This window comes from Bufo gargarizans, chromosome 7 (assembly GCF_014858855.1).
Source record: "Bufo gargarizans isolate SCDJY-AF-19 chromosome 7, ASM1485885v1, whole genome shotgun sequence".
NCBI classification, from domain to species: domain Eukaryota; kingdom Metazoa; phylum Chordata; class Amphibia; order Anura; family Bufonidae; genus Bufo; species Bufo gargarizans.
The window spans coordinates 168,709,773-168,770,720 of NC_058086.1; the positions used below are offsets into that span (position 1 = coordinate 168,709,773).

At 46.3% G+C, this 60,948-nt stretch overlaps 1 protein-coding gene across 3 annotated transcripts; it reads left to right on the forward strand.

Annotated features, from left to right (window-relative positions):
- The first annotated feature begins 27,497 nt into the window (after window positions 1-27,497).
- LOC122943658 (SLIT-ROBO Rho GTPase-activating protein 3-like) lies at window positions 27,498-55,092 on the forward strand. 3 transcript variants are annotated; one of them, XM_044301565.1, is made up of 17 exons: window positions 27,498-27,622; window positions 29,192-29,254; window positions 29,338-29,523; window positions 32,478-32,606; window positions 36,659-36,880; window positions 36,979-37,080; window positions 40,150-40,347; window positions 41,861-41,945; window positions 42,056-42,083; window positions 43,210-43,312; window positions 46,345-46,405; window positions 46,555-46,632; window positions 48,422-48,556; window positions 49,200-49,305; window positions 50,672-50,899; window positions 50,983-51,062; window positions 51,410-51,550. In XM_044301565.1, exons 2-17 carry the CDS (start codon window positions 29,213-29,215, stop codon window positions 51,412-51,414), a joined length of 1,788 nt encoding a protein of 595 aa, XP_044157500.1. In that variant the 5' UTR covers window positions 27,498-27,622; window positions 29,192-29,212; the 3' UTR covers window positions 51,415-51,550. The 3 variants fall into 3 exon arrangements, with proteins under 3 accessions (XP_044157500.1, XP_044157503.1, XP_044157501.1); XM_044301568.1 differs by lacking the exons at window positions 46,555-46,632; window positions 48,422-48,556; window positions 49,200-49,305; ... (1 more) ...; window positions 50,983-51,062; window positions 51,410-51,550 and having other exon boundaries at window positions 41,861-41,949; window positions 46,345-46,407; XM_044301566.1 differs by lacking the exons at window positions 27,498-27,622; window positions 29,192-29,254; window positions 29,338-29,523; ... (5 more) ...; window positions 42,056-42,083; window positions 43,210-43,312 and adding exons at window positions 51,747-51,896; window positions 51,973-52,300; window positions 53,036-55,092 and having other exon boundaries at window positions 46,176-46,405; window positions 51,408-51,588.
- Window positions 55,093-60,948: the final 5,856 nt, after the last annotated feature.

Consider the following 60,948-nt stretch of genomic DNA (forward strand, 5'->3'; position numbering starts at 1 on the left):
ATGAGAGATCCTGCTGTGTTTATCTCCCAGTGGATACAATAGTAACAAACCCTCAGCTGTGAGAAGTATTCGTTTTCAGACCCAGATACATCTTGAAATTATTAAGACTTGAAACACAAGGTTTGTTACACATCATAGATGATGGGTGATATGAAAACCAGAACTGAATCTCTGAGTAAATGATTTTAGGGCCAGATAAGCCTTTTGGGGCCACGTCAGACCAGTGCGGTAAATATAGTGAAATTCCATTAATCCAAGACCCTGTGATCCAGAAAGCCCGGCATGCAGGTGCACTAGCAGGAATATTACCTGACCCCAGTAGTTGATGGTTTCTGATAATTTGACACCCTGTATGAAGATTTATATAAATACATACAGTAACATTGTATCCCTGAATACGATGGAGTTGCGTGCACTGGGTCACATGACCATCCCAACCATATAATTTAGCAGAAATTTTGTTTTGTTGTTTCCTGTAGAAAAATATAATTACATCTCCAAAATTTGGAGGTAGCAGCAACGTACACGCCCAAACCCACGAGTCCATAGCACTGACCATCCTGAACTCCATGGTTCGTGAATAGAATAGAATGCCAGGACTTAAGTGAAGACTGACAGACAGAGCAGTAGAATAGAGAGCTCCGTTTCTACTCTCCTGACAACCCCGTGGTGGCTCTGAGTGGTTGTCAGCCAGCATTTGTTGCTGAGGTTGATGTTCGGAGCCGGTTCCTGTCGCGCACACTGTCAGGATGCATTTGGGCTCGTGTAGGATCAGTTTGTTCCTGTGATATCAGCAATGAGCCGCCGAAGACAAAAATCAGCAACCGGAGTCCAAGGTAATGTTATATATATAAACTCGATCTCGCTGCTGATGATATCAGGGATGTGACGGATGAGCAGAGCTGAGATGTCGTTTAACCCTCGACATCCCAGTGCCACTACAAACTCAGCTGTACTATATCTTACCAATACAGCTTTGTTCCAGATGACAATCTCCGCATTTCTACACTGGAGAAACTTATAAACTTAGCTCTGCTATATTTCACCAACCCATCTCTGCTGCATCTGACAAAACAGCAGATTAGTATTCCTTGTGACGGTCAGGTCCCTGTTGCTTCAACTGCAGCATCTGGTGAACTCAGCTCTGCTATACTTGACGAATCTGTACTTTAGCTGACAAACACAGTCCTGCTACAACGGACAAACCCATCTCTTACATCCAACCAACTCTTCATTGTTACATCAGCTGAACCAAGTTTTATTGCTCCTAATAAACTTAGCTCTGCTGCATCTTACAAACCCAATTTCGTGACATCTGGCTGAGTGATTTCTGCCCCACGCGACAATCTCAGATCAGAACTGACACTGCAGTATATCTGACATCATCAGCATTGCTCCATCTGACAAACTCAGCCCTGCTCCACCAGTACCAACTGCCTGGATAAAGGACCTCTGCCTCCCGTCTCTGTCTCGTCTCTGCTTCCCTCCCACCGCAGTCTCCTCTTTGGCTGCACTGAACGCCATGACCAGCTGAGGATCCTGTTTCCCAATTCTCCAGGCGTCTGACTCCTCTACGTATGTAATAAGGAGCAGCATGGCAGCCGGCCGGGCCTGTTAAGGCTACTTTCACACGTTTTTGCGTTTTTGTTTTCCGTCCTAGGGGCTCAATATCGGAAAAAAACGGATCAGCTTTATCCAAATGCATTCTGAATGGAGAGCGATCCGTTCAGGATGCATCAGTTCAGTCCCTCTTACGTTTTTTGGACGGAGAAAATACCGCAGCATGCTGCAGTTTAATCTCCGGCCAAAATATCGATCACTTGCTGGAATGCCAGATTCGACATTAATTTACATTGAAGTGTATTAGTGCCAGATCCGGCATTAAGTGTTCCGGCAAAACGGATCCGGCTTTCCCGTCTGCACATGCGCAGACCTTTAAAAATGCAAAAAAAAATTAATACCGGATCTGTTTTTCTGGTATTTCAATGCATTTGTCAGACGCATTTGGGTCCGTCTGACAAATGCCATCAGTTTGCGTCTGGATTGACGGATCCGGCAGGCAGTTCTGGCGACAGAACTTCCTGCCGGAATCCCCTGCTGCAAGTGTGAAAGTACCCTTACCCCTAAAGTGGACATATATCTGACTGCCTCTAAGGGGGCAGAGTAGCCTACATGATCCAGTTTGCCTTCTCTGAGCTGTTGTTTCATTTTGTCATGGCTGTAGTGACAACTGTAGTAACTGGGTGACAACCAACATGGCCGCCATTGCCAGGTGTTCAAATCATGGCAGGGATTCGTGTGAGCCAGAGAACCCTCTCACTATAAACCACTATGGGTATAATAGGTAAATCCTACATATGGCCGCACACGGCTTGGTCAGTGATCGGTTGGGGGGTCAAGGTTTTGCTGCAGGTCTCGGTGCAGTTAGTACATATAGATTCTATCTGGGTGGTGGGATGCAGTGGGTCCTGCGGCTGATGTATCTGGGTGGTGGGATGCTGCGGGTCCTGCGGCTGATGTATCTGGGTGGTGGGATGCAGTGGGTCCTGCGACTGATGTATCTGGGTGGTGGGATGCTGCGGGTCCTGCAGCTGATGTATCTGGGTGGTGGGATGCTGCGGGTCCTGCGGCTGATGTATCTGGGTGGTGGGATGCTGCGGGTCCTGCGGCTGATGTATCTGGGTGGTGGGATGCTGCGGGTCCTGCGGCTGATGTATCTGGGTGGTGGGATGCTGCGGGTCCTGCGGCTGATGTATCTGTCACAGTCCCTCCTGTGAGAGAGGTGAGAAGATCGGATAGACTTGCTGCACGTGAGGCTATCTGACAGGTCCCTCTGTTCTCCTCTATGTTGTGGTTTGGCAGGATCTCGCCTCTCCTCAGGTGCCGCTCGTTATCAGTGATGAGGCTCTATTTATGTCCGCCTCACACTGCTGACATGCGGTTGATAGTTTCTGCTTGGAGTTGCTGGTGCTGGTTTGTCTTGGATCTCCTGCTTCTCCGGCCACGGAATAAAACAACGGTCGTGTGCATGAGGCCTTACTAGGAGGTCACCATCCCTCTTCCTTAGCTTTTGAGGCCTAGATTGTTGTGTATTTGGTGTTTTCCCTTCCCCTTAACCTGTGACATTATCAACCGCCCAAACCGTTATCATTTGTTTTATCAGTGCAGCTATGGATACTGTTTCTGCGCTGGTCGATCTTATGCAGGTGGCTGACCTCCGCACGGCCGTTGCACAGTTTCAGAGACCACAGGCGGTGGGTTCCGGCAGCGGGAACAAGGCCTGGCCTGAACCGAAGGTTGCTCTCCCGGATAGGTCTTCCGGGGGAAGTAACAACTGTGTTAGGTTTAGGGAATCGTGCAAATTATATTTCAGCCTGCGTCCTGGCTCTTCTGGGGACAAGAGTCAGAGAGTGGGGATTATTATTTTGTTGCTGAAAGGTGACGCTCAGTCTTGGGCTTTCTCTTTGCCGACTGGTTCACAATCCCTCCGGTCGGAAGATAAATTTTTCCGAGCTCTGGGACTTATCTATGATGACCCAGATTGGGTTCCCCTGTCCGAATCTAAGTTGCGTTGCTTTCGGCAGGGAGAGCGTTCAGCTGAGTCCTATTGCTCTGAATTTAGGAGGTTGCAACTGATACAGAGTGGAAAGACCCAGCTCTCCGTAGTCAGTTTAGTCAAGGACTGTCTGAGAACCTGAAGGACGCCTTGGCATTTCACGCAAGTCCAGAGTCATTGGAGGCGGCCATGTCTCTGGCAGTGCGTATTGATAGACGCCTGAGGGAGAGATCTAAAGTTCCTCTCGTTCGGGACGTATTATCATACAGGGAAGCGGTCTCTTCTGACACTATGGGTAAAGAGACACTAGAGCTCGTGTCTGGTGATGAGCCAATGCAATTGGGTCAGGTCACACCTGAACCAGGTGATAAAAACTTTAGGGTTAAGAAAAGACTGCTTTTTTTGTGGTAAAGGAGGACATTTTGTTAACGGATGTTCTTATGTTAAACATCAAGGTGAAAAGGGGAAAAAAAAGTCCTAATGTGTCTAGTCATCTTCTCACTCTTAGTGTGGGTGGGGAATCTGAGAATGTACTTTTGTCATTTAACGGTAGTACCCGATTTCTCCTGCTTGCCAAGGTGGCGCTAGATTCCAAAACTGTGGAAATGGAAGTATTTATTAACGGTGGGGCAGGGGCTAACTTAGCTGATGGCCAGTTTGTCCGTATGCATGGATTGACAACAAGCACATTAGACAAAAATATTTGTGTTTGCGATTGATTCCGCCCCTCTCTCTCAAAAGTATCTGTCTCAAATGGTGCAGGACATTCGCCTAAAGGTGGGAGATTCTCATATTGAATCCATTTCCTGTTTTGTGCTGGAGGGTTTGCCTGCTCCTCTGGTGTTAGGATTACCATGGTTAACCAAACATAACCCTACCATCGATTGGCAAGAGAGGCAGATTCTCGATTGGAGTGATTTCTGCCTTGACAACTGTCTCAGCATGTCGCTTTATGGTGTCACTACTAAAATGTTACCTTCTTTCCTTTTCTGATTTTTCTGATGTTTTCTCTAAGGGTGGAGACCAGGAGTTGCCTCCTCATCGGGAGTATGATTGCCCCGTCAACCTTATTCCCGGAGCTAGATTGCCAAAGTCTCGGTTGTATAATGTTTCTGAACCCGAAAGAGTAGCCATGCGAGAGTAGATCACCGACAGTTTGGCTAAAGGTCATATTAGACCATCCAAATCACCAATGGCGGTGGGGTTCTTCTTTGTTAAAAAAAAAAAAAAAAGGATGGAACTCTTAGGCCATGTTTGGACTTCTGTGAGCTTAATCGCATCACTATCCGTGATCCCCTTCCTTTGATCCTAGCTTTATTTAATCAGATTGTCGGCGCCAAGGTGTCAAGGAAGGGGGACGAATGGAAAACGGCCTTTAATACTTGAGGGTCATTTTGAGAATCTGGTCATGCCTTTTGGTTTGTCCAATGCTCCTGCGGTTTTTCAACATTTCATCAATGACATCTTTCATCATCTGGTGGGCAGGTTTGTGGTGGTTTATCTGGATGATATTTTAATTTATTCCCCTGATATGGAGACGCATGAGGATCATGTGAGACAGGTCTTACCGATCCTAAGAGAGAATAAATTGGATGCCAAAATGGAGAAGTGTGTATTTGCGGTCCCTGAAGTGCAATTCCTGGGGTACCTACTCTGACCTTCGGGTTTTCATATGGATCCAGAAAAAGTCTGTGCTGTGTTAGACTGGGATCGACCCGAAGATCTGAATGCACTCATGCGATTTTTGGGGTTCACCAACTACTACCGTAAATTTATCTTGAATTACTCGACTGTTAAACCATTAACTGATATGACTAAGAAAGGCGCGGATTTCTCAGTCTGGTCTGATGAGGCATTACATGCTTTTTCAGCTATAAAGGAATGTTTTGCTTCTGCTCCTATTCTGGTGCAACCTGATGTGTCGCAACCATTCATTGTGGAAGTTGACGCATCCGAGGTGGGGGTTGGAGCAGTCTTGTCGCAGGGTTGTTCTTCTAGCAAATGGTGCCCTTGTGCTTTTTTTTTCAAAAAAACTCTTGGGCCGAAAAAAATTTGGAGGATCCTGCTCCGATATTGGCTGAAGGGGTGGTTGTTTCCGCCCTTTATCCTGAACTTGAGGCAGAGGTGTTGGAGGCCCAGGGAGAGGCACCCGATTCCTGTCCTCCAGGGAAGTTGTTTGTCCCTTCGGAACTACGACACAAGGTGTTTAAGGAACATCACAATACTGTTCTTACGGGACACCCTGGGAGCAGATCCACTGTGGATCTCATTTCTTGAAGATTCTGGTGGCCAGGGTTGCGTATATGTGTTGAGGGCTATGTGGCAGCGTGTAAGACTTGTGCGCGTGCTAAGGTGCCTCATACTCGGCCTTCAGGATCTCTATTTCCGTTGTCTATCCCTTCCCGACCCTGGACTTATTTGTCCACGGACTTTATCACAGATTTGCTGAATTCCTCAGGTAAAACTGTGATTCTGGTGGTTGTTGACCGCTTCAGCAAGATGGCGCACTTTATAGCATTATCAGGTCTACCTAATGCTAAAACTCTGGCACAAGTGTTTGTCTTGACTTATTTGAGATGTTTTGTCTCAGAGAAGAAGGAGGAGCGGTCTTCAGCTTTGTCGTTGGCTGAGTTTGCCATAAATAACTGTAGGCAGGAGTCCACTGATAAGTCACAGTTTTTTCGTGCATATGGGTTTCATCCACAGTTTGGCACATTTTCTGGTACTGAGACGTCTGGTATACCTGAAGAGGAACAATTCTCCTCTTCGTTGTCATCTATTTGGTCTAAGATTCAAACAATTTAAATAAAATGGCCAAAAAGTATGGCTGACAAGACACGTGTGAGTGGTTCAGACGTGAGAGTGGGTTATTCTGTGTGGCTGTCCACAAGAAACATTAAGTTGAAGGTACCTTCTTGGAAGTTGGGGCCAAGGTTTATTGGGCCATACAAGATCTCTGCCATTATTAATCCGGTTGCTTTTCGTCTTGAGCTTCCGCAGGCTTTGAAGATTCATAATGTGTTTCACAAGTCAATGCTGAAGAGATATGTCGAACCTGCTGAGCCGTCCTCCCTGCCACCACCTCCTGTCATGGTGGATGGTAATCTTGAGTTTCAGATCGCCAGGATAGTGAACTCACGTATTCTTCGTGAATCTCTTCAGTACCTCGTGCACTGGAAGGGTTACGGTCCATAGGAAAGAATGTGGGTTCCTGCGACCAACGTGAATGCCAGTCGCCTTGTGAGGGCCTTTGACAGGGCGCATCCTGATAAGGTCGGTCCGGGGTGTCCGGAGGCCACCCGTAGAAGGAGGAAGGGGGGGAACTGTGATGGTCACTCCTGTGACAGAGGTGAGATGATCGGATAGACTTGCTGCACGTGAGGCTATCTGACAGGTCTCTCTGGTTTCCTCTATGTATGTTGTGGTTTGGCAGGATGTCACCTCTCCTCAGGTGCCGCTCGTTATCAGTGATGAGGCTCTATTTATGTCCGCCTCACACTGCTGACATATGGTTGATAGTTTCTGCTTGGAGTTGCTGGTGCTGGTTTGTCTTAGATCTCCTGCTTCTCCATACATTGCTAGGCTAAGTACTTGTTGCCTTCGCTGTTCCTTATTATCTGGTGTGTGTTGTTTCTGGGCCTCAGGGAGACGCAGGTTCCATCATTCTGGAAGGAACCAGCTGTTTCGTCTCCTGCTACCTATCCTCGGGCTCGTCAGTTTTACCAGGGCTTTAGGTATCCAGTGTATGAGTATTTCCACCATCAGGATCTGCTCATACTGGCAAGAGTTAGGGAAAGGCCTAAGGATTACTAGGAGGTCACCATCCCACTTCCTTAGCTTTTGAGGCCTAGATTGTTGTCTATTCGTTGTGGTGTGTATTTGGTGTTTTCCCTTACTCTTAACCTGTGACAGTATCTGGGTGGCGGGATGCTGCGGGTCCTGCGGCTGATGTATCTGGGCGGTGGGATGCTGCGGGTCCTGCGGCTGTTGTATTTGGGTGGTGGGATGCTGCGGGTCCTGCGGCCGTTGTATTTGGGTGGTGGGATGCTGCGGGTCCTGCGGCTGATGTATTTGAGTGGTGGGATGCTGCAGGTCCTGCGGCTGATGTATTTGGGTGGTGGGATGCTGCGGGTCCTGCGGCTGATGTATTTGGGTGGTGGGATGCTGCGGGTCCTGCGGCTGATGTATTTTGGTGGTGTGATGCTGCGGGTCCTGCGGCCGTTGTATTTGGGTGGTGGGATGTTGCGGATCCTGCGGCTGATGTATCTGGGTGGTGGGATGCTGCGGGTCCTGCGGCTGATGTATCTGGGTGGTGGGATGCTGCGGGTCCTGCGGCTGATGTATCTGGGTGGTGGGATGCTGCGGGTCCTGCGGCTGATGTATTTGGGTGGTGGGATGCTGCGGCCGATATCTGGACAGGCCTGGCTTGGATATGCAGCTCTTTCCCCCCGTCACCCTGGTAACTCTGGGAATGGCTCCAGCCGGATCACAAATTACTGCAGAACAATATCTGACTCTGCCTGGAAGATTCTGCATCTTGGCCGGAGCCGGTGACGAGTCATGTGTCCTGAGGTTCGGAGGGGGCAGCGCAAGGAGGGGAGCGGACGATTGTGCAGCCTGAAAATAGGCCGAGAAGGTGTCTGTCTATAAACAGAGAGGAAGAAAATGTCAGGGCCTGTGCTGAGCGAGACTGCAAATACTACCCATAAAATACTGCTAGAGCATGACTACACCATATAGTACTAACTGTATAGAGCCATACAGTACTTCTATAATAATGCCATACAATATGATACCACTGTACAGCACCAAACAACATTACCATATAGTCTCCATATAATACTACCATACTGTGCCTACATGTTATTCCCCTATGTAATAGTGCTATACAATATATAATACCAGGGTACTGTACCAAATAACATTGCCATATAGTCTACATATTCTACTGCCATACAGTACTAACATAATATGACCATACTGTGAACATATTATAGTCCTATACAGTATGTATATAATACCATTGCAGTGTACCAAATCACATTGCCACATGGTCATCTTATAATACTACCATACAGTGCCTACCTATTACTATACAGTGAGCACATAATAGTACAGTTTAGTACATGTATAATATTACTGCACAGTGCTGAATTACATTGCTATGTAGTCTCCATATAATATGCCATATAGTGTCTCTATAATATTACCATAGTGTGAACACAATATACTGCTATACAATGTAATCACGCAGTGCCTACATAATATTGCCATACAGTCAACATACAACTTTGAGTGTGTAAATACTGTTGTGCCGTATAGTCCATATAATTCTGCCATATAGTGTGTAATTGGTACCATTGTCAGAATTATTGTCATATGGTCTCCACATAATAATGCCCCACAGTGCTGACATAATAGCCATATAGAGTGAACACATAACACTAACATACTGTATATACGTCCAGCACAATATTATATTAATACTGCACGATAACTGCCAGTATAACAGTGCCATGTCCAAATAATACCGCTATATAGTGTGTAACAAATACCACTGCCACGAGTGATGAGGATTTGGTGATGAAGTTGTCAGTAATAGGGACCGTCAATAGTTTACGGAACGGCGCGGTAACTGGTTCTCACCTGAAGGTGTCGCTGTTGCAGCCACTGGACACTATCCCCCTGGTGTGAACAGTAACCTCTACTGGTGAGAGAGAGTATTACACAAATATAACTGTGCGGGGCAAGTGGTTGGAGGATATTCTGAGACTATCTTGATTTTCCAGTATGTGGTAACGGACAGCGGGATTATTGTAAAGTGCCCCCCCTCCCCCGCCTACACTTAGTGGGGTCAATTAGACTGGAACGCTTTGACCATGTAGTGCTCCGATCACTCGATAGTCCAAGCTCAGCAAAGCGGCCATTACCTGGAGCGTTCTGCTGGGTCAGTAAATCCTGCCGATCGATCCCTCCCGCTGGGGGGGGGCTATTGATTCCTGTTACCGCTAAATGGTTAATGGAGCGCAGGGTTATTTACGGAGGAGGATTTGTCGCTTTGTATCGGCTTTCACGTGGAATATTCTGTGCTCTTATGTTTCACCGGGAAAGGACAAGGAATGTTCCGGTGACTCCGCACCCAGGCGGTCGGGGATCCAATTTCCTCTTTTCTAAAGACTGGAAGATAATGCAGTGGAACATGAGGAAGATCAGCGCGGGGCGTCATATCACGGAGCACGCAGCGCTTCACTGTTTAACCCCTTAAACAGCACCGGTGAACAGGATCGACCCTATCAAACCAGACATATGGCTTGGTAGGGTTGAGCCTGCTGATTATGACACCTGCCTGGTGAAAATCGGTTGCGCCATTCCAAAATGAGGGCTTCATTGCAGTGAGGTGCATAGGTGCACTTAGGTGCAAGGCCCCGCCCCTCGGTGCACTGAATCCCACATTTGCATAGAGAATAAAAGTCTTATTTTTTGGGAACACCGCACCCGATTTTCCACCCTACTAGACAGCGGGGCACATTCATCAAGTTCGCCTGTTTTTAGTCTTTCAATTGGGGCTCACACACACAAACTTATTTTTTGTCCGCGTCCGTTCATATGCGGAACCATTTTAATTCAATGGGAACACAAAAAACGTAAATGACTCCATGTCCGTATGTCCGCATGGCCGTTCTGCAAAAAAATAGAACATGTCACATTATCGTCCGCATTACGGACAAGGATAGGACTGTTCTATTAGGGTCCGGCCATTCCGTTACACAAAATGCGGCATGAACACAGCCGGTATCCATGTTTTGGGGATCCGCAATTTACGGACCGCAAAACACAGACGGTCGTGTGCATGAGCCCTTAGCCAGGTGCATTTCCTTCCTTTGCCGAATATTTGTCAAGCACTTCATAGACTCTGCGTTAGGCGTTAGTCTGACCTCTAGTGGTTCTTTATAAGTATGACAGGTTCATATTCACTAGGACTGGTCTAATTAGTATCCGCGTGGAAATGTGGCGCAAGTGAGCGGACATTAGGCGCACGTCTCCGTGTTTTTGAGCCAAAATGTGTCGCAACACACCACTCACAACAGAGGCGGAAAAGTACGCCAGTCTTGGAGAGGAGTAGAAATTACTGTTTTTATGACTAAATCGGTCGGAAAATAGGCGCAAACATTAGAAAACGTCTGAATTATGCCTCGTTCACACGTCAGTGTTCAGTCAGTGATTTCCATCAGTGATTGTGAGACAAAACCAGGATCTGATTCTCCACAGACACGAACGTGCGGTCTGCAATGCACGGGCACCGTCCGTGGGGCAGGCGCATGGGGATCGCAGACCCATTCACTTGAATGGGTCCACGATCCTTCCGTTTCACAAAAAGATAGAACTTGCTCTATCTTTTTGCGGTGAAGAAACACGGAACCCTAGAAAGCACTTCGTAGTGCTTCCGTAATGTTCCGTTCCGTTCTTCCGTTCTGCATCTCTGGATTTGCGGACCCATTGAAATGAATGGGTCCGCATCCGTGATGCCAAATGGTGCCCGTGTATTGCGGATCCACATATACGGTCCGCAATACGGCAAGGGGCAGCACGCATTCGTGTGAATGAGCCCATAAGGTATTAGGGAAAGATCTGCACCTGTTCTTTGTTTAGAGCCTCCTCTGGTTTTGGCTTAAAAATCACTGATGGAAATCACTGACCAAACACTGACGTGTGAATGAGGCATAAGGGCTTGTTTACACGACTGTATGTATTTTGCGGTCCGCAAAAAATACAGATGACGTCCGTGTGCATTCCATATTTTGCGGAACGGAACAGCTGGCCCCTAATAGAACAGTCCTATCCTTGTCCGTAATGCCAACAATAATAGGACATGTTCTATTTTTTTGCAGAACGGAAATACGGACATACGGAAACGTAATACACACGGCGTACTTTCCGTTTGTTTTTTTTTTTGCGGACCTATTGAAATAAATGGTTCCGTATATGGTCTTCAAAAAAAACGGTGCGGACACGGAAAGTAAATAAGTTCGTGTGCATGAGCCCTAAGGTCTCTTGCACACAAACATTTTTTCTTCCCGTTTACGTTCCCTTTTTTGCGTTCCGTATACGGACCGTATGTGGAACCATTCATTTCAATGGATCCGCAAAAAAAAAACGGAAGGTACTCAGTATGCCTTTCGTTTCCATATTTCCGTTGTTCTGTTCAAAGATGTCTTATTATTGTCCGCATAAGGGCTCGTTCACACGACTGTGTGAAGCCCGTGCCTGTGCTGTGGACCGCAAATTGCGGTCCGCAATGCACGGGCACCGACTGTGGGGCAGCCGCATGGGGATCGTGGACCCGTTCACTTGAATGGGTCCGCGATCCCTCCGTTCCGCAAAAAGATAGAACATGCTCTATCTTTTTGCGGAACAGAGGCACGGAACGGAACCCCAGAAAGCACTCCGTAGTGCTTCTGTAGTGTTCCGTTCCGTGCTTCTGCTCCGCATCTCCGGATTTGCAGATCCATTGACGTGAATAGGTCCGCATCTGTGATGCAGAATAGCCACGGAACGGAGCCCGTGTATTGCGGATTCGCAAATGCGGTCCACAATATGGCAACAGGCAGCCCTAACGGACAAGGATAGTACTGTTCTATCAGGGGCCAGCTGTTCCGTTCCGCAAAAATGTAATGCACATGAACGTCATCCGTATTTTTTGCGGATCAGTTTTTACTGATCTGCAAAATACTAATTTACTAAAATACTGAAAAAGCCATAGGGTCGTGTGCAAGAGGCCTGAAGGCTGAATTTACACGTCCGTGGAACGTCGTCCGTGAGATGCTGGACTGGCATCCTGCTGAGCGCAGGAACGCACGGCGTCGTTGGTTACTATGACGCTGTGCGCTTTGTGCCACCGCCGCTGTACATCAATACACTCGGAATCATATTAACCAATGACGCCATCAGGAAGATGCCAGTCTGGTATCTCACGGACTGTGTTCCACGGACGTGCAAGTTCAGCGTAAGGGCTCATGCACACGACCGTTGTTGTTTTGCGGTCCGTTTTTCACAGATCCTTTGTTCCGTATCTGAGGTTTTTTTTCTCTGATTTATGTCCTCTTCCGTTCCATTATTGCACAAAACATATCCGTATGGTTTCCGTATTTGATCCGTTTTTTGCAGATCGTATACAGAAAGAGTAACTTATTAATCACCAAACACATGAGCAATATGGGCTGGGCGTAGCATTTCTACAGTATGGATCCGCAAAATACGGATGAAGTACGGATGACATACGGATGTGTTCCGTGTGCGTTCTGTATTTTTTGCGGACCCATTGACTTGAATGGGGCCTCAGACCTTGATTTGCGGACAATAATAGGACATGCACTACTTTTTTGCGGAACGGCCATGTGGACAAACGGAAACGGAATGCACATGGAGTAACTTCTGTATTTTTTTACAGCCCCATTGAAGTGAATGTTCCGCATATGGTCCGCAAAAAAAACTGAACGGAAGTGGAAAGAAAATACGTTTGTGTGAATTTGCCCTAAGTCTAAAAATCAAATAGGTGAACGAGGCACAAAAACCTCCAAAACGGGCGCAATTTCAATAGTGAATGAGACAAAAAAAAAAAAAGACCTTCTAAAACATCATTTTAGAGCCTAAAAACAGGTGCAGACACTATAGTCAATGTGCCTCAGTATGTCTGGTTTAGGCCTCAGGCACACTGTGCCGTTTTTCGCGGGCTGCAAACCGCGGGTCCGCAAAAAATGAAAGCCGCACATGTTGCCTTTAGCAATTTGCGGAACGGAACGGGCGCCGGCAATATAAATGCCTATTCGTGTCCGCAAAGCGCGGACAAGAATAGGACATGTTATATTTTTTTTGCAGGGCTGCGGAACGGAGCCACGGATGCGGACAGCACACGGAGTGCTGTCCGCATCTTTTGCGTCCCCATTGAAGTGAATGGGTCCGCATCCAAGCCGCCAAAACGGCGGCTCGGATGCGGACCCAAACAACGGCCGTGTGCATGAGGCCTTAGGCTCCATTCACACGTCCATGGTGTGTTCCGTACCCGCAAATTGCGGATCCGCAACACACCCGGCCGGCACCCCCTATAGAAATGCTATGTTCTATCTTTTGCGGAGCTGCAGACCGGAAGATCGGGGCCGCGCTCCGCAAATGCGGATGCGGACAGCACACTGTGTGCTGTCCGCATCCATTCCGTCCCCATAGAGAATGAATGGGTCCGCACCCGTTCTGCAAAATTGCGTAACGGATGCGGACCCATTTGCGGACGTGTGAATGGAGCCTTAATAGGGTTGATCCTGCAGACAGGGGCCAAGCCATTACTGGCGATGAGATTTACCTTTTTCCTCCCCATCTTCCAAGAGCCATAACTTTTTTAATGTTTTATTCTTGCCAGTGCTTACGGGATCTTTCACACGAGCGGATGCCGTGCGGGTAAACTGCTGCGTGAAATAGAGCCAAGCCGCGTTCCGGACGGCAGAGACACGGAGCAGTAACACGATTGATGACGCTCTTTGCCTCTCTGTGACCTTTTTACTACAAAGTGGTGACAACTTTATCTCATTGTGATTTTGTAGTAAAAAGGTCACAGAGAGGGACGGAGCGTCATCAATCATGTTACTGCTCCGTGTCTCCGCTCTCCGGAACGGCGCTTGGCTCTGTTTTACGCAGCAGATTACCCGCACGGCATCCGCTCGTGTGAAAGATCCCTAAGATTTTTTTGCAGGATGAATTTAATGGTCCAATTATGTATTGAAAAGTTTTTTTTTTTGTTTTTTTTTGGGGGGGTATGAAAAATGTCATGTGGATTTTGAGGTACACCTGACTTTTTAACCTCTTATTATGTTTTTTAGGGAGGCTAGAAGATTTTTTTTTTTTTTTTTACAGTGCAATAAATAATGTGATATTATATCATTTGTGTTTTTTTAATATATATTTTTTTCTAATTTAAAGTTTGTTTTTTTTACTTGTTTGTATAACACACTGCACCTCTTCAGTTTTGCAGTGTATTGTGCCTGTGGGAGCACTGGTGGCAGTAATTGGGCCCTGGCTGCCATGAGGTCTGCTCGGCACCCTGTGACTGCATAGCGGGGGGCCTAACAGGTGATAAAGGGAGTGCCCTCTGTTTAGATGCCGCGGTTGCTATTGACCGTCACATCTAAGGAGGTTAAGCAGCTGTTGCAGGTGGATGTCAGCAGTAGATAACACCGCTCCTGAGCCCGCTCCATACAATCCCGGCGCTCCACAGTGTGTGAAGCAGCTTGAGGGGAACGCCCCAAATATATCTGTAGAACAGCCGCATAGCTGGTTTTTATGATATGTTGCATTTTATTGTTACATACTTTCCTTTGTCGCATCGTCAGTGGTTTAATTTGCAACCTGCTGCTAGAAAAGCTTCTTCCCCATGACAACCCTTTTTTTTGCTTTTGTGCTTTGGGAGCTCAGAGTTGTTACAGGGGCCCCGGGGGACCCCTGAATCCAGGCCTTCTAATACAAAAATATTGTTGGATTGGTTGTTCTGAGGCCTAGTGCACGAATGTAATGAAAGGAGGCAGCCTGCGGTGTGTGCGGCAGGATGTGGCCTGTAGGATTTATACTCTAGTCACATTCAGAGCTGCATTCTCTTAGTTCTGTTTCCTGCACTGTGGGATCTCAGATCATAGTTACACAGTGAGACAGGTTTGTGTGGATAAACTGTCATCTGGGCAATCTGCAGAATTTCGAAAGCAGCTCTGGAGGTGATTGGAGTCTATGATCAGTACACGATTAGTAAGGGGAAATTACTCAGCATTTTATATGGACTTGCACGGTGGGGTTCTGACAGTGAAGTCGCCCGCATCGGTCGTGACCCTTGACTCCGTGGGTTTAGAAGTGATAAAGGTCTTGCAGCTTTCCATTTTGAAGATCTCTGCTTGCTGTGAGCAAATGAGTGCATTTTTCTTTACACCCAATGGCTGAAAACCTGTACAGGCTGAAGACTTCTCACAGCAGAGGGTTTGTTACAATTGTATTTATTCTAGATAATGCTCTGTGAGCTGAATGCTGCACAAACCTCTCCTGTCCTGATAGTTTGTATAATGTATCAGAGCAGGTAATATGTAGAAGTCTGGAGTCTATGCTTTTTTCCGTATAGGGAATTGTGTAGGCTGGATACATTGTAACGAACCTTCAGTTAGGAGATTAAATTCATTAGAAAGAAATATCATTTTTTGCACCTGTGGTCGCCGCCACGTCTGCCTGACCCTTGTCCCGGCCCAGGGACCGGTAGGGGGTGGTTGCTCCCAGTGGGGCTCTTCTCATCAGAGCTTCTAATTCCTGTGTGTGGTTATGATGACAGCAAGCAGTGATCTCACCGGCGCCTCCTCTGTGATGATAACCTCCTCTGCCTCCCCCTAACATCCATTTTTGCTCTGCCGCCGCTTCTCCTTCCCAGCGCTCCCCACAGAGCTGCTAATTACAGATTACAAAATTGCTTGGAACTAAAATAAGAGATGGAAACAAAGGCTTTAAAGGCGCAGGCACAGAGCGGCGGGGTGTCGGGCACAGAGCGGCGGGGTGTCGGGCACAGAGCGGCGGGGTGTCGGGCACAGAGCGGCGGGGTGTCGGGCACAGAGCGGCGGGGTGTCGGGCACAGAGCGTGGGAGGTCAGGCATAGAGAAAGGGTTGTCAGGCCCTGAGTGCGGGGTGTCAGGCCCTGAGTGCGGGGTGTCAGGCCCTGAGTGCGGGGTGTCAGGCCCTGAGTGCGGGGTGTCAGGCCCTGAGCGTGGGAGGTCAGGCACAGAGAAAGGGTTGTCAGGCACTGAGCGCGGGGTGTCAGGCACAGAGAGGCGGGTGTCAGGGACCGAGTATGGGGTGTCAGGCACTGAGCGCAGGGTGTCAGGCACAGACAAAGGGGTGTCAGGCACTGAGCGTGCGATGTCAGGCACAGAGAGCAGGTTGTCAGGCACTGAGCGCAGGGTGTTAGACACAGAGAGCGAGGTGTCAGGTTTTTCTGTTGGGACACAAAGCCAAGGGAATCCCCGGTGGATAAGTCTGCAACACAGAGCGGCGCCGTACACACCACGCAGCGCGGCTTTTATCGTGTCCTCCTGATGCTCCCGTCTCTAAAGGCCGAGTCGCATGTGTGCGGAGAAAATGGCAATTATATAGGAACCTGGAACTGCTGCAGCACCACACAAGTTAACCCCTTAGGTGCGCTTTAAAAGATCCACATTATGGTCATGTTGAGGGTTGTAGTGTTGTCTGTATAGAATTGTATTACATGTTTAGTCTTCGGGTCATGTTGGGGGTTATAGTGTTCTATATTTGGAATATAATAGAATTGTATAATGGTCATATTCAGTGGTCGGCTCATGTTGGGGGTTGTAGTGTTCTATGTATTGTGGGGACTCGCTCTGGTAGATAGGATTAGCGGACGCAGTATAGAAGCAACAACAAGTTCTTTGGATCAAACAGTTCAGTGTTTTATTCACACTTTAGGCAAGTGACAAAACAAGCAGCCATATTCAAACAAAAAGTCACCTTGCGGTGTTGGTGGTAATTCACACCATGCGGCAATTCTGTCTCAGAGTCCTTGCTGATAGCTGCACCGACCTGTTTTTACGCCAAACAGGTAGCAAACCTTCATCCAGACACAAGGCTCCCAGATCCCAACACAGAGACCTGGCTTCTGAGCCCAGCTGCCTATTTAAGGACAGCCAGGTGCTGCCAAAACCTGGTTCGGTATTTGACCTCACCTGTCTGTAAATCAGCCCAGCAGCACATGCTGGGAGGAAAATACCTGTTTTCTCAGACCAAGCCTCTCACTGCGTCACATAACACCCCCTTTGTTTAACCCTGAGGGGGGTGAACACACCCCAGATAGTGTTTTCCTGTAACCGGTCTGCCTTGTGTTCCACCGAAAACGTAAAGTTTTGTATTGAGAGAAACCATCGGGTGACCCGGGCATTCCTCTCCTTGGCCTGGCTCATCCACTTGAGAGGGGAGCGGTCGGTCACCAGGCGGAACTTTCTCCCCAATAATAATAGCGGAGAGACTCGAGTGCCCACTTAATGGCCAGGCACTCAGTCTCTCCACTATACTGTACCTGGTCTCGGCTGAGGAAGACAATGGGATGCTCCTCCCCGTTGACTTCCTGAGACAGTACATCACCGAGGCCTACTTCGGAGACATCCGTCTGTACCACAAACTCCCTCTTGAAGTCGGGCGTCACCAAAACCAGGAACCCGCATGGGGCCGACTTCAAAGTGGAGAAAGCCTCTTCCGCCCGATCATCCCAGCGAACCATCACTGACTTGTGTCTCTTCAAGAGCCCTGTCAATGGCGCGGCTAGAGTAGCAAAGTGGGGGACAAACCTCATGTAATAGCCCACCATTCCCAGGAATTACTTTACTTGCCTCGTGGTGACAGGTCGGGGCCAATTCCGTATCGCCTCTATTTTGTTCACTTGGGGTTTGATGACTCCGCGCCCAATGACATAACCCCAGGTACTTGGTCTCCTCTAACCCTATCGCACATTTTTTGGGGTTAGCGGTTAGTCCCGCCTTCTGAAGGGAGTCCACTACGGCCTGCACTTTGGGTAGGTGACTTTCCCAGTCGGTACTGTGGATAACGATATCGTCCAGGTAAGCCGAGGCGTACAGACGATGTGGACGCAGCACAATGTCCATTAGTCGCTGAAAAGTGGTGGGGGCGCCATGCAGACCAAAGGGTAAGTCCTTATACTGGTACAGCCCCTCAGGCGTGATGAAGGCAGTTTTCTCTTTGGCTGCCAGTTCCTGCCAGTACCCTTTCCTGAGGTCCAAAACAGAAAAATACCGGGCTTGTCCTAACCTCTCGATGAGCTCATCCACCCGGGGCATGGGATACGCATGGAATTTGGAAACCTCGTTAAGTTTTCGAAAGTCGTTACAAAACCGCAACATCCTGTCCGGCTTGGGTATAAATACTATAGGACTGGCTCACTTACTTTTTGACTCCGATATAGCTTGTCACCGAGCCTTTAATCGGACTTTTGCCTGAGGCTCAGTGACAATGTCATGCTGGATTATGGAAGTGCGTCCAGAGCGTGTTTAGAGGAGAGGCTGTCAGCAATTTTTACTGTGGCAGCCCCTTCTCTTGCATCAGACAGAGGGGCCGGAATCTCTTCCGGACAGGTTTCCCTATCTTTCCACGGTTTGAGTAAATTCACATGGTAAACCTGCTCCGGCTTTCGCCTCCCCGGCTGGTGTACCTTGTAATTTACATCTCAAATTTTTTCAAGTACCTCGTAGGGCCCCTGCCACCCAGCCAAGAACTTACTGTCCATGGTCGGCAACAGAACCAAAACCCGATCACCTGGGTAAAAGATCCAGACCAGAGCCTGCCGATTATAGACCCGACTCTGGGCTCGCTGAGCGGCCTCCATATGCTCCCTAACAAGAGGCAACACTGTCTCTATCCGATCTTGCATCTGGGTGACGTACTCAATGACACTTTTATGCGGAGTGGGTTGTTGTTCCCACGCCTCTTTGGCCACGTCCAAGAGACCGCGAGGGTGTCTGCCATATAGAAGTTCGAAGGGCGAGAACCCAGTAGAGGCCTGGGGCACCTCTCGTACTGCGAACATGATAGGGCAGAAGGAGGTCCCAGTCCTTCCCATCTTTAGACACTACCTTTTTTCAACATATTTTTTAATATTTGGTTAAACTGTTCTACCAGACCGTCCGTTTGCGGATGGTAAACGGACGTCCGTAGTTCTTTTATGTGCAGCAACTTACAGAGTTCCCTCATCACCTTGGACATAAAAGGAATCCCTTGGTCGGTCAGAACCTCTTTAGGTAGTCCTACTCGGGAAAACATCTCCATTAACTCCTTAGCTATGAGTTTGGCCGAGGTATGTCGCAGTGGCACTGCCTCCAGGTACCGAGTGGCGGACCTCTGGCGGACTTCGGTACTGGGCCTATGAGGTAGACATATATCGGTCTATTCGATAATCGGGAGAGGTACTAGTGGACTACGGAAATGTGGCTGGGGGATAGTTGCCTGGCAGGTCGGGCAAGACTTACAAAACTCTTCCACCTCTCTGAATATGCTGGGCCAGTAAAACCGCTGTTGAATACGATCCTGAGTTTTCTGCAGCCCCAGGTGACCTCCGAGAACATGTTGGTGGGCTAGATCTAACGCAAGCTTGCGATAAGCCTTGGGGACCCCCAACTGTTCAATAGGCTCACCCCGTAGTTGGTTTACCCAATACAACATATCCTGATGAACCACAAAACGGGGAAACACTGACTCTGCCCCAGGTAGTTGTGGTTCACCATCTACTATTGACACATTTTCCCGGGTGCGGGATAGGGTTGGGTCCTGACGTTGGGCGGTACCAAAATGATCTCCTGAGACATTGAGGTTTGCCAATTCAGGACCCGGCGGCAAGTCCTCCATGTCTCGCACCATCACACTTAGTGGGTTGTCTCCCCCTCTTCCATCGAAGTGGCGGTCACCCCTACCACTGGCCCTTCGGTCTCAGGTTCCCAGGGTTCTGGTCTCCCCCCGAGACGGGCCACTCTGCTAGAGTTACTCGTCTCATGGGTATCAGTCACTCTCATAGCAGGCCACAGTGCCGGGAAGCCCGGGAAGTCTCTCCCTATTATGAGTTCATAATGTAAATTAGTGGCTACGGCCACCTCATAGGTCCACCTGCTGGCCACCGTGGACAGAGACACCAGGGCGGTGGGATAGTCCTTTAAGTCTCCATGGATGCACACGACCCTGACTTTTCGGCCAGTATACTCGGCGGGCTGCACAAGGGAAGCTTTTACCAGGGACACCAGACTCCCTGAGTCCAGCAGAGCTACCGCCAGAGTGTCTCCCACTTCCACCTGGCACAGGTGGCTGTTGTCTATAGTCTCGGTGGTACCTGTTGCACACAGCTTCCTGGCATACAAGGAGTGGCGGTAGCCATAGTTAGTATTCATGGGTTCGCCTCGATGGGGACACTCAGCCCTTATGTGGCCAGGCTCCTGACACCGCCAGCAGACTATCGGAGCTAGGTCTGTAGGGGGTATATCCCAGGCGGGTTTTGCTGGCACCAGTCGCCGGGTGTGGGGTGGAGATTTCCAGGGTTTGACGGCCCCCCTCCCAAATAAACCCCCCTGTAGAGTCCTGGTAGCCTCATAGCGCTCCACGAGGTCGACCATCTCAAGGGCATTACCAGGGGACACCTGGCCGATCCAGTGCTGGAGAGGGCATGGCAAAGCCCTCCAGAATACATCAGCCGACAGACGGTCCAGCATAGCAGTGGAACTCAGCAAGTCAGGCTGCAGCCATTTTTGCAACCGGTGTAACAGATCATAATACTGAGGTCTCGCGGGTTCAGACGGGTTAAACTCCCACTGATGCACCCGCTGGGCCCGGACTAACACATTCACCCCCAGTCTTGCCAGAATCTCGCCCTTTACTGTCGTGTAATCGGCCGCTTGATCATCTGGTAAGTCGAAAAACGCCTGCTGGGGTCCGGATCCCAGGAACGGAGCGACGACCTCAGCCCACTGATCTCGGTCTAGTCTATCCCTCACGGCCACCGTCTCGAACACTGCCAGATAGGTCCTGATATCATCCGAGGGGGTCATCTTAGGGATCGCCGCATAGACCGCTTTTCGGGCATCGTGGACGCTCTGGGATGCTCCTGTTGCTTGTAAAGCCATCACATGTAACAGCAGCTGCTTATTAGCCTCCCGCTGTTGCAGGGTAGCCTCCACGAGGGCTTTCACAATCGCTTCCATTTTGTCGAGAGACACGGGTTGTAATCTCGCTGGTTTGATGTAAGACATACAACCGTGTCCGGAAAAACAAAAATATTTCGGCCTTCACGCCAGCCTCCCTGCACCCACCCGCATCCTCCACCAATTGTGGGGACTCATTCTGGTAGATAGGATTAGCGGACGCAGAATAGAGGCAACAACAAGTTCTTTGGATCAAACAGTTCAGTGTTCTTTTCACACTTTAGGCAAGTGACACAACAAGCAGCCATATTCAAACAAAAAGTCACCTTGCGGTGTTGGTGGTAATTCACACCATGCGGCAATTCTGTCTCAAAGAGTCCTTGCTGATAGCAGCACCAACCTGTTTTTACACCAAACAGGTAGCAAACCTTCATCAAGACTCCCAGATCCCAACACAGAGACCTGGCTTCTAAGCCCAGCTGCCTATTTAAGGACAGCCAGGTGCTACCAAAACCCAGACCAGCATGCAAAATCCGGTCCGGTATTTGACCTCACCTGGCTGTAAATCAGCCCAGCAGCACATTCTGGGAGGAAAATACCTGTTTTCCCAGACGAAAACTCTCACTGTGTCACAGTATATAGTATGCAAGGGAAGAGAAAGATCTCACTAGCGCAGGGATCAGCAACCTTCAGCACATCGTTTTTCCATGGAGCATTGTCCCCATACAGGACCGGTCCCTTCAAGGAGAGCCAGCACCCTACCTAAGATATATTATGGTTATATTCATTGGTAGGGTCATGTTGGGGGCTGTAGTGTTCTATGTATAGGGTATAATAGAGTTGTATTATTATGGTCATGTTTAGCGATAGGGTCATTTTGGGGGTAGTAGTGTTCTATCGCTGAACATAACCATAATACAACTCTATTATACCCTATACATTGAACACTACAACCCCCAACATGACCCTACCACTGAACACTACCATAACACTTTTATTATACTCTATACATAGGGTCATTTTGGGGGTTGTAGTGTTCTATGTATAGGGTATAATAGAGTTGTATTATGGTCATGTTCATTGGTCTGTTGATGTTGGGGGTTGTAGTCTTCTATCTATAGTGTATTTTTTACTAGTGATTGGGAATCAGAAGGCGCATCGACCCTCTTATCCGGAGCAGACTCTCCACAAGAACAGGTTGATGTCGCAGCTTGGAGAACGCAGTGCGGAAATCTTCGGGAGGTTATTGGGGGGTCATTAGCTCCAGCTATGAGGACATAGTATGGACTAGGTGGGGTCGGCCCTGAGGAAATTCTAGGGCAGCTGTCCAGGTTCCTGACAAGAACCCAAGGCCAGAACCAGATGTTTAGCGCAGCCGTTCCTAAAGATGAACACGATGACTGTAACTATGGCCGATACGTAGATGATTCCGGAGATCACCGTTAACTCGTCACCGTACGTATACAGGATAGACTGAGCTGAGGGAGGAGAATTAAAGGACTCCAAAGTTCATATAGGCTCATGACGCTGATATATATATACAGACGTGGACAAAATTGTTGGTACCCTTTGGTCAATGAAAGAAAAAGTCACAATGGTCACAGAAATAACTTTAATCTGACAAAAGTAATAATAAATTAAAATTCTATAAATGTTAACCAATGAAAGTCAGACATTGTTTTTCAACCATGCTTCAACAGAATTATGTAAAAAAATAAACTCATGAAACAGGCATGGACAAAAATGATGGTACCCCTAGAAAACACAGAACATAATGTGACCAAAGGGACATGTTAATTCAAGGTGTGTCCACTAATTAGCATCACAGGTGTCTACAACCTTGTAATCAGCCATTGGGCCTATATATATGGCTCCAGGTAATCACTGTGTTGTTTGGTGATATGGTGTGTACCACACTCGACATGGACCAGAGGAAGCAAAGGAAAGAGCTGTCTCAAGAGATCAGAAAGAAAATTATAGACAAGCATGTTAAAGGTAAAGGCTATAAGACCATCTCCAAGCAACTAGATGTTCCTGTGAGTACAGTTGCACATATTATTCATAAGTTTAAGATCCATGGGACTGTAGCCAACCTCCCTGGACGTGGCCGCAGGAGGAAAATTGATGACAAATCTAAGAGACGGATAATCCGAATGGTAACAAAAGAGCCTAGAAAGACTTCTAAAGAGATTCAAGGTGAACTTCATGCTCAAGGAACATCAGTGTCAGATCGCACCATCCGTCGTTGTTTGAGCCAAAGTGGACTACATGGGAGACGACCAAGGAGGACACCATTGTTGAAAACGAATCATAAAAAAGCAAGACTGGAATATGCCAAACTACATGTTGACAAGCCACAAAGCTTCTGGGAGAATGTCCTGTGGACAGATGAGACAAAAATCGAAGTTTTTGCCAAGGCACATCAGCTGTATGTTCACAGACGAAAAAATGAAGCATATCAAGAAAAGAACACTGTCCCTACTGTGAAACATGGAGGAGGCTCTGTTATGTTCTGGGGCTGCTTTGCTGCGTCTGGCACAGGGTGTCTTGAATCTGTGCAGGGTACAATGAAATCTCAAGACTATCAAGGAATTCTAGAGAGAAATGTACTAGCCAGTGTCAGAAAGCTTGGTCTCAGTCGCAGGTCATGGGTCTTGCAACAGGACAATGACCCAAAACACACCGCTAAAAACACCCAAGAATGGCTAAGAGGAAAAAATTGGACTATTCTAAAGTGGCCTTCTATGAGCCCTGACCTCAATCCTATTGAGCATCTTTGGAAGGAGCTGAAACATGCAGTCTGGAAAAGGCACCCTTCAAACCGGACACAACTGGAGCAGTTTGCTCATGAGGAGTGGGCCAAAATACCTGCTGAGAGGTGCAGATGTCTCATTGACAGTTACAGGAAGCGTTTGATTGCAGTGATTGCCTCAAAAGGTTGCGCAACAAAATATTAAGTTAGGGGTACCATCATTTTTGTCCATGCCTGTTTCATGAGTTTATTTTTTTACATAATTCTGTTGAAGCATGGTTGAAAAACAATGTCTGACTTTCATTGGTTAACATTTATAGAATTTTAATTTATTATTACTTTTGTCAGATTAAAGTTATTTCTGTGACCATTGTGACTTTTTCTTTCATTGACCAAAGGGTACCAACAATTTTGTCCACGTCTGTATATGGAAGGTTTAGGGACTGAAGATATGCAATGTTTTCATTGTGGGGAAGATATTTTCCAGTGCGCAGCACACTTCCTGTCCGCTCCAAGACCTCTCTACATGGCTGATCTTGTGGCACTATAAGTCCCAGTATGGCACCTTTCCAATACAGCTTGGCAGTAGTCGTGTTGTATATGGAAACAGTCAGCAGTCTGGGCTCCCATGTGACGGCGCCTTTTCCCTCCTTCCTCTGTGTTCACCTTTATAATTGTCCTGGAAGAACACGGGATGACACTGACGGTCATTGTTCTGCAGGACACGTGAAGCCTCCCGAGCACTGCAATTACTTGACCTCTTTCTCGAGGCGTCCTCTCCTGCCAGCCAGGAGATTAATGACCTGCCCTGAGGCTAGCGCGTTTCACCGTCCCCTCTCCATGTCTCCTTCTCTGCAGAGATCCGCAGCCAGCTGGTGGAACAGTTTAAGTGCCTGGAGCAACAGTCCGAGTCCCGCTTGGCCCTTCTCCAGGACCTGCAAGAGTTTTTCCGCAGGAAAGCAGAGATAGAACTGGAATATTCCCGCAGCTTGGAGAAACTGGCCGAGAGGTTCTCCTCCAAGGTCCGCAGCGCCCGGGAGCAGCATCACTTCAAGTAAGCAAGGGGAAACGAGGGGTTAATTGTGCAGCACGTGGTACAAGTCGCAACGTATAATCACACAAGGTTGTGTAGATTGCAGGTCATTTCCAAAAGAACGCGCCCTTTATTTGCAGCCAGCATCCGTTTGGTGTATGGGCCGGGTGCACACATCAGACGGATCCATAGGCACCTGACGCAGTGTCCTTTGGGCCTCCATCGGGAATAGCAAAGAGATAGAACAGAGACGTCAGGGTCAGGGTGCGACTGCTACCTCTGCACCTGCTCAAGTGTGGGGGGCAGGGAGCTGATGGGGCTCACAGGGGACGAGGGGTTAATGAAGGATGGTCCCTTATTAATTTTGGTATAGGGCCCTCCAGCCTATAAAGGGCATCTGTCAGCAGTTTTGCACCTATGACACCGGCTGACTTGTTTCATGTGCCCATGGCAGCTGAAGGCATCCGAGTCGGTCCCATGTTCCTATGTGCCCGCATTGCTGAGGAAAATGATGTTTTAATATATGCAAATGAGCCTCTAGGAGCAACGGGGGCGTTACCATTACACCTAGAGGCTCTGCTCTCTCTGCAACTGCCGCGCCCTCTGCACTTTGAAAGGATCAGGTGTGATGACGTTTTCACTGCTGGTCCTGTCAATCAAAGTGCAGAGGGGGCGGAAGTTGCAGAGAGGGCATAGCCTGTAGGTGTAATGGTAACGCCCCCGTTGCTCCTAGAAGCTCATTTGCATATATTAAAGCATAATTTTTCCCAGCAATGCGGGCACATAGGAACACGGGACCAACACAGATGCCTTCAGCTTCCAAGCGCACATGGAACAGGTCAGCCGGTGTCATCTGCTGATAGATGCCCTTTCAGGTGGCTTAAAGGGGTTCTCTTGGTGGGGGCCCGACTCCCAGCTGTACAAAGCGTACAGTGGCTGTGCTTGGTATTGCAGTTCAGCCCCATTCACTTCAATGGGACTGAGTTGCGCCTAGGCCATGTGACCGATGAACGTGATGTCACATGACCTAAGTGTTCGCAGCGCGCCGCAGCCTCTTTGTACAGCTGATCGGCCCCCGCCAATCTCATATTAATGGCCTCCCCTGAGGATAGATCATCAATATGTAAATCCCACAAAACCCCTTTAAAGCACAAGACGATGTTTCGAGTTCTCTTTAACATGCTGAGGCTTGTAGTCCTCCCCCGGTTTTGGCACCGATGTGACGTCAAGCTTTCTATTTTCCTTCTGCCATCCATTAATTTCTGAAATCTGTTTCTATTGATTTTCTGTCTGAATGAGAATTAGCGCAATGGAAGACTAAAGACAGCTGTAAATTCCGGCTCCTGTACTGCGGCACCTTATTTCTGCGCAGGCGGAGGCTCGCGCAGTGCACCAGTTATATTCAGCAGTATCCATTGCGCTGGACTGGTTCTATTTGCTGTAGTCCATAGGAGTTGTTCCTAGAGTCCAGCAAGGCAGATCTGATACATTTGCAGCGATACGAGCAGTAACAATGTATCAGCTTTCCCAGACACAACTCAGAAATGGCTGAATGCAAACCTCACCATTGTGGTCACCCAGCTTTCCTGGAGGGGATATGGGAGAATGGATGATTGCGTAACTTGGCAATCTATGGGAGCGTGTGGCCACCCATGTAATAACGGCCATGTTGGATGTTGGCGGTCACATGACTTTCCCAGAAACAGATATAACTAAAGCTGGCCATACACATGAGATGCTCATAGGGGTGTCTTGCAGTGGTTTTCTCCTCTCATCTTTCAGGACACATGCACACTCAGCCAAGCATGCATGTGTATAAGTAGGCGTGGGTCAGATGCTGTAGGCTGAGTGTTCGGCTGACAGCTATCTAATGTATATGAGCTTAAAGGGGTATTCCAGCATGAAAAACTGGTGGCAGTGGTTTAAAAACAATAAAGAACCCATATTCACCCTGATGCTGCCTGGGTCCCCGCTGCTCTGCACCGCCTGCTCCCATCTCAACCCGCAGGAAAATAAGAATTAGGCCTCATGCACACCACCGTTGTTTTGGTCCGCATCCGAGCCGCCGTTTTTGCGGCTCGAATGTGGACCCATTCACTTCAATGGGGCCACAAAAGATGCGGACAGCACTCCCTGTGTTGTCCGCATCCGTTGCTCCGTTCCGTAGCCCTGCAAAAAAAAATATAACATGTCCTATTCTTGTCCGTTTTGCGGACAAGAATAGGCATTTCTACAATGGGCCACCCGTTCCGTTCCGCAAATTGCGGAAGGCACACAGGTGGCTTCCGTTTTTTTGCAGATCCGCGGTTTGCAGACCGCAAAAAACAGAACGGTCGGGTGCATGAGGCCTAAGGGCGACTCGGGAATTTCTCCAATTTGAAGACATGCTTGTGATTTTCAGGAAGGACCAGCATCTCCTCTCCCCTGTGAACTGCTGGTACCTGGTTCTGTCCCAGACCCGGCGGGAGAGTAAAGACCACGCCACGCTGAACGACATCTTCCTGAATAATGTCATTGTCAGGCTGCAGCACATCAGCGAGGACGTCATTAGACTCTTCAAGAAGGTGAGGATGAGTGGGACGAGGCGCTGCAATGTCCTCAGGAATGTCTGCCAGCTGCCGGGCCCTCTCCATGGTGGGGGGCGTCCCGGCACACAGGGATCCGCATTGTGACCGTCTCGGGCTGACGTCCGCTCTGTGTTCTGTTCCCCAGTTTTATGCAAATCGTAGTTTAATGGAAATTCTGCAACTTTCGAACTGACTTTTTGTGTTAGAATTCCTCAATATTTGCAAGATTTCTGCTTGCTGTCAGTGAATTGGAAAATACTTTCCATTCAGAGGCTGAAAACCTCTACAGACCTATTATATCTCGCAGCTGATGGTTTGTTACAACTGTATCCAGTCTAGACAATTCTGTATAGTTAAAGGCGTTATCCAAACTATAAAACATGCCACCCAATGCCCGGCCCCTCATATAGATTATACTTACCCCGCTCCTCGGCACCCATGTTTTATAGTTTGGATAACCCCTGTAAAGGGGTAGCCTCACCTCACCGCATATTGCTAGGATATGCAACCAACGTCGGATAGATTCAGGTCCCACCTTTGGGACCCATACATATTTCTATGGGTGTTCCAAAAATAGCCGAGCGGCAGTTCCATAGAGGTGAAGAGAGCGCTATCTCTCCGTTCATTTCTACAAGGCTCGCGCCGCTATTTTCAGAACTCCTATAGAAGTGAATGGAGAGCAGGCTGCGCATGCGCTATTGACTCTCGTTCACTTTGGAGGCCCCGTTCTAGAGATGGGTGCGGGTCCCAGAGGTGGGGATATCCCAGCAATATGCCACCGATGGCTGAGGTGAGACAACCCCTGTAAACACATCAGCAGCACAAACCTCTCTCCTGTCCTGATGGTTCGTTACAATGTATCAGTGCAGGAGGTTGTTCTAATTCCCGGACAGCAGACAGATCTTGGCTTGCAGCTACCGCACTGACCCTATGACGGCGCTCCCTGCCCTGTGCTCTGCTGGTTATTGGGTTTCTTTCAGACGAGGGTGTCCAGTCCGTGCGGGAGCTGCATTTCCACTTATGGACGTAGCGGACTTGCAGCATCACAATGATTTATATTGATGTGAATTCCTTCCTGACCGCGAGTCTGCTGAACTGCAGTGGTGGCGTTAGGTGACTATAGTTCCGTAGACTCGCGGTCGGTATCGTAAATCATTGTGATGCTGCGAGTCCACTACAGACCAGCAGCGTCTATAACCGGAAATACCGCTCCTGCATGGGCCGTGTTTCCGGACTGAACACCCTCGTCTGACTAGCCTTAAAGGGCCACTTCACATCTATCCCTTATGGACGTGTAGGTACAGTAGGTGCTGACACAAGTGGATGCTGATCCGTCAGTCATCAGTGTCCCTATGATAAAGCTATACCGAGCTCCAGCACAGGAAGTGTTGTCATGGGGGCAGAGGAGTAAAGGGATGCACAGGGGGGCAGAGGAGTAAAGGGATGCACAGGGGGGCAGAGGAGTAAGGGGATGCACATGGGGGCAGAGGAGTAAGGGGCTGCACTGGGTCCGGTGTCTGCCATAACTGAAGCTTTCTGTACATTCAGAAGACTATTCTCTTGCAGAGTAAGGACATTGGTCTTCAGATGCACGAGGAGCTGGCCAAGGTGACCAACGAGCTGTACACGGTGAGCGCCCCGAGGAGCCGTCGCGCGTTCACGCCTTCCATGTCTGTTCTGTCAGTAACCGTGTGGCGCCTCTTGTCATGCAGGTGATGAAGACGTATCACATGTACCACGCGGAGAGCATCAACGCCGAGAGCAAGCTGAAGGACGCCGAGAAGCAGGAGGAGAAGCAGTTCAGCAAATCTGCAGAGCTCGGGCCCAACGCCCTGCGCCACGAGGACAGACAGCAGAGGCGCAGCTCGGCCAAAAAGATCGAAAAGATGAAGGAGAAGGTGGGAGGGATGATGTATAGGGCACGAGAGGGTTAACAGGCCCACTGCGCGACGTCTGGTGTCACAGATTTTATATATATATATATATATATATAGTTATTACGGTCATGTCTTAAAGGGATAGTGACTGCCATGGAGCTATTGATGAGGTTCTCGACATACTGTACCTTTAAGTGGCTCATCCAGTTTTTCTAGAAATGCAGCATATTCATTGAATAATCAGATCTTCCCACTTTCAGCTTTTCAGATCTCTGCTTGCTGTCAGTAAATAGACACACCCTTTTGTTTGTGATACGGCAGCACATTATAAGGGCGGGTTGTCTAGATTGGAGACAATAGTCACAAAACTTCAGCGGTGAGATGTACTGGGTCTCTGGATTTAAACAAGCTGCTTTAATCCACTGACAGCAAGCAGAGATCTTGAGAATGATGAGAACAAGAAACACAGACTGTTAGGCCTAGTTCACACGAACGTATGGCTTTTATAATTTTTTGCAGTCCGTTTTTTAACGGATCCGTTGTTCCGTTGTGTTTCCGTTTCTGTTCCGTTTTTCCGTTCCGTTTTTCCGTATGCCATATACAGTATACAGTAATTACATAGAAAAAATTGGGCTGGGCATAACATTTTCAATAGATGGTTCAGCAAAAACGGAACAGATACGGAAGACATACGGATGCATTTCCGTATGTGTTCCGTTTTTTTTGCGGACCCATTGACTTTAAGGGTCCATTCAATTTGCGGACCGCACATCACAGACACTATAATAGAAAATGCCTTTTCTGGTCCGCAATTGCGGACAAGAATAGGACATGTTCTATTTTTTTCAGGAACGAAATTGCGGATCCTGAAAAAACGGATGCGGATCCCAAAAAAACGGATGTGGATCCAGGAAATGTGGATTTGCATCTGTTCCAGCCCCATTGAAAGTGAATGGGTCTGCAAATTGCGGAACGAATGCGGACCCAAATTATGGACGTGTGAAGGGACCCTAAGAAAGCTGAAGAATTTTTCATTATACGGTTATTGAAGTTGATTTACATCATTACAGGACTGCCAGGAAGACCTAGCAGAGGGACAGGGTGGGATCCGGTTAGTCGCTTGTTTTCCAGTTAGAATTGGTTCCCTTTGCTCAGTCTTTAGGATTCGTAAGGTTTTGGACCGGGTGTCGGAGTATCGGACTGTTTGGATTATTGGACTTCGGCGATTTCCTGGATTATCTCACACTGTCCTATACTTATCAATAATAATTATTATTTTTATATTTTTTCTTATTTTAAATTTTTTTGCCATTTCTCTTCACTTTCAATTACAGTGGAGGAAATAATTATTTGACCCCTCACTGATTTTGTAAGTTTGTCCAATGACAAAGAAATGAAAAGTCTCAGAACAGTATCATTTCAATGGTAGGTTTATTGTAACAGTGGCAGATAGCACATCAAAAGGAAAATCGAAAAAATAACTTTAAATAAAAGATAGCAACTGATTTGCATTTCATTGAGTGAAATAAGTATTTGAACCCTCTAACAAAAAAAGACTTAATACTTGGTGGAAAAACCCTTGTTTGCAAGCACAGAGGTCAAACGTTTCTTGTAATTGATGACCAAGTTTGCGCACATTTTAGGAGGAATGTTGGTCCACTCCTCTTTGCAGATCATCTCTAAATCCCTAAGGTTTCGAGGCTGTCTCTGTGCAACTCTGAGCTTGAGCTCCCTCCATAGGTTTTCGATTGGATTAAGGTCCGGAGACTGACTAGGCCACTCCATGACCTTAATGTGCTTCTTCTTGAGCCACTCCTTTGTTGCCTTTGCTGTATGTTTTGGGTCATTGTCGTGCTGGAACACCCATCCACGACCCATTTTCAGTTTCCTGGCAGAGGGAAGGAGGTTGTCGCTCAGGATTTCACGATACATGGCTCCGTCCATTTTCCCGTTTATGCGAATAAGTTGTCCTGTGCCCTTAGCAGAAAAACACCCCCAAAGCAAAATGTTTCCACCCCCATGCTTGACGGTGGGGACGGTGTTTTGGGGGTCATAGGCAGCATTTTTCTTCCTCCAAACACAGCGAGTTGAGTTAATGCCAAAGAGCTCTATTTTGGTCTCATCAGACCACAGCACCTTCTCCCAGTCACTCTCTGAATCATTCAGGTGTTCATTGGCAAACTTCAGACGGGCCTGCACATGTGCCTTCCTGAGCAGGGGGACCTTGCGAGCCCTGCAGGATTTTAATCCATTGCGGTGTAATGTGTTTCCAATGGTTTTCTTGGTGACTGTGGTCCCTGCTAATTTGAGGTCATTAACTAACTCCTCCCGTGTAGTTCTAGGATGCTTTTTCACCTTTCTCAGAACCATTGACACCCCACGAGGTGAGATCTTGCGTGGAGCCCCAGAGCGAGGTCGATTGATGGTCATTTTGTGCTCCTTCCATTTTCGAACAATCGCACCAACAGTTGTCACCTTCTCTCCCAGCTTCTTGCTAATGGTTTTGTAGCCCATTCCAGCCTTGTGCAGGTCTACAATTTTGTCTCTGACATCCTTGGACAGCTCTTTGGTCTTTCCCATGTTGGAGAGTTTGGAGTCTGCTTGATTGATTGATTCTGTGGACAGGTGTCTTTTATACAGGTGACTAGTTAAGACAGGTGTCCTTAATGAGGGTGACTAATTGAGTAGAAGTGTCTAACCACTCTGTGGGAGCCAGAACTCTTAATGGTTGGTAGGGGTTCAAATACTTATTTCACTCAATGAAATGCAAATCAGTTGCTATCTTTTATTTAAAGTTATTTTTTCGATTTTCCTTTTGATGTGCTATCTGCCACTGTTACAATAAACCTACCATTGAAATGATACTGTTCTGAGACTTTTCATTTCTTTGTCATTGGACAAACTTACAAAATCAGTGAGGGGTCAAATAATTATTTCCTCCACTGTATTTGATGGGTTTTTTCCCCTGATTTTAGAGACAAGCGAAATACTCGGAGAACAAGCTGAAATGCACCAAGGCCAGAAACGAATATCTGCTGAACCTGGCGGCCACCAATGGGTGTATCAGCAAGTACTACATCCACGACGTGTCCGACCTCATCGACGTGAGTGCCCCTTGGTGCGCAGAGACCCCTGCCGCATATCACTGCCCCGGATATGGCATTCATACAGGGCATCTAAAAGTAGGATCATTACACCAGCCATAATGCCTGGTAGGGTTGACCCTGCGGACTAAAAACGTACATTTCTTCCCCAATCTGTTACTGTGTTTCGGAGAAATAAGTGTTTTTAAAAAATATGCAAATTAGGGTTGAAATGCACCAAGAGCAAACCCTATCCACACGAGTGCACTTTGGCTCCTCCGCTCTGCTTCACTGGACACTTCCCCCTCCAGCTGGACCTGTCAATCAAGTGAAGGGTCCAAGGAGGCATAGCGGAATAGCTGAGGTGCACTGAGTGCCTACGGCCCGCCCACAGTGCACTTAATCTCTAATTTCCATATTATTTCCACTTTTCTCTCCTAAATACAGTGGCGTATAGGGGAAATAAAGGGTCAGCCCTACTAGGTATAAGGGCTGGTTTAATAGGGTTGGTCCTGCTGACATATGACAAGGGAATTCGCTCTTTTATGTAAATAACAATGTGTAATGAAAAGTCTTTTAGAAAACACGCGTCTTAGTAAATTTGGCGCATTTCAGACTGTCCTAATGTCAGTGGGGTGAAATATCAATGGCTGGGCAGCAGTTTTCTAGCATATAAAAGGTCACAGATTTTGCAGGGCAGCGTTTTATGCAGAAGTCTAAAACTTTTCTTGTTTTTACGCCTCTCTTGCTAGTCTTTTGATGTGGGAGGGGCTTAGTGGGAGGGGGCGTGTCTGCTTTTTTCCATTTTTGCTGTGCACAGCGTAAAAAAGGGATTTGCAACTTTTTCATACATTTATTTTTTCCAGAAGCCAAAAAACTGTAGATAAATGCCCCCTGTGTGTTTCAGACCATTCAGAGGCTGACACCTAATCTCACAGCTGAAGGTTTGTTACAATTGTATCCAGTTTAGAGCTCAGGAGCCTGGACTCCAGATTCACTTTGTAGCAAACTGTCGACCACAGAGGATTGTCAGACTGGATAATTCCCATTCACTGACAAGAAGCAGAGCTTCTGAAAATGATGAAGAATTGAAGTACACAGAAAGCTGTTGTAGGATTTTTGTATCCTGCAATCAGGAGATTTTTCTGATCTTTTCATCCAGTTTTCAGCGCTTCCTTCCCAGGGGCAGCAGATGGCTTTATCTCCTCACTATCAGCTGCCTGATGATGAAGGTCGGCCTCCTCTTCTCTAATTACCTCCTCTATGTGACGAGGGGGCTGCTGTCAGCGCAGGCAAGACCCAGGTGTTCAGCTACCTCCCCTGAGACATGCTTAGGTTATATTTATGTACATACCACAGGCTGTCAGTCCTGACTGCTTGATTTATATTCATTTCAGGAGGGTTACACAGATGTGAACTTGCCTTTGTCCTGTTTTATATGGTATCACTAAAAAAGGCGTTTCTGTTGTACCAGTGATATTTAAAGGACAAGTCCAATCACAGTATATATTAACATCAACTTTTACATTACATGATAAAGACATTTTAACAAATAGGTAACTGATCTTTATATTCTAAATATCACTTTCATTATTTCACAGGGCAGATTATGTATTTCTGCCTCCTATGCCTTCTTGTGAATATAACTACTATAATACTGCTCCTATGTACAAGAATATAACTACTATAATACTGCTCCTATGTACAAGAATATAACTACTATAATACTGCTCCTATGTACAAGAATATAACTACTATAATACTGCTCCTATGTACAAGAATATAACTACTATAATACTGCCCCTATGTACAAGACTATAACTACTATAATATTACTCCTATGTACAAGAATATAACTACTATAATACTGCCTCCTATGTACAGGAATATAACTACTATAATACTGCCTTCTATGTACAAGAATATAACTACTATAATACTGCTCCTATGTACAAGAATATAACTACTATAATACTGCTCCTATGTACAAGAATATAACTACTATAATACTGCCTCCTATTTACAAGAATATAACTACTATAATACTGCCTTCTATGTACAAGAATATAACTACTATAATACTGCCACCTATGTACAAGAATATAACTACTAGAATACTGCTCCTATGTACAAGAATATAACTACTATAATACTGCTCCTATGTACAAGAATATAACTACTATAATACTGCTCCTATGTACAAGAATATAACTACTATAATACTGCTCCTATGTACAAGAATATAACTACTATAATACTGCTCCTATGTACAAGAATATAACTACTATAATACTGCCTCCTATTTACAAGAATATAACTACTATAATACTGCCTTCTATGTACAAGAATATAACTACTATAATACTGCCACCTATGTACAAGAATATAACTACTAGAATACTGCTCCTATGTACAAGAATATAACTACTATAATACTGCTCCTATGTACAAGAATATAACTACTATAATACTGCTCCTATGTACAAGAATATAACTACTATAATACTGCCTCCTATGTACAAGAATATAACTACTATAATACTGCTCCTATGTACAAGAATATAACTACTATAATACTGCCACCTATGTACAAGAATATAACTACTATAATACTGCCTCCTATGTACAAGAATATAACTACTATAATACTGCCTCCTATGTACAAGAATATAACTACTATAATACTGCTCCTATGTACAAGCATATAACTACTATAATACTGCCTCCTATGTACAAGAATATAACTACTATAATACTGCCTCCTATTTACAAGAATATAACTACTATAATACTGCCACCTATGTACAAGCATATAACTACTATAATACTGCCTCCTATGTACAAGAATATAACTACTATAATACTGCCTCCTATGTACAAGAATATAACTACTATAATACTGCCTTCTATGTACAAGAATATAACTACTATAATACTGCTCCTATGTACAAGAATATAACTACTATAATTCTGCCTTTTATGTACAAGAATATAACTAGTATAATACTGCTCCTATGTACAAGAATATAACTACTATAATACTGCCTCCTATGTACAAGAATATAACTACTATAATACTGCCACCTATGTACAAGAATATAACTACTATAATACTGCCACCTATGTACAAGAATATAACTACTATAATACTGCTCCTATGTACAAGAATATAACTACTATAATACTGCTCCTATGTACAAGAATATAACTACTATAATACTGCTCCTATGTACAGGAATATAACTACTATAATACTGCTCCTATGTACAAGGATATAACTACTATAATACTGCTCCTATGTACAGGAATATAACTACTATAATACTGCTCCTATGTACAGGAATATAACTACTATAATACTGCCTCCTATGTACAAGAATATAACTACTATAATACTGCTCCTATGTACAAGAATATAACTACTATAATACTGCCTCCTGTGTACAAGAATATAACTACTATAATACTTCCTCCTATGTACAAGAATATAACTACTATAATACTGCTCCTATGTACAAGAATATAACTACTATAATACTGCTCCTATGTACAAGAATATAACTACTATAATACTGCTCCTATGTACAAGAATATAACTACTATAATACTGCTCCTATGTACAAGAATATAACTACTATAATACTGCCCCTATGTACAAGAATATAACTACTATAATACTGCTCCTATGTACAAGAATATAACTACTATAATACTGCTCCTATGTACAAGAATATAACTACTATAATACTGCTCCTATGTACAAGAATATAACTACTATAATACTGCCTCCTGTCAACAAAAATAGCTAATGACATGTGGGGTGGGATCATTTTAATAATTATGTAATTTTATGGTATGGTATATTGTAGAATATTGTGAATTTGGGTGTGAATCACTTTTCTTTACTGTATTTGTTATGGGACGGTATAAATACTTCACTGTATTCTCTCTTACCAGTTGGCGGTATTTACAGCGCAGCTTGTATCCCAGGCTTCGGTCCTTATAATTACATACTGTATGTCGCTGGACATTCGTATATACATCAGTGTCTATCTTTTCTCTCCCTTGCCCAGTGCTGTGACCTGGGCTTTCATGCCAGTCTTGCCCGCACTTTCCGCACTTACCTCTCCGCTGAGTATAACCTGGAGACGTCTCGCCATGAAGGTCTGGATATCATTGAGAACGCGGTGGATAATCTGGACGCTCGCAGCGACAAGCATAAGGTCATGGATTTGTGCAATCAGGTTTTTTGTCCTCCTCTCAAATTTGACTTCCAGCCTCATATGGATGATGAGGTAGGTTGTTCTGCTGCTTTGGCTTAATCTGCAAGATTATGACGACCCCAGCAGAGGGCTCCGTAACTGGTGAAATAATTGATGATACCGCCATACAGGTGTGCCAGGTGAGCGCTCAGCAGCCGGTACAGATGGAGCTCCTGGTGCGTTACCATCAGCTGCAGTCCCGTCTGATGACACTGAAGATCGAGAACGAGGAGGTAACGTCATCACGTCATATTGTATCAATTCTATAATGTATGGCGCCACAGGACATCCACGTATGTGCGGATTAATCAGGTCCCTCTTGTCCTAAAAACTGCAGCCGTCACAAAATGGGCTTGGTCTGGGGTGCATTAGTTTTGAGTATTTTTATTATTATTTTTTGTTACTTTTGTAACAAGTGTTTTCCGATGTTTTTAAAGTCCTATTGAGAAATCCATAAAAAAAAAAACACACCCAGAGCACGCTGCTTTTAGAAAAAAAGCCACAAACAATACAACAATGTCCGTAACCTGTCTGATATTCCACTATAGGCGTAAATAAAACATCTTGCTGCAGCATTAAAAAAAAAACGGCAGGAAAAACATAATGCTAAAAATGGGGCAATTTGGTGCATCAAGGGTTTGTAAAAAAAAATCGGATATTCTTGACAAAGGGGTGGGGCTTATCCGAGAGGGGTGAAATTTTGGTGGAAAAGGGCGTGGCCTAAATTGCGGAACAATTGTGACTTACCCTGCTTTCACACCTGAGCGTTTCTCAAACGCGCGTTTTACGTGCGTTTTTGTCGCGCGTTTTTATGCGCGTTTTTTGTAATAGTAAACGTGCGTTTGACGCGCGTTTGTGTCATTGACTGCAGTCTCCTATGGCCACAAACGCGCGTCAAAACGCCCCAAAGAAGCTCAAGTACTTGATTATGCGTCGGGCGTTTTACAGCGCAATCGTACGCGCTGTAAAACGCCCAGGTGAGAACCATTCCCATAGGGAAGCATTGGTTTTCATGTGTTGAGCGTTTTACAGCGCGTTTGAACGCGCTGTAAAACGCTCAGGTGTGAACTTAGGGTTAAAGTTCCGTCTGCGAGTAAGGGCTCATGCACACGACCGTATGAAATTTGCAGGCCGCAAAACATGGATCTGCAAAATAAATACGGATGACATCCGTATTGCATCTGTTTATTTTATTTTTTCTGCAGATCCATTGTAACAATGCGTATCCTTATCTATAAAATGGACAAGAATAGGACGTGTTCTATCTTTATTGCGGAATGGCCATGCGGACATACGGAAACGGAATGCACATTTCCGTTTTTTGTGAATCCATTCAAGTGAATGGTTACGCATACAGGCCACAAAAAAAACAAAAAAAAAACGGAAAGGACATGGAAAGAAAAACGTTTGTGTGCATGAGCCCTAAGCCAAACCGTAGTTGTTATAGAGTCAGAGAAAAGGGTCCGTCCCGGCAGCCGGAGCGCCTGTGATAGAGCCGCTGCAGGTCTACACCGCCGGGCTGAGCTTACGCCATCTACAGGTTCGGTAAATCTGGGCCTCCGTATGGAAAGTCATCTTCATTCCTATCAGAATGTTACTGTAAACAAAATGCCCTGAACTTCAGGCGTCTTTCATTGCGTTTTTAGGGCAATTTCATAGAGGTTTTTTTTTTCCTTTGAAAATCGCCCGCAGTTTTTCTTGCAGTTTTTTGGGGACAAAGTCAGAAGTGGATTCAAAATGAATGGGAAATAGAAATGAAGGACTGACACTTCCCCTTCCTGCTGGATCCACGTCTGGCTTCACTGAATGTGTCCCCAGCCTAAGGAGTCACACGTAAGGGTTTTTTTCTAGGCATTTTTCCGTTTTTTTGTGTGTTTTTTTTGGCAGACCTATTTTAGTCAAAGACACTGGCTCCGTGGAAGTCTATGGGAAATATTAAACGCAGGACAAACAGATTTTGGAGTGGTATTTTTCACCGTTGAGTTGTTTGTTTTTGGAAATCGCAGCGTGCTCTAGTTGTGGTGTTTCTGGTGTTTTTATCTGATAGATATTTGTAGCGGTCAGAAAATGCAGATGCCGATGTACGGCCTTTTTTTGCACCTCTTTATTTTCCCATGCCGCTGTACAGAGGTAGCGACAGTGCAGGGGGCACATACTTTCCTTAGGCTCTGGGTAAAAATGCCTCTACAACAGGCATCTCAAACTGCGGCCCTCCAGCTGTTGTAAAACTACAACTCCCACAATGCCCTGCTGTAGGCTGATACCTGTAGGCTGTCCGTGCATGCTGGGAGTTGTAGTTTTGCAACAGCTGGAGGGCCGCAGTTTGAGATGCCTGCTCTACAACATTAAGCAATTCAGGCACTTTTTGCGTAGTGTTTTTGAGCCCGATATAAGCTTACTGCACAGTACTGGGCCCGGCAGCCCCTTGGTTTTTAGTAGACGGCGGTAGGTTGAGCCCCCGTAGAGCTCGCCCTTCTCCGTCCGGCCGCCCGTTGTTCTCACACTGTAGGAGAACCTCCCTCCTTCCCCAGTTTCCCTGTTAATAGAGTTGGCAGATGAGGTGATTAAACGCTGTTGTGCCCCCGGGCATCCACTATCAATCCCATTCTCCGCTCTGTCACAATTGCACGTTTGTTCTGCATATGAAATTGCAGTAAGTCCTTGACTCGTCCTCGTCTGTCAGGCCCATAATTATTCTGTTCAGCCGCGTCTTGGGTGAAAGCTGGGTGACAACAAGTATGGCTTCATCTAGGGAGTGGCACCAAGCTTTCCCATATATTCTAGTCCTGGACTAGGAAAGATGAGTGACAACCGGTATGGCCACCACTGCAACTTCAGCAGGGATTGTCAGATTAGTTCCTAAACCCCACAGTTGGGGCTCATGCACATGGACGTAATTTCTGTCCGTATCTGATCAGATATGGAGCCATACACCTCCCTGCTGTCGGCATCAGTAAGTCCAGCAAAAAACAAAAGAACATGTCCTATTCTTGTTCTTTTGGCTGGCCGAAAATAATAGCGGCAGACTCTCATCCGGTCTCCAGGTTTTATGGAACTGCGAATTACGGACTGCACAGAATGGATACAATCATGTGCAGGAGCCTTTATACTGAGATACATCCACTGCTTCAGGACTACTATAGAACTAGGAGATGCAGCCAACCAGTGATGTCTAATGGCCGCTAATATCCATCATCTAAATTATTCATGCTATAGTATTGCCTTTTTATAGTGGTACATTAGGTAGAGCATCCGCCGTACGTGACCTTATCTGATCCCACCAATGTTAATCTGCCGAGCAGGTGAGGAAGACCCTGGACGCCACCATGCAGACCTTACAGGACATGCTGACAGTGGAGGACTTTGACGTATCCGATGCCTTCCAGCATAGCCGCTCCACCGAGTCCATCAAATCCGTCGCCTCCGAGACTTATATGAGTAAACTGAACATCTCCAAGAGAAGAGCCAACCAGCAGGAGACCGAGAGCTTCTACTTCTCAGTAAGAGACCCTCGTATCACCAGGATCTGAGCTGATTGAGGTCATCTGCACCCAGTGCCATAGCCTGGCACCATGTAACAAGACAATTATGTAGAAAAGGCAGTGAGGAGGTAGACGGAATTCAATTTATCCAAGCCTAATGCTGAGCGAACTCCTAGTTACACTGCCCAGATCCTGCGCCTGCACAATGTCATTTATCTCAGCGATAATATCCAGCAGTATAATAGAGGCGTATAATGCAATATATTCCCAAATGTCAGCCACCCAGGATATTCCAATTTAGAAACTAAAATCCACCAGGAAAGATGACATGAAATTTAAAGAGCAGTTCTATGCACAATATTAGGGTCTCTGCCAGGGGCGTAGCTAAAGGCTCATAGGCCCTGGTGCAAGAGTTTAGCTTGGGCTCCCAATCCCTCATTGCTTTGTGGCCAGGGGCAGGGAAGCACATTGCCTTCCTGCTGCCTGGGGCAAAAATTTAAACTGCACCCCCCACCATGCCAAATTCTTGACCTAACACCTTCCCTCCAGACAGAGGTGTAACTTGACCAGTGTGCACCTTCTATAAAACAGGTGGTACATGTGGTACAAGGGTCTTTGGGGCCCCTCAGGCTCCTGGGCCCGGTAGCGACTGCTACCTCTGCACCCCCTATAGCTACGCCTCTGGTCTCTGCTATAATACTGCCTCCTATGTACAAGAATATAACTACTATAATACCGCTCCTATGTACAAGAATATAACTAGTATAATACTGCTCCTATGTACAAGAATATAACTACTATAATACTGCTCCTATGTACAAGAATATACCTACTATAATACTGCCTCCTATGTACAAGAATATAACTCCTATAATACTGCCGCCTATGTACAAGAATATAACTACTATAATACTGCTCCTATGTACAAGAATATAACTACTATAATACTGCTCCTATGTACAAGAATATAACTACTATAATACTGCTCCTATGTACAAGAATATAACTACTATAATACTGCTCCTATGTACAAGGATATAACTACTATAATACTGCTCCTATGTACAAGAATATAACTACTATAATACTGCTCCTATGTACAAGAATATAATTACTATAATACTGCTCCTATGTACAAGAATATAACTACTATAATACTGCTCCTATGTACTAGAATATAACTACTATAATACTGCTCCTATGTACAAGAATATAATTACTATAATACTGCTCCTATGTACAAGAATATAACTACTATAATACTGCTCCTATGTACAAGGATATAACTACTATAATACTGCTCCTATGTACAAGAATATAACTACTATAATACTGCCCCTATGTACAAGAATATAACTACTATAATACTGCTCCTATGTACAAGGATATAACTACTATAATACTGCTCCTATGTACAAGAATATAACTACTATTATACTGCCTCCTATGTACAAGAATATAACTACTATAATACTGCCTCCTATCTACAAGAATAAAACTACTATATCATTTGTTCTCTTCCATCTTCTAGAAATTTAAGGAGTTTTTGAATGGAAGCAATCTGATCACCAAGCTGCAGGCTAAGCACGATCTCCTGAAACAAGCCCTGGGAGAAGGTAGGTGAGGCTGGGGTCGGTACCTGCGCTCTGTGGTCTCTTACACATATATGACCGTCCTGTATGACTTCTGTTCAGCACATGAATAATATGTTTCTCTCTGTTTTCAGGAGAGAGAGCAAACTATGGAACCACAAGGTGAGCGCTTCATGTATTTCCGAACCTCCAGGGACCCCATACGTCAGTGGGGCCACCTTCCAGCCACAACACTGAACTTTATTATATTATAATTTTATTTCGGATACTTTATTTCTTTTCTAATGAAAGGCAATGAAATTATTATTAATGCTGTATTTAGGATCGGCAGTGCAGTAGGGATCAGTCATGCCCAGGTCTCCTGTGAAATACATTGCAGTGGTTTTACCCCTGGACATGTTTTAGTCTCCCCTTCATTTTGGGGAAATCCCTGCCTACTATTTTCTTGTCTCCTGTCTCATTTTGTTTTAGCCCTTTCTTCAATGTTGCTATAGCCTCACCTTTTATTTTGTTGTAGCCTCCTCTTCCATTATGTTGTAGCCTCCTCTTCCATTATGTTGTAGCCTCCTCTTCCATTATGTTGTAGCCTCCTCTTCCATTATGTTGTAGCTTCCTCTTCCATTATGTTGTAGCCTCCTCTTCCATTATGTTGTAGCCTCCTCTTCCATTATGTTGTAGCCTTGCCTTTCATTTTGTTGTAGCCTCGCCTTCCATTATGTTGTAGCCTCGCCTTCCATTATTTTGTAGCCTTGCCTTCCATTTTGTTGTAGCCTCGCCTTCCATTTTGTTGTAGCCTCCTCTTCCATTATGTTGTAGCCTCCTCTTCCATTATGTTGTAGCCTCCTCTTCCATTATGTTGTAGCCTTGCCTTTCATTTTGTTGTAGCCTCGCCTTCCATTATGTTGTAGCCTCGCCTTCCATTATTTTGTAGCCTTGCCTTCCATTTTGTTGTAGCCTCGCCTTCCATTTTGTTGTAGCCTCGCCTTCCATTATGTTGTAGCCTCGCCTTCCATTATGTTGTAGCCTCGCCTTCCATTATGTTGTAGCCTCGCTTTCCATTATGTTGTAGCCTCGCCTTCCATTATGTTGTAGCCTCGCCTTCCATTATGTTGTAGCCTCGCCTTCCATTATGTTGTAGCCTCGCCTTCCATTATGTTGTAGCCTCGCCTTCCATTATGTTGTAGCCTCGCCTTCCATTATGTTGTAGCCTCGCCTTCCATTATGTTGTAGCCATGCCTTGTACAGAATTTACCACAGTTATATTGATAAATTATTCCATTTCCCTCAGGCCCCCGACTCTCCCCCCCAAACCTCAGAAAATGAGGAAGCCCCGACCTCGCTCCCTGTATAGCCACCTGCTCTTTACTGGGAATATGGAGCAGTTCATCCAGGTACTGGTGGTCGCTGTGTGGGGTCTGAGTCTGCTGCTCTGCCTGTGACTCTCTCAGCACGGCTTCCTCCTCACCTATGGCTCTCTGCACTAATCTCAGCCTCTGTGCCTCCTCTCTGACGCTGTCCTAGAAGTCTCTGCTTTTCAGGACAAGGGGTATTAATGATAAAGGCATCAGTGACATCCTTAAAAATCGGCGTCCTTGTACCTCTGCAGACATCTCTCAGAATCTGCACGTTACACGTGCTACATAAATCAATAAATCTTTGAAGACTTGGCAAACCCCTGTGGGTTGTAGCCGTACGGTCCCACATTGGATGTCACCCAGCTTTCCTAGAGCACAGAACAGCAAATCTGCCCCGTTATGTAATATAGTGGGTGTGGAGGACTAGGAAAAGCCGAGGACAGCTGGGTGACCAGAAACAGTGGAGATCCTACGGCTTGAATTGCGTTGGATCCAGTGCACAGTTGGGTGACATCTTCTGCTCTGGATCTCGCCAAAAATCCGTGGCAAATCCACTCCAAAATGTTCCCGTGATTTTTGCTGTGCATTCACCACAGATACACTGGACGTGGACACGATGTGGATTAGATTTGAAGAACCTTGTACTGTAATCTACTGCAGTAAACGCGCCAGATCCGAATTCACCCTCATGCTGCAAGCCACGCGCAACAATGGCTCTGTCACGTGTGGCCTGCTCCCATTGTCACACTGTGATGCCAGGCTCCATCCACGGTTGCTTGGTGTCATTTCTTATTTCCGGTAATACCGCTCACAGCGCGGCGCTCAGATCATATCAGCGCAGGAGCTGTCGGATGAATGCTCAGCAGGAGAAGGGGACAGAGGCCTGAAAATCAAATGATAAGACCTTCAGACGAAGTGACGTCTTCAGCAAATCTATTCTCACATTATTATTACTTCCCACAGAACCTGTTATAGGGTTATAATTAAACAGTCGGGACTCCAGACTGATACATTGTAACAAACTATCAGGACAGGAGAGAGATTTAGAATGGATACATTGTGACAGCTTCTTGATGGGAACATTCTTGTTTACAACCAAAGGCTGAAAATCTGCTACAATTGTATCCAGTGCAGACAATCCTGTGTGAGCTAAACAACCGACCCCAGACTGACGCGTTCTGCCTGCCCTGATACATTGTAACAAACTAGGGAGAGAGATTTGTGCTGCTGCTGATGTATTTAACAGAGGATGTCTACGGATGGATATAACTGTGACAAACCCTCAGCTCTGAGAAGTGTAAGGTATTAAGCAGAGGGGGTTGCGCCAGGACTTCATTTTAGGGTACTGTGCTCCTGTTTCAGTGTGCAGCAGCTGTTGCCACCACTAGGAGGCAGCAGTGCAGTCAGACGTCCCTGACCTACATTCTGCTGGATGCTCCCCTCTCTCATGCTGTTTTTCATGCTGTCCACGTCTGGAGCGGTCTCGCAGGAGGATCCGCACCCCCAGCCAGGCCCGAACAGCATCCTAAGCTGTTAAAAATAACCACTATTAAGCCAATGAGCAGATCGAGATCTCCGTTGGTGACACCAAATTTTGGCCTTTTTCTCTTTTTTGTTTTTGTTTTTGTGGCTGGTTTATTTGCTGCCGTATTACGTACATGAAAAGCAAAAAGAGAATTTGTGCCATAAATCTAAAATGATACCCCGGTCAGATGACTAATGCTGTATTAATTCCTATCCAGTTATACATGTCACGTGTGGGAAGAGGGAGGTCAGAGACCGAGAGGTAAAAAGTGAGAGGAGCAGGGTCCCAGCTGCACAGAGTATTTCAGGAGAGGAAGGTGCTGTTTTTTTGTGGGAGCGTTGACCTATTCACTCATGTAATGATGAGAAGGGGAGCAGGGTCATGATGTGAAGGAGGGAATGGAGACAATTGGGAGATCTGAAATTTACTAGATAGACTGAACAGGGTCCACAGCAGCACAGAGCATTTCAGGAGAGGAGTGTGCTGATCTAGTGGACGTCTACAGACTGAGAGTTACATAGTGGAAGGAGCAGGGTCCCCAACAGCACAGAGGATTTCAGGAGAGGCGCATGCAGATCTTGTGGGAGGCCACAAACAAGCCCGCATAGAAGAACAAGCAGGCTTCCCAGTGGCACAGAGTGTTTCAGGAGAGATGTGTACTCGACCACCCTGTGTATATTTTCTGTGCTGCCGCTGTGTTCGTACGGGACGCAGGTCGGCACTTCTCGGGGGGGGGGGGGGGGGTGACCCCTGCATCCTTCTTTTGCTCTGACTGCTGACTTTTCCTTCTCCTTTCTTTGTCTCTGTCGCTGCTGAATTTGCTGTGTGTTTGTGTTTGTTGCTCTCATCAGAGGACGGAGGAATACTCGCGCCAGGACCCAGGTACTAAAGTGTTACTCTGCAATCACCTGTGACATGAGGTGACGACTAGAACCTACTGACGAGTGGAGACCGCCTGTGACCTGTAATACTGTAGACCGGACAGTTGGCCACACACACACATGAAGGGGAGATAAGCGGCTACAAGACTCCTCAGATGCCGCTTATCTCCAGAGGAGACAATAGTATCGGACGGGAGAAATCCCTACAGTCTGAGCTGCGCTTCCCTCTGTCATGCCACACTTTGACTTCTCTTTTTGTGTGATTAGGAGGGCGGGAGGGAGACACAAATGAATTACACAGTGAAAGGGTGCCCAGCAGCACAGAGTATTTCAGCTGATCTTTGTCCTGATTTTGTGGGAGGTCACGCACTGAGAAGGAGCATGGTCTACCCAGCAGCACAGAGTATTTCAGTTGAGGGGTATATTGATGTTATGGGAGGTCACAGGCAAAGAAGTAATATGGTTTGCCCAGCAGCACAGAGGATTTCAGAGCAGTGACATGTCCACTAATGATGTAATACAGGACACAGCTAAATGAAGGGTAGACGTAATAGGGACTGATTAGGATGGACCGACCCCCGAGTCAGCGCTTCCTGCAGGTAGATGCCGCGAGGCTGTGAGTACGGTGCACTTACCACCTGGGTGTATTATCTCGGTTGCAGGATTCGGGTCAGGCCATCCCGCTGGTGGTTGAGAGCTGCATCCGATACATCAACCTATATGGTGAGTCTGGTGTCTCTTCTTCCGTGCCATGTAACAGGGATGTGAGCGGTAAGGGACGTGTAAGGGGTTCACATACTTTTCTTGCACAAGGGTTGACCTCTGTCTGTGATATATCAGATAATTAAGGTGAGGCCGTCTGCTCTGCTCAGGTCTCCAGCAGCAAGGAATATTCCGAGTTCCCGGATCTCAAGTTGAAGTGAATGATATCAAGAATTCTTTTGAAAGAGGTGAGTGACGCTGCGGGGAATAAAGCTGCGCCGACCCTGGACCATGTGTAACGAAATATCCAACCAGAATCTTGTAAGTTGTCAGGATCAAGGAGTTTAAAGGGGCATTCCTTCCTTGGCGAGTTGGACAGAGAAATAAGAAACTGAACAGCAGGTGGCGCCAAACAGATACATTTTATTGAATAACTCAGTGGCTAGGCCAAATTTTTAATTACATGCAATTACAGTAAGGATAACGTATGTGACATGGGGAGTGATAGACAGTTCACGGAGGATTACCGCACACCTGCACAATGCACAGATTATACATTTTCACTGCTAAGAAAGCCGGTGGGCAATCGCTGAATGCACGCTGCGCGGGAAAGGAGCAAACTCCAGTTTCAGCATATACAAAATCCCAGCAGCCGTGTCTTTGAAGATATGATTTATTCCAATATTGGTTATTGTGTCCTACACCCAGGACGCGTTTCGGCAAGCATGCCTTTATCAACAGGTCAATCCTCATACAAATGATTAAATGTACCGCCTATCATGACGTCAGACGCCCAGAACGGGCGGTGATCCGCAAGTGGTCATCAAATAAACAATAAAAACAGAAAGAGATATCACAATCCAACAAATATTGCAACATAAAGGATAAACAGCTTGAAGATCCTTTGATGGAGAGTCGATGTCTAAAGCAGTGTTTCCCAACCAGTGTGCCTCCAGCTGTTACAAAACTACAACTCCCAGCATGCCCGCACAGCCAAAGGCTGTCTGGGCATGCTGGGAGTTGTAGTTTTGCAACAGCTGGAGGCACACTGGTTGGGAAACATTGGTCTAAAGCAGGCATGCTCAACCTGCGGCCCTCCAGCTGTTGCAAAACTACAACTCCCATCATTCCCGGACAGCCTACAGCTATCAGCCTACAGAAGGGCATGGTGGGAATTGTAGTTTTACAACAGCTGGAGGGCCGCAGGTTGAGCATCCCTGGTCTAAAGCAATACAATAGAATCAAAAGTCAAGCACTTGAAATATGCACAATGTCACAGTCCCTATTAAGACCCCTGGGATGTAATGTGTCCAGTGCGTGGATCCAGGAGGCCTCCCCACCTCGTCAAAGTTTCTTGATGTCTCCTCCTCTTCTTGGTCTTTTAATTTGTTCCAGGACCTGGAACCTTAATTGGGCAATAGTATGTTTACATTTATCAAAATGATGTGGAATGGGTAACATCACATTTTTCGTCCTTATGGTGGATTTATGACTCCCCATGTCACATACGTTACTTTGTATATGCTATACATTTTTACTGTCTAGTTATATTAGACATTTTGTCTGAATTTTTAGCATGTTCCACAATTAATAATAATATTCTTGTTTACATTCCGAAGACAAGCAGCTCCCACATCTGAGGTTTTGTTACAGTGTGTCAGCCTCTTTGGTTTAAATTGCAGGAACAGATCTCTCCTGGCTTCAGGCTGATAGCTTTTACCTACACTGACACACTGTAACAAACAGATATGTTAAAGAATGACCAGATCAGGAAGTGCCCTTATGATCTGGATGGTTAAAAAGTTTATTTTTCCTTCACTGACATCAAGCAGAGATCTTGGAAATAGTGAGAAAATGACCCCCAAAATGTATTAGAAAGTTGTAGAACTTTTCATTGGACTTTTGTACATCTGTTACTGTAGCGGTCGTTCAGAGAGTGGGCAGAGGGACAATCGCACGTAGTGGGGGGACGCGATGTGTGAACAAACCCTAAAGTTTAAAGCTACGGTAGCTCAGCGCAGTCTTCTCTTTGTTCAGGAGAGGACCCCCTGGTGGAGGATCACAGCGAGCGGGACATCAACTCCGTGGCGGGGGTCCTGAAGCTGTATTTCCGGGGTCTGGAGAATCCGCTTCTCCCCAAGGACGGGTTTCAGGACTTGATGTCCACAATCAGTGAGTATCGCTGGGCAGTGGTGTATACTGGTTTTGTGCTGCCCTAGGCGAGACTAAACTCGGGCACCCCCCTAATATAAATTTGACCCACCCCTTCTCCCCCTCTAACCACCCAACGGGTCCCAACCCCCTTACCCCATAAAACAACTAAGTAATAGATTTTTTGTGAATTACTGTAATTTAAGTACTTACAGTTTTTGAAGACAGCAGGCTCAGGGATCGGTGCATTGGTGGCCGGGGCCTGGCCTCAGTGTTCAGGGTGACCATGTGTAGGATCCGTTCTGCACTTGGACGGCAACGCGCGGACACAAAAGGCAGGGGAGGTCTGGAGGAGGAAGTAACTCTTTCAACTCCTTCACTATGCGGCACCGGCGATACCGTTTGCATAGTGAAGGATTGGATCGGACAAGGAGCAATGAAAATATTTAGCATATTGTGTAACTATCACTAAGCAAACAAGGCATTTTGCCGCCCCATTGGCAAGTGCCGCCCTAGGCAAATGCCTTGTTTGCCTTGTGATAGATACACCCCTGTCGCTGGGGCCACGTATCCGTCCAGTGCAGCCTGTAGGTCATATAACATGTATGGGGCAGAAGTGTGAGGAAGCCCCTGTGATGTCACTTTTTTTCTCTTTTAATTTCAGAGATAGAGAACGTGTCAGAGCGGGTCCATCACATCCGTCAGATCGTCATCACACTGCCCCGAGCCGTCCTCGTGGTCATGAGATATCTCTTTGCCTTCCTCAACCAGTGAGTCATTAGCAGAAGTTGGAATCCTATGGAAAGAGGGAGGGGGGGGGGGGAGTAAGGGATGCAGAAGTATTTTAGTATTTATTTTATGCACTTATATAGCGGTGACATATTCCGCAGCGCTGTACAGACGTTAGCATCACTCTGTCTCCAATGGGGCTCACAATCTAAGGTCCCTATTAGGATGTCTTTGGAGTGTCTAGGGCCCCTGCACTGAACTGTAGCAGACAGAAATGGGCCCCAAATACTTTGGGAGCCCATAGTAAACCTAGTCACATAAGGAAGGAGCCGCCTACTAACATATGTATATATTTCATATATATTGTGAAAATCTTGGCAATAATTTGACAGCAGTATGTAAATACATCCTTAGGCTACAATCACACGACCATAGTGTTTTGCGGCTCCACAATACACGGATACCGATCCGTGTGTGTTCCGCAATTTGCCACACTTGGCCGCCACTATCATAGAAAATGCCTATATTCTTGTCTGCAATTGAAAACAAGAATAGGACATTAGCGGGGCCGCAGAACAGAACTACTGTGTGCTGTCCACACCTTTTGCGGCCCCATTGAAATGATCTGGTCCGAACCCGTTCCGCAAAATTGCAGAATGGATGCAGGCTCATTCATTCGGTTGTGCACCTGCAGTTTTTTTTCCCCCAAATGAATTGGGATTGGGGATGAGCGAATAGACTTCAGTGCTCCGTACAGTATTAGAATGTATTGGCTCCGATGAGCTGAAGTTATTATGTGCAGATTTGCGAGACTTTGCAAAGTAATAACTTCGGCTCATCGGAGCCAATACATTCTAATACTGTACGGAGCGCTCGCTCCGTACAGTATTGAAACAAAGTTTTATGCGAATCGACTTTGGATGCTTCATCAGACGTCTGTTCGCTCATCCCTAATTGTAATACATATCATATCCTGTGGTTGTACAGGGGGCAGTAATGATTCGGTAGGTAGTGCCACCTGCTGGCCGAAGTAATTTGTCTGAATTTAAATGGGGTTTCTAGTCTTGTAGTATTATATACTTTGAGTTCCATTTCTTCACTTATCACGAACTCTGTTTGCTGTTAGTCAAATATAAAAATATTCCATACATTTTTTTTAGACATTTTGTATATCCAGAGATTGTTTGCTAAACACAGCAGTATTTGTTACATTGTATCCATACAAATACAATGCATCAGTCTGAAGTCCAGGCTGTTCAGAGCATTGTCTAGACTGGATACAACTGTAGCAAAACCTCTTTTCATGCCATATAGGCTTTTACTATCTGTGTGGGGGGGGGGGGGGGGGTAGTTCTGTATATTGGTTTGTGCTTTTGATAACTGGTTTTGCACTGTCATTTGCTCCAGTTTATCCCAGTACAGCGATGAGAACATGATGGACCCTTACAACCTGGCGATCTGCTTTGGCCCCACGTTAATGCCAATCCCTGATGGACAAGACCCGGTGTCCTGCCAGGCGCACGTCAATGAGGTCATCAAGATGATCATCATTAACCATGAACTGATCTTCCCCTCTCAACGTGAACTGGAGGGGCCAGTGTACGAAAAGTGCATGACGGGGGGCGAGGAGTACTGGTGAGCGCTGCCACATTGATTATATGTCAGCCATTATAGTGCTGAGTGCATGCCGCAATACTGACTGTACTGTCTCCATATAGTGACAGTCCTCACAGTGAGCCGGGTGCCATAGATGAGACTGACCATGATAACGGCACAGAACCCCACACCAGTGATGAAGGTAAGCGAAAAACATCCCCAAACTGCTACTATTTTACTAGAAAGTTCTAGGACTCTACTCCAATACTGATCATTTTCTGTTAGTTGTTAGGAACTTTCTAGATACAAGTGTAACAAACTTTCAGTTGTGGTAGGTCTCTGGATGTTAACAAGAATGGTCTCATTTACTGACAGGAAGCAGAGGTCTTGATGGTGATGAATTACCAGTCTATAAGAAGTTTGGCTGGATAGAGTAATGTCTCCATCTAGTGGCTGACGCGTAGAATTGAGCTTGAGCTCAATTACATGGTTTACATGCTGTGAAGGTGTCTAAAACCTAGATGCTTTTTAATTTATGTCTTCCTAGAGGTTGAGCAGATTGAAGCCATTGCTAAATTTGACTACATGGGTCGTACACCTCGAGAGTTGTCCTTCAAGAAAGGGGCATCCCTGCTGTTGTACCACCGAGCGTCGGAGGACTGGTGGGAGGGTCGTCACAATGGAGTGGATGGATTAATACCGCACCAGTATATTGTGGTCCAAGATCTGTGAGTAATCCGGAACCTGCCCAATAGTCATGTGACCGGTCAAAGTCACGCTTGGTAATCACGCGTCCACTACCTGTTGGTATTTACTTGGCCCCTTCATCTGGACATTATACCCGCTGCTGTAACCATCCCCATGTCGCCCTCCTCTCTTCCCGAAGGGATGATGCCTTCTCTGACAACCTGAGCCAAAAAGCGGACAGCGAGGCGAGCAGCGGACCTCTTCTGGATGACAAGTCCTCCTCTAAGAACGACATCCAGTCACCCACCGAGCACCTGCAGGAATACACCTTTGCTGGAATTTTGGGCAGGTTCGTCGTCCACGGGTTCATATTGTTACAGTGTCCAAAAAAATGCAGATCAGTAACCCGTGTTTGTATCTTGTAGGGTCAGGCTAAGGTCTGATGGGGCTGCGATACCCCGCAAGAGGAGTGGAGGAGACAACCACAGCCCCCCACGAGGACTAGGCCCCGGTATTGACACCCCTCCCCGAGCTGCCGCCTGCCCCAGTAGCCCACATAAGTTATCCCTGAGCCGAGGACGGGTGGACAGTCCGGAAAAACGCAGGATGGCAACATTTGGAAGTGCTGGAAGCATTAATTATCCTGAGAGGAAAGGACTAAATGACGGGATGCCCCTGAGGTCCGTCACCGGAGGCACGAGACACAGCAGCCTGGGAGACCACAAGTCCTTGGAGGCGGAAGCTCTGGCTGAGGTAGGGAGGTCACCATGGTGGATGCGCCAGGTGAACTGATGGAAGGCGGCCAGCCGCTCCTATGCTGCATTGCACGGCGTTTAGCACTGTCCATCGGAGATACGTTGGGAGGATTTCCTGACACCTGCCTCTGATGTATACCTTCCATGGCTGGTGCTGTATGACCCGTCGCCCGTAGGTTACTACTATAAAAAATGTTTAGTGCATGGTATATGGTTTTTTACTGGATGCCCGTTATGGAATGGCATTTTTCGGCTGCACCATACAGCAAAAAAAGTAGACCTCTTGTCCGCCATCTGGTGAACCGGACGCTATGGATATGTTTGACAATAGCTTTTCTGGTGCATACAAGAAAGAGCCGTGTAAATGCACCAAACACAGGGTGCAACGAGGGGAGCGAGCTAGGGCTAGCATCTCAATACTGAGGTCGCTAAGGCACGAGGAGCCATATTTCTCAACACCAACCCTATGGTATACAGAATGTGCATCTGTAACTTGCTCCTTCCTTCCAGTAGTAATGTCACTGAGGCACCATACACCTCATGCCTCAGTGCTTGTCCTTAGATAGGCTGTGCTGAGCCCTATGTACACGTTCATTGTGGGCACTGGGAGCTTTTCCGGGACATGCACTGACTGTGAGGTTAAGACGCCTTAAGACTTCCCATGGGAGAGCTTGTTGGATTCTCAGGGTTTCTCTGTACATATCGTCACCTTGCACTCAATTTTCCATTTCAGGACATTGAGAAGACGATGAGCACGGCCCTGAACGAGTTAAGGGAACTGGAACGGCAGAATACGGCCAAACAAGCTCCGGACGTTGTGCTGGACACCCTGGAACCCATGAAGAATCCGACTCTGACCACCCCCAACTCTGAGCCAGTCAGCCCCCTGCACACCATCATGATTCGGGACCCTGACGCAGCTATGCGGAGAAGTAACTCCTCCAACACGGAAATGATGACCACCTTTAAGCCAGCGCTGTCTGCCCGCTTGGCCGGCGCCCAACTGAGACCACCCCCTGTGAGGCCGGCCCGGCCGGTGGCCCAGCATCGATCTAGCAGCAGTAGCAGTTCTGGGATGGGTAGCCCGGCTCTCACCCCCACAGAAAAGGTGTTTCCTAACAATTCTTCAGAGAAATCCGGGACCATGTAACTCTTAACCCTTCGTGCTGATGGGCCCTACTGGGAAAAGCTGGAGAGAGTATGTACGGAAGAGAGGGGGAGGGCCAGCATTTTCACTAGGCCATACATATCCCCAACTTTTCCATCGCTGGCCAATGCCAAACATCATCCATGGGACGTCCCTTCATCTTTAGCCTGTTACCATGTGCAAAACCAACCTTCAGATTGCCTTAAAACGCGCCAGTGCCGTTTGGTAAATCCACTTTCCGTTTTTAGCTTTTTTTCATTCTTCGGTTTTACCTCAGTCTTCTGTAAACCACGCAGAAGGATATGGCATATGTAGGATCTATGCGTGCAGGTGGTGGATCTGTAGGGTATTTGAGGAAGCTTCTCTAGGATCGAGGAGGCTTTTCACATGGTGGATTCTAACAACGAGAAGACCTGGGGATTTGTCCTGGAAGGTCGGCCACTACCTGCTGCTTTATTGGTGGGACATGTAGAAGTTTGGCTTCCAAAGCCTTTGGGATAAGTACTGGGCTTGACCTGTACCGCGGTCCAAGATGTGAGGACCGACTGCACCGCTGATCTAGAGCAATATGTACATTTGTAGATAATTACTCCGAAATGTTAGCTCTGTTGTGTACCCTGTGGAGGCCGCAGGCCGTGTGGTTATACATCAGTACATATACATAGCAGTACATCTCATGTAGGACAATGTGAATTATGCTTGAATTTTAAAACCACAGAAAGGTTGTCACTGGAAGGGAGGTGGACATGTACATAGTGTGAACACCCCACGCCCTTACATCTAATACCTGGCTCTCCGCCATGTTCCTGGGAGTCAAGCTGGACCAAGATACATTTTCTGAGCACATGAGGTAGATCAGAGTCTTGAGGGACAGAACTTGAGGTGTACATGCTTGACCACAACACCGGCCTAAGTCTGGGCATGCTGGGAATTATAGTCCTTACACAGACCGAGCTGTACTGGTCCCTAATGATGGTGCTGAAAAAAATTACTGAACTCAGAGAAGATTTAGTTTTTTAGCTAAAATGGGGAATGTGACGTAACAGTAAACAGTCCGATTCCGTATTCTGTCCATAGGGGGCAGTAGTATTACAGTGAGGAGGCAGCAAACAAGTTCTGTTTTTTCTGTACAAGGACTGAATGGACTTTAATAGTGACAACCTGTTGTGTGAGCCAGAAATGTGCTCCGAGTAGTTGTCACGTCCCGTCCCCCATTCCTCTTGCAGATGATTTAATGTGCACAGGAGAAGCCGAGCAATCCTCTCTGGTCACAAGCCGATCGGCATTGCCTGTATGTGACCCCTCCAGCCTCTAATACTGAATGAGACTAGAGAAAACCCCAAAGGCATGATAACAGTACAGTATGACAGGCTGGATAATGTGGTAATACGCCAGTCTGCTTATCTGGATTGCACTGATCCCCACTACAAACCAATGTGATGTGTGTCAAATATATAGTGAGATTAGAGGTGGTTAGTCTCAGTAATAACGGCAGGAGCCAATTCTCAGTTGGCATTACAGCAAATATTCAACAGTAATCACCATTTTACAGTCTAAAGATAGAATTCAGCTATAGCATGTATTATACTCCAGAGCTGCACTCACTATTCTGCTGGTGCAGTCACTGTGTACATACATTACTTATCCTGTACTGATCCTGAGTTCCATTCTGTATTCTACTCCAGAGCTGCACTCACTATTCTGCTGGTGCAGTCACTGTGTACATACATTACTTATCCTGTACTGATCCTGAGTTACATCCTGTATTATACTCCAGAGCTGCACTCACTATTCTGCTGGTGGAGTCACTGTGTACATACATTACTTATCCTGTACTGATCCTGAGTTATATCCTGTATTATACTCCAGAGCTGCACTCACTATTCTGCTGGTGGAGTCACTGTGTACATACATTACTTATCCTGTACTGATCCTGAGTTCCATCCTGTATTATACTCCACAGCTGCACTCACTATTCTGCTGGTGCAGTCACTGTGTACATACATTACTTATCCTGTACTGATCCTGAGTTACATCGTGTATTATACCCCAGAGCTGCATTTACTATTCTACTGTGTACACACATCATTTATCTTGCACTGATCCTGAGTTGAAGCTTGTATTTTACCCCAGAGCTGCATTCACAATTCTGCCATCTTGCTATGGTGTTTTGCATTATGGGAAGTGTCATGTGCACATCAGTAATGTGGTGGAGGAAAAACTGTTCCCCTGCACATAGGAGCTCAGCCAGATTGTTAGGAGAGCGTCTCATAACAACTTGCTGACTGTTTCTAATGCACTGTAAAATGGTGCCTCTGTTGAATAAACCATAAGCAGATTCTCCGCAGATCATCTTGACTCAGCGGGATTTGTTTCATTTTTAAAGGGCTTGTCCATGTGGACCGTTCCTTTAGCTTTCCACCAGCCAATCAACCGCCATCATTATATATACCTGCAGATGCTGTTAGATTATCGCCCTATTCAGTAATTTAGCTCCATTCAAAAAACCATGAGAAGAAAATCCAAATGTATATACAGACGACACGGACTCGGTGTCATTCCCACATGTTATTGTACCTGCTGTACATGAGGACAAATATAGTTAGAAAGCACATTAAAAATAAGTTGAGATATTTGCCACTTGAAGGCAGAGCAGTTTTTGACACTTCCCCCTAGTGGTGACACCCGACCCTGCACACAACTATATACTGTCCTAATAGTATATCGATGGCTCCTATATGCACACACGTATAATCTTGTGCTATAACATTCATACTGTCGTAAACGAGCTCGATAGAAGCACAAGACGCGGCGACTCCTGATTTCTACCAGGAAGATGTTACTTTTGTGATACATTGTTGCGATCTGAACATTCCATTCATTATGCAGATGAATTAAGGGCTTCTGAGCTGAGCACAAGCTTCTGACAACACAGCCATAACTGACAACTGTGCGGCCCCATGACATGGGGGCCCTAATATACAGAACCAATGATCTATATTAGAACCAAAGCGCTATGGATTTGTTGGGCGCCTATCTGAAATGGTGACATATCCTTGTCACGATCTGTCGCTGAAGCAATGAGATAGTCGACAGACATAAGGGACGCCATAGTATCAGTCCCTGGTGCTGGTTTTATCCTGGGCAGTCCTCTCACCACAAACACTTTAGATAAGATGTAAAATGTGATTCGTGGGGGGTCCGAATTCTGGGACCACCACAGAATGGAGAAATGAGAGGTGGCAATGCATGCCAGACATAAAAAGCGATGAGAGCACTCCTCTGTTTTCAAGCCCCTCGATAACTTTATTGTAAAGTAACTTGGCATATTTGGTTATGGGGACTAGTTACCACCATAACACCCCTATCATATCTGGTTCATATCAGAACCAGGAGGAGGGGGAGTTGGTACCAGTACCACTGATTATAAAGAATTCTCAGACGGTGCGGCACCACTACACTGCAAAGACCTTACTGAATGGCATCAACCATGGCGGGATACAAGGAATAATCATAAGACCATGCCCTAGAGGAGGGTGCGCAGTCAGATCCTTACTCACTAGTGGTCCCATAATCTTTAATATTAAAGTATTATTATACTTTAGATTTTGTGGCTTATGTACAATTGCATGTTCCTTAAGGGGCATCTGTCAGCAGTTTTGTACCTATGACACCGGCTGACATGTTACATGTGCACTTGGCAGCTGAAGGCGTCTGTGTTGGTCCCATGTTCATATTTGCCTGCATTGCTTAGAAAAATTATGTTTTAATATATGCAAATGAGCCTCTATGAGCAACGGGGGCGTCACCATTACACCTAGAGACTCTGCTCTCTCTGCAACTGCTGCTTCCTCTGCACTTCAATTGACAGGACCAAGCAGTGAAAACGTCATCGCACCTGATCCTGTCAAAGTGCAGAGGTCGCAGCGGTTGCAGAGAGAGCAGAGCCTCTAGGTGTAATGGTAACGCCCCCGTTGCTCCTAAAGGCTTATTTGCATATATTAAAGCAGGCCTGCTCAACCTGCGGCCCTCCAGATGTTGCAAAACTAGAACTCCCAGCATGCCTGGACAGCTTACAGCTATCAGCCAACAGCAGGGCATTGTGGGAGTTGTAGTTTTACAACAGCTGGAGGGCTGCAGGTTGAGCATGCCTGTATTAAAGCATTCTTTTTCTCAGCAATGCGGGCACATAGGAACACGGGACCGACACAGATGCCTTCAGCTGCCAAGTGCACATGTAACAGGTCAGCCGGTGTCATAGGTGCAAAACTGCTGACAGATGGGCTTTAAGGCGGTTTTCTCCATGGTTTGCACTGACGGCAGATGGATCAGATCAATACAGACGTCTCTTCAACTTTTTTCTGAAATAACACCCTCTAACAGGAATTACGACAGCCCGATATACGTCAGCGGACTTTGCGGCACGGGGCTGGTCTGGGAGTGCCGAACAGGTTCTGGGCATTTTCTGGGGGGCATGTGGCATATCCAATCAGTATATCATCGGTCCAAGCCATGGAGAAAACCCCTTTTACAAGCTATGTCGCCCTTAAAAACCAATTTTCTTTATTGCTCCAAAAATACATCTAATGTAAAAAATAAAGCAACTTTGCAATTTAAATTATGGAGACCGATGGGTCAATAAACTCTGTGTAGTGTAATCCTGCAGTATCTGACCTTTGGCCCCTACTTTGTGGTAACGAACATTTAGTAGATTAAGCAAAAGTAAAATAAAGATACAAAAAAGTACATGACTGCAGGATCTGACTACACAGGATTTGTTCGTCGTCTGTTACCATGGAGACAGATGGGTCTGCCCTGGAGATGCAGAATAACAGTAGGACATTTTAATTAACAGCTAGTGCAAATTTTTTATTTTGTAAGTATAAAGAATATAACATTTGTGAAGGTGGATGTAGCCTTCAAGTGCGGCCCTTCGGCGGCCTCCATCCCGCGTCGTGTGATGCGGGCATCGGCTGTGTTCAGAGGGGAGGTCTCCTGTGCGGACGCTGCTCCACATCTTCAGGATCATCTATGGTCTCATTACTCGTCTCTGCTTTATCTTATGTTGGAAATGTGAAATATCCGCAGCGTCTCAACTTCTTCACCCAGATTCTGTGTCACGAGCGATAGCCCCTTTTTCGCCATTCCCAGGCCCTCCATGTATTATCATGCAGTGGAGGGGCATCCCATTTGTTGTGTTGCATATAAATGTATATGGCTATGCGCACATATATGTAGCAGAGCTGAACGGCTCCTGTAACTCTTTCCAGCTGCATTAATTGTCCATCATAACTCATTTACCTAAAAACCACATTGTTAAATCACCATCAGTGGCAGATGGCAAACTCAGCCCTGCTACGTGGTGTGAAGTACGTCATACAAGCCCAGTGTCACATGACCATGATTGACTACATGAAGGGCTTCTGAGATACTAAGATTTCTTCTGGACAGGTTATGGACATGAGTTTTATACACCCTATAATATTAGATGAAATGTGGCCAAGAGATGCATTGTGAGCTCTTTTTTTTTTTTTTTTTTTGCATCAAAGATTTGCTACGATACGTTGACACAGAAGAATCTATAGATACAAATAACATTTATCCTCCTGTATTAATGTCAATTTGTAAACTCTTAATTTGTATTGGGTTGCAGTACACTCTTTTGGCCTACAGGTGTCACTGCCTGCTTCCTTGTATAATCATCCTAGTGTCTACTGAGGGAGCAGCCCCGCCACTGGTTGATAGAAGGTACTGCACCCAAATCACAAAATTATTGCAATCCAATATAATGCAAGTATATATTCCTGTCTATATTAAATATTGTGTTTGTAGTGCGCCAATATTAAGGTTCGCACCTAATCAGTCAACGCTACTGTACCTGTAAACAAGCACAAGGACCCCCTACCCGTACAGAGCTGTATCTGTTCATTTACCGGCTGTATGTAATTGCATTGTGTGATGTTTGCATTTGAGGCATGGGATATTAAAGGGATTCTGCACTTTTTCATTTATTCCCCTATGGTACCGCGGTCCATAAGTAAATTCCTGTATCCCGTACCCCGTTGGTAATGGCTTGGAGTGGTCTCATCTTGTAGGGGGGCACAAACTATTTATCTTTGGGCCTCTGCTATAAGAGACCTAATGCATGTCCAACTTAGCTAAAGTATCCGGTCACCTACGTACCGTGGCGGCCTTTTTCTTACGACGTATCACTATAACGCTAGACCTCGTGCCTCAGAGGAAGCGATGCACATTGGATGAGCTTACAAAGGGAGTGGAGGAGACGACTGCACCTGCCTCTCGTGCCCTTGTTATCATACCAGCTTCACGGGTCCATCCGGGGAGAAGGTCATGGCGGGCCGCGAATGGCTTTTCCTGGCACCTGCCGATACCCCGAGATCTGCGTAACCGATGTGATCGCCCGATTAACCACGTGTATGAAAACCTCGCTCTCCGGCTGAGCGTCCCGTATGCTAATATAATATGCTAATGAAGCCCTGTATGATATCGACTGGAATCTTGAATAAATGGTCACTTTCTTTTGGTCGTTTGCGGTGGTTTTCTCACATCTGAAATCAGACCTGCCATGTAGTGTGTGCAGAAAAGAATCATCCACGTCCGTGTTCACATAGCCAGGCAGCATGCACACCAAGTCTTCATGACAACAGGGGACATGTCTCTCAGTAGTGCAGCCTCGGGGCTGTAACATCATGCAATCTATGGACAGGGGTGGGGGGATCACTAAGCAGCTGCTCATACAGGTATTTCCATATAGGATACACCATCACTTTATAATGGGTGGGATCCGACCTCTGGGACCCCACTGATCCCGACAATGAAGGGGCTGCAGCTGTGTCCTAATCACTGTTATCCCAATACATAGCGGCCCCCCAGTCACCTGCTGTTCAGGTGCAAGTGAATGGGGCTGTGCTGCAAATCCCTGCACTGCGGGCGGCTGGGACAAACAAAAGAGACACATAACTGAGTCAATGCTGCACCTCTTCATGTACGTACATTACTTATCCTGTACTGATCCTGAGTTACATCCTGCATTATACTCCAGAGCTGCACTCACTATTCTGCTGGTGCAGTCACTGTGTACATACATTACTTATCCTGTACTGATCCTGAGTTACATCCTGTATTATACTCCAGAGCTGCACTCACTATTCTGCTGGTGCAGTCACTGTGTACATACATTACTTATCCTGTACTGATCCTGAGTTACATCCTGTATTATACTCCAGAGCTGCACTCACTATTCTGCTGGTGCAGTCACTGTGTACATACATTACTTATCCTGTACTGATCCTGGGTTACATCCTGTATTATTCTCCAGAGCTGCACTCACTATTCTGCTGGTGCAGTCACTGTGTACATACATTACTTATCCTGTACTGATCCTGAGTTACATCCTGTATTATACTCCAGAGCTGCACTCACTATTCTGCTGGTGCAGTCACTGTGTACATACATTACTTATCCTGTACTGATCCTGA

Coding starts and splice junctions, on each gene's coding strand:
- LOC122943658 (XM_044301565.1), top strand. CDS start 29,213: ATGCACGAGGAGCTGGCCAAGGTGACCAACGAGCTGTACACG. Junction 37,081..40,149: donor TGAAGATCGAGAACGAGGAG/GTAACGTCATCA, acceptor TCTGCCGAGCAG/GTGAGGAAGACCCTGGACGC. Junction 49,306..50,671: donor CTCTTTGCCTTCCTCAACCA/GTGAGTCATTAG, acceptor CATTTGCTCCAG/TTTATCCCAGTACAGCGATG.